Raw genomic sequence first — 72,089 nt, forward strand, 5'->3', positions numbered from 1 at the left:
GTACTCATGGAATGCCTTTGAGTCATATTCGCCACCACGATATGACCTCAATACCTTCATATGTCGATCACTTTGGTCTCTTCTAAGGCTTTGAAGTCTTTGAACTTGGCAAAAGTTTCAGACTTTTGCTTTAAGAAGTAAACCCAAGTCTTTTTACTATAATCGTTAATGAAAGTGAGGAAGCAACAACTTCCAGCGATCCACACAAGTTTGTATGCACTAGCTCAAGAGGTTGCTTTGCTCTGTATGCAACTCCCTTTGGAAAACTTTCATGGTGTTTCTTTCCCAAGATGTAACACTCACAAGTACTAACAGGTTCTTTAATGGGAGGTAATCTTGTGACCATGTGTTTCTACTGCAATAATCTTAAACCAGAAAAGTACAAGTGTCCAAATTGAAAGTATCATAACAAATAATCATTAGAACATGAAACTATAAAAGAACTGACCTGATCACTGTAATTCATGACTAGAGGAAAGAGTATGTTCCTCGTCATCTTCACCTTTGCTATCAGTTGCTTGCTTGGGGCCTTGTAATATAGAACACATTCTTGTTCTTGAAAGATAACTTTGTATCCCATTTGCATCAATTGACCAGCACTTATTAAATTATGTTTAAGATCAGGAACATAATATACCTCTGAGATTGTCATCGGTTCCCCCTAGTTGGTCATAATGTCGACCACTATTTTTCCATCTACATCCACAATTTTGTCAGTGCCCAACTTTTACCTTTGTCTACACAGATTGATCCAAATTTGCAACCAAATTCTTGTTTCCTGTCATGTGGTTACTGCAACCATTATCTAATAACCACACATTATCAAAAGTTCATGCATGGTATGGAAAGCTGGGAACATGGAGTTAGTACTCTTTGTAGTGACATTAGCTCTCTGGTTCCCTTGATCAACTATCCTCTTCCTGCAATCACGAGCATAGTGACCAAATTATTGCAATAATAACATCTCACATATGATTTTTCAACTCTTTGATTATTGTTGAAGCTTCCACTGGTGTTTCCACTTTCATGTTCATGCTCTTCTCGGTCATCTCTCTGACCACCATGTCTTTCGCCTCGTCCTCTTCCTTTCGATCTACTTCTTCCTTAACCTTTGTCTCTTGAAATAGAAATCTAACTTTTGAAAGCAGTTTCTAAAGTGGAATCCTTATTTCTGTCTATCCTTGCCTCATGAGATAGAAGTGATCCCATCAACTCGTCAATTGTTAATGATGCCAAATCCTTGGCTTCTTCTATGGTTGCTACCACAACATCAAATTTTGTAGACAAATATATGAGGACCTTCTCAACCACTATTTGATCTTCAATTTCCTCACCATAGATTTTTAACAGATTTACAACAGTCATGACCTGATTCATGAAAGAGTCGATGTCCTATGTCTCCTTCATCTACAATATTTCAAAATCTTTCCTAGTATTTTGTAACTTAACAATATTGAAAACCTCCCATGCTATCTTTGTTAAAGACGTGATCATAATCTTATGGAAATATGCTTGGTCCATTCCCTATTGAATAAGTTGTAATGCTTACGCATTCTTCTTTTTATCTTTCTTACATAGTTTCTATGTACATTAGTGAGGGCTAGTTCTTCTTCATTTTTAGGTTATGAAAAACCAACTAGACATAATCTCAAATATCATGAGCCTACAACGTGGTCGCCATCTTAATGGCCCACACATCATAATCATTTCCTATAAACGGTGGGAACTGGAGCTGGAAATTTGAGAAAACCATCTTTCTCTAAAAATTTCTCTTCAAAAAAACCTTTTTAAAAGACCCTAAAGTTTTTCCCAAAAAAAAATCTATTTTTTGCTAAATTTTTTTATAAACCATTTTTCAATAAAACACTTATTTATTTATTACCTTTCGTTGGCAGGATATAAGGTATTCAGTTTTTCATTAACTTTCTATTAGTTTTTCTTTGACTAAAAAAAATTAAAATTAATCCAAAGTTTAACATTATGAAAATAAATTTATTATTTTTAAATAAAATTTATTTCTATTTATCTCAAATATGATTGGTTGAAATGTCTCCCTTCTTATTGTGTAATGATGGCAATAATTGACTTTTGTGTCCTCTATTATTAATTACTATGTACTATATCACTAATTACTATGTACAATAAATATAAATAATTTGAAAAATAATATTATATATTAATTACTATGTACCATAAACACAAATGGTTTGTAATTAAATTCAAAAATTCCATTTTCTTATTGGTGTAAAGTATTGAATAGACCATTTTTATGGGTTTTATTTTTTAATTTACAAAAAAATAATTTGAAAAAATATGTAAAAATAACATGTACAATTTGTACAACTCTCATTATATCAATTTATACTCTAATTACATGACATGTGTACTATAACATGAACATTATATTAAAAATTTGTCATCATTCAAATATTAAATAAATAATTATTAACTTGTTATCATTCTCTTGAATGTCTCACACACACACATAGCCTTGTACCAAAAAAATATTTAATTATATTAAAAAATTAATTAAAAAAAACTTAAAAAATATTCATATAACTCATTTTACAATTTTATTATCATTTGGAGTACATACAACACATCACAACATTAAAATATTTTATTAAACTAAACGGCAAAAAATACTAACTATACAATCTTATTTATTTTTATAAAAAAATTATATTGTGCACCGGAGTTTTATGAAACTTTAATTAAAAACTTTTCATAGCCATTCATATAAACATTATATCAACCTCTCCATTCACTTTATATGAAACATGACATATGAATCTCTCCATTCACGTTATATGAAACATGACCGCGCACTTTAAAAAAAAAATATATGTTCTTCTTTGTATTAAAGCGCCTCTTCTTATGATGCATTGCGTGATAACGCTATCCACGACATAGAAGTCCTGCGTTATTCTTCGAACGCCATCAACACCAATGTTAATTTGCATGCATTGTAAACATGGCAAGGTTAATTCACGTGCTTTGTAAACACGGCAAGGCTCTGTAACGCGAATTAGTGCTAAGTCCTTGTGTGTTATAACGCCCTCTGTATCACTACAAGGTGCTTTACAATTCAAAGAAGAGAAAAGAATATTTTCCCTTTTTCTCTCATGCATTATCTCTAATCTGCTCTCTCTAGCTTTTTGTAATTTCATTTTGATACCACTTTGTTGGAAAGGCAAAGGATACTAAATACAAATTTCACACACAAAACTTGATTATTACAATTTACCCAGTGAAGGGTATTTAAATCTTTTTGACTAGCGACTCACCTAAAATAACTTGAAATGAAACTACACACTAAATTAAACTATGACTTAACTCGACTTGACTCAACACTCAAGTGAATTGACTCTCTAATTTTAGTCATCTCCTCGTTCGGGAGTCATTAGCTTATTTTAACAGGGCCAAAGACTTAAATTCCAAGATCTAGTCCATGAGTTAAGCCTATAGCTATTACTGACCCTCATGAAGAGGAAGGGTATAAGACTCAAATAAGCCTCTAGTTGTTACTCACTATCATGAAGAGGAAAGGCATAAGACTCAAATCCCAAGGTCTAGTCCATGAATAAAGCTTCTATCTATCACTGACTTTCATAAGTGGAAACCATATATTTTCAAGACAAGATACTCAGTTGAAGAAGGCTTCTTTTGGTTTTTCGTGAAGACCAAACTATAAATCTTAACATTTATCTTGATTAGTAGAAATCATATATTTTATTTTAGCATGGGTATTTCCATAGTCAATAAATTGAGGGTGATAATTTTTGGAGAACTATGTGTTGCAATCATGTGTTTTTCCAAGTGATCCCTTCACCTATCTTCAAAGGCTTGAAGCTTATTGATAATATAGAAAAGAAAAAGTCAATAATTAAAATTGACTTTGATACCAAGAGTGGTAGAGACCTAAAAATAAAAGATAGTGTTAAATATTTTAACATTAAAATTTTAACTATTAAAGAATATAAAATAAGCTAGAAAGTAGAGAATCAATAATTAAAATTGATTTTTAATAAAAAAGATAAATAAAACAAAAAGGAAAGAATCAATAACTAAAATTGATTTTTAATAAAGAAGATTTAGAAAGCAATGAAAGATAAATTATTAATGAATTAAGTAATTAGCTAATAAATTTCACTTCAATAAAAAAGCAAGTTTAATTTAATTGAAAAAGTGAAATATGGAGAATGTAAAAATAAGAAAAAGATGGAAATATAAACTTTTTATTTCAATTAATTATAAGATAATAAATTATTATAGAATTAATTAAATTTCACTTGAATGGTAAGAAAAGTAATATTTAAAAAATCTAAAAAAAATAATTAAAGGGGAAAAATCCTACAAGGTTAGAAATACAAAAATTCTTTAAATTATTTAAGAGACGGTAAAGAATAATGATAACGACTCAACCTAATGAGAGAAAACAAGTTATTAATTAAAATAATATTCAACCTAATGAGATAAAACAAGTTATTAATTAAAATAATATTCAATAATTAAAGAGATGAACCAAACAAATTATTAAAAAGAATATTCAATCATTAAAGAGATAAGCAAGGTCCTATGAAATTAAAGAGAAGTTAAAAATTTATTATTGGGAGTTATGGATCATGAAAATATTATAATATTTTATTTTTTTTTGCTAAAGCAAGATACGATTCTTCTATTAACTTAGGAGAAAGAAAAATTATAGATCTTACACAAGATATAACAAACTCCCACAAAGGGAGAGTGAAAACACAGAGGTTCAGACTCCCACAAAGGGAGAGTGAAAAAACTCCAAGATCCGACAAAACCTCCAAAACACAAACAGGAACAAAATCGAGACTGCCCTGGAATCGAAAGCGCAAAAGTGGAAATAAAGTTCGCTCCCCAAAACCCATCAAAGATCTGACTCCTCGCGATCCAGCGATCAAAAAGTAACCCGCGCAGAGGCCAATCCCGCGGAAAAATCCCAAGTAGCACGATCAACTATGACCGGTGATCTGATACTTCAGATCCAACGGTTGGTATCCATATCGCGCGGCTTAAAAGCGTGACAGAATAATTTGCGATGAAGGCAGTTTACTTTTCCAGTCCTCTACCACGTGTAGCATCCTGAGTGGAATCGCTAGCTTTTGGAAAAAACCGACTTTGGTTTAGAAAGCACCCGATGTGGGTGGTAAACCACTGGTGGTTTTGTCCTTTCAATCCCACTAACATGCACACCAAAAGGTGGTCGTAGATCAGCCTCCTCCGAATCCGACGGCCACAAAACAAATCGGATCTCACATCCACTCACGAAATACCTAGCAAAGAAGGCGGTAAACACTGTTCTCCCCCCTCCACGCGTCATAAGCTGAATGGCATAGCTTGTCATCCGAGAAAACCACAGAGGGCACCCAGAGCAGGTGGAATGTCTCCAGCAGTTTTTGACCCCGGTAATGTCTTCTTTTGACCTCCGCCGCCTTGTACAAGGAAAACCTGCCCGGAAGGATGGCCTCCTACATGGAATGCCATAAGAGTGGAGTTGTCACTCTGTGGCGCTCGTCTCACCTGGAATCCCTTCTTCTGTGAACAGATAACTACTGTCTCGATTTCGGCCTTTGCTTCTAGATGCACCCTTAGAGAACCGACAATGCATATCCTCTAATGAACTATCTGAAGTGAACTTATTCATCGGTGACATGAGATAAGATTCCATCTCTTGAATTTTCCTGAAACTGTTGCCTGTCACTGAGGGCCCGGGATGAGCATTCCTTCTTCATCCTATCATTTGTTACCTCCTCCTACTAGCAGCACAAGTCGAAATGTTTATATCGAACCCCCTCATTGGCAAGCCAGTCTACAACTTTGTTGGCTTCCCTGCGGACATGCACCAACCTAAGAGTTCATAACACTCTTAGGTGTGATTGGATTCTTTGGTAGACTTGTAGAAGACGCCAGTGACCTGAGATTTTTTCAGGTGCAGTGCCAGCATTAACCCTCTTCACCAAATTTATGACTAATTTTGAGTCAGCCTCAATGATGACATTGTGAATGTTGTGCTTCAGCAGTATTTCCAAGCATAGTTCCATCGCCATGAGCTCAACCATGTTGTTGGTAGCTTTTCCTAGATAACTATGGAAGATGACCAGAATGTTTCCTTCCTCATCCCTCTAGACCCCTCCATAACCTGCTTCACCCGAATTTCCTTTAGAGGCAACATTAATGTTAAATTTTTAAAAACCATGAGAAGGGGGATGCCAGGAAGCTTTTCCAGCAGAGGTATTCTTGTTGATTTGCATAGAACACTGAGGGAGACAGGCCTTAAGCTCTAACTTCTCTAGGATTCTGGCCTCTCTTTTTCCTATGAGTTTTCCACTATTAGCACCTCCCAGTGTATTCACAAACTCTTTGAGTTGTTTAAGGATTAGCTTTAGAATGCTGCTCACCGAGCTCGCCTTATCCTTGAAAATCATATTATTGTGCTCCTTCCAAACATTCCAGATTAAGAACCCTGGGGTGAGCGCCCAAGCAGAGGTTATTATCTCATTCTCCGAAAAAAATTTCAGCCAATTTATCAATGTAGCAATGATTTCATTTACATTTCTGTCTGTCTGCTCAAAGACATCACCAACCCAGTGCAAAAGTATTGTGGTGAATGAACATCTGTTCAGGAGATGATTAGTGGTTTCTTCTTGTTGTCCACATAGGTGACATCTTGAGGGGCCAACAAAGCCTCTTTTCCTAAGGTTATCCCATGTCAAAATCTTGCCCTGTAGAATCAGCCACTTGAAAAGTTTGACTTTCATCCAATGAGGATTTTCCCAGAGATCTTTCCACTTTTTATCAGCGTTTGGATAGTTAAGTCCAGTGTCTATCCTTTTGGCCTCCTTAAGGGTGAAGAGACCTGTTTTATTCTTTCCCCATCTTAATTGATCTTCCAAGGTTGAAGTTAATATTTGCCTCTTTTCCAAAAGACTGTTAAGGGCTATAGCTTGAGTATGCATCTTGCCCATTTCTCTGTAATCTGGAAGTTTCCATATTCTCCATTTCTCATTGTTCCTTAAGTGATCCCAATAGTCCATTACCTTCCTTAAAACTTTGTTGATGGTATCTATGTGAGTGTCTGCTAAATCTTCACTTCGGAGATTCTCCTCCTGCTGCCAATTATCCTCCTAGAACCAGGCTAGATTTCCATTTCTGATCTCCCAAAAGCTATGATTTTGGACTAGGGCCCTGTTCTCCCAAGCTCTATTCCAAATTGAAGAACCTTTTACTTGTCCCGTCATTCTTATGAGGTTCTTCTCCTGCCAATATCTTGAATACTTTTGCTTCCATAGTTTTGCCCAGAGGGCTTGAATTTCCTTTAGCCATCTCCACCAAATTTTGGCTCCTAGAACTCTGTTAAGAATTCCTGGGTCATGAATACCCAAGCCACCATGGGATTTTGGTTTGCATATCCTATCCCATGCCACTAGGGCCCATTTCTTCTTTTCTTCCCCTTTCCCCAAAGAAAGTCTCTTTGAATGTTTCTTATATTAGTAATTACACCAGTTGGCGCCGAAATGGTTGATAGCATACAGATAGGGATACTTTAGAGGATTGTCTTAGTTAGAATCAACCCCCCAGATAAATTTAGGGTTCTATTGGTCCATTTTCTAATCTTATCTTTTAGCTTATTTAGAACAGTCTCCAATATTTCCTTGTGTAATGGTTTGTCAGTGAGGGGAACTCCTAGGTACTTCGCGGGCAATGACTCTCTTTGAAAGCCCAAAATCCTTGAAAGATTTCTATGAATCGAAATATTTGTATTGTAAAAGAAAATATTTGATTTAGTGAGACTTACCTCTGTGGCTGTTGTCATGGCAAACTCACTCAGAATCTGCTTCAATGCTCTAGCTTCCTTGACTGTGGGTGTGCCTTGCAGCATAGTGTCATTTACAAATTGCTAATCTGTCACCGTGTCCCCACCTTGAGTGTGTCTCAGACCCTGAATTCTTCCTTCCACCATAGCAGCTCTGATTGCTCTTCCTAACCCTTCCATCATTAGAATGAAAAGGAAAGGATAGGGAGGATCCCCTTGCCTGAGTCTTCTCGTAGGCTTGAAGGTTTTGGAGGGAGAGCCATTGAGAAGAATTGAATAGCTAGTAGTGGTAACTAGCGCCATCACCCACTTAAGTCAATTGTGGTCAAAGACATAGGCTTTTAGTACTGCTCTTATGTATGACCAACTAAGTTTATCATAAGCCTTTGCTATGTCCAGCTGAATTATCATCCCTGCCTGTTTATTGGTATTGAGTGAATGAACCACTTCATGTGCTTGAATTATGTTATTAAGAATTTGTCTTCCTTCCACATAGCCTATTTGCTCCTTTGACACAAGGGTAGGGAGGAGTGGTTTGAGACGGTTGGCAATTACTTTGGATATTATTTTGTACACCACATTGCATAAAGCTATAGGTCTAAAACTATCTGGAGAGGTGGCCTTTTCCTGTTTGGGGATTAAGGCTATGAAAGATTCATTAAGCACCTTCAAGACCATCTTAAATCTCCAAGAGTCTTCCACAACCTCTAGAATATCTTGTTTTACTATCCTCCAACAAGCTTTGAAAAAGTCCACATTGAAGCCATCTAGGCCTGGTGCTTTCCCATTGTGCATATCTGAAATGAATTCCTCAATCTCTTCCTCTGTTACTGGTATGTTAAGATTGTAATTGTCATCTCTAGCAACCAATTTAGGAATGTATTGAGTAAATCTTTTCGTAAACAGATATCTATCCTCTGGGGTTTCCTCTGCAATTCTCTAAAAATTATGGACTAGAACCTCTTCCATCTCTTCATCAGTGTTTCTTTCTATTCCATGATGATCTGTAAGTTTCACAATTCTGTTGTTATTTCTGTGTGCTATGGTGGATCTGTGGAAGAATTTGGTGTTTCTCTCCCCTTCCTTAATCCATTGTACTCTGGATTTCTGTCTCCAGAATATTTCCTCTTGTAGATATCTGTTTTCCCAATCATGCTAGAGTGACTCTGCCATCTCTTTCCTTTCATCTGTATAGCCTTCTATGATAAGAATTTAGTTTGTTTCCTTTAGTTTCTTTTCCACATCTCCTTTAGCTTTGAAGATATTACCAAATTCCTTTTTATTTCACTATTTGAGCCTGCCTTTAATGTGCTTGAGCCTGTTGTGTAGAAGGAACATATTTGTACCTTGAAGGGGTAGCTCTTCCTTCCACCACTTTTCAATGTTTGTGAGGAAATTAGAGTGTGTGAGCCAAGCATTCTCAAACCTGAAGGGGGAGTTCCTCGGTTTACCAAATAGAGAAGCTTCCAATTGAATAGGCCAGTGGTCTGAACCTCCAAAAGGTAGGATGAGCACATTTAGGCCACTTCCCATGAGAAGAAGTTCCTCTGAGATAATGAATATGTCTAATTTTGATGCTACTTGGGTAGGGCCACCGCTTTTGTTATTCCAACTGAAGATTCCATTGTTGGTTTCCATGTCAACCAATTTCATATTGGTGATGAAGTTTTGGAAGGCAACTGAATCCCTGCCAAGAGTTCTAGTACCTCCTTTCTTCTCCTTGAGTGATTTTGTCATGTTAAAATCACCTCCTAGAATCCAGGGTAGAGTTGGGTATCTTTTCTTCATATCCTCCAGAGTGGTGAGGAATCGAAGTTCGTCCTCCATTGGCTGAGGACCGTAGACATTGGTGATCATGTAACATTGCCTATCACCCACTGGTTGGAAAATCAAAGAGAGGTGATGTCTGGATGCCTCCGCATCAATCACACCAAATTTCTGTGGATTCCATAGAGTGAGAATACCACCAGTAGATTTATTTGCTTTAACTTCAAGGTATTCATTTGTATTTAGCCATTTTCTATGTTTTTCTCTGATCTTCTCCACTGAGCATTTTGTTTCCTGCATGAATACTATGTCAGGTTTTTCCTCTTTGATTTTGTTACCTAGATTCCTCTATTTTCTTCTACTCCCTAGTCCTCTAATGTTTCAGGTTGTGATTTTCATTGAGGTGGGGATTTAAAGGAGTAACTGGAAAGGTATTTCATCCTTCCTAAGTCAATCATGAGTTTTCCACACTCCAGGAGTAGTTTTTTCTGTCTTTTTCTCCCTCTCTTTTTCCCTAGTTTTTTTGTTAATTTTCCTGTTATTAATCCTATTGTGGAAGTCCCTTTATTTTCCTGGTTATCATGTCCTCTTTTGACTCCTGCAGTTGTTTGATGTGACTTGTTAAGGAATAACTGCTTTACCTTGTCAACTTCCTCCTGAGGTATGGAATTTATTCCCATATTTCCTCCTTGTTCAAGAAACTTTTCTAGCTCTAGGTTCTCCCTTTCCAAGATCTCCTACAAGTCTTGGTCCTCTATGCCACTTTAACTTTGATTCGTAACATGGTCATTTTCTATTTCCATTTTACTCAAAGGGTCCGTTGTGTGTTCACTCTGTTCTTGAGTGAACTCCGTGCTGCTCTCTTCTCCTTTCCCCCTTTCTGTCTGATTCTTTGTCCTCTTTTGATCACCTCCATCTACATCATCTTCTCCTAAGATCTCAAAATTGTTGTGCCCTCTTGTTTTGTTATCCTTCTCAATAGGGTTTTATTTTGTGTCTTCCTTCCCCTTCCTTTTCCTTTTCCTCCGAATTTGGTGAACGCTGTCTGATCTTTCCTTTTACTAGTTTTTAGATCTTCCTCCCTTCTATTAAGAGGACAATCACTAGATAGGTGCCGATGTTCATGACATTTGTGACATCTAAATGGATATGTTCATAATCAACTGTTTGAACCCATTCCTCGTCATAGACTTCTAAAATGACCTCATCTGGAAGGGCTCCTAATAGGCCCATCTCCACATAGATACGAGCACAGGAGGTATATTTTCCTCGTAGAGTTGCCTTTGAAATCTTTAAGAAATGACCTAATTTATTTCCTATAGATTTTAAATATTTTGGCATCCAGTAATTTGAAGGTAAGGAGTAGAGTCTAATCCATACCGGTACCGAAGTGAAGGTTTCCCGTTCTGGCACAAAGTTCATCGTCCATGGCCGCATATAGAGGGCAACAACTGCAAAGAAGTATGGTCCTCCTTCAAAAATCCTGTCTCTGTCCTCCATGTTCGTGAATACCACTGTAAAAAACCCTTCGATCCAAGATGTATATTTAACTCCCCCTTTGGTTTCCAGTTTTATTTTATCCAAGTGTACAACACTTTCTCTGACGGCCAGATACCCATAAATTTGCATATAATGGCATAGTTTTCCATGTGATCCCCGTGCTCTTACAGAGCTGGATCATTTAAAATAACCCACAATTTAGTTATGGTCTTGGGTTTACAGGGCCCCATCTTGGTTCTGTTCCCTATATCCTGACCTCTGTCTTCCGCTTTCTCCTCCTGTCAGTTCTCTTCGTGGGTCCCTTGTTCTGCATGGGTTTTGCTGCCTTCCGCCTTCTCAGTTTCTATGTTTTTTGTCTTGACCTCCAAAGGTTGTGGAGGCTTGTTCTTATTCCCTGCTCTTCCCCTGCTTGCAACTACGTTATTGTAGGAGGGAGTGGACCTCCCTCCTCCCTGTGCTTCCATGGGGACCTGTTACCCTCTGTCACACTCTTTGTTGAACCCTAGAGCCTTGATCGCCACCTGCACGGTCTACCCGAAATCAATCAATCGAAAATATTATAATATTATTCAAAATAAGATAATGATAAAAAAATATAATATTGGATAAATAAGGTTATATAATATAAAGGAATTAAAATAATTGGTTTAAACAAAAAATTTGATTTATCATTTTAAATATAATAAGATGGATTAGGAAATGAGGTAATTAAATTAAGTCTTAATTGAATTAATTTTTAATTTAACTAATAAAGAAAAAAAAAATAGATTAAATTAAATTAAATTAATATTAAGAATTAGATTTAAATTGATTTAATTAAAATTAAAATTAAATTAGAATTAGAATTAATATTGATATGGAAATAAAAAGGCAAGTTATAGGAAGAAAGAAGGGAACAATAAAGAGGAAGAACATATCGAATGGTAGGAGAAAAAGATGAAGAGGAAGATAGGGAGGGTAGGGAGTTAAGAGCGGGAAGGACCTAAAGTAAGGGGTGGTGTTTAGAGGAAATGAAATGAATCCCATCATCCAACTTAAAATCTAGATATGCTTAAAAATCTTGTTTCCCAAGCTCTTTGGATCTTCTCTTCTCAATCCTTTTCCGATGAAAAATCCCATCTTACCAAAACCCTTAAATCAATGGTTACTCCACATCCTAGATAAATACAGCATTTCATTATGCTCTCCACCCTAGGGTAAAAGGCATTCCAATAGCCCTCCCTTAGCCAATGTAACCTTACTCTACATTGAAGGGGTTAGTGATCATATTTCCAAAATCCTTTCAAAAGAGAACATCAAGAAATTTTTCAAATCCTTGAAAACCCTCACTCAGTTCTTTAGATCAGCTAACGTAAAAATGACCCTATGTTAGGATCTAGAGTCTATGAAATTCCTTGCTCCTATGGAATGTCTTACATCGGACAAACTGATAGGTCGTTCACCTACTAACCCTGTATTGTTAAATATGCCATCATCGAACACTCCCATAATACCAGGCATCTAATTAGTTTTGATAAAAACAAAATCTTAACCTCTGCACGCTTCCAATCCAACTAAGTCATTAAGGAAGACCTCGAAATTGAAAATCATCCTAACAACTTTAAATGGGATGATGGATATCATTTAAGCAAATCCTAGAAGCTCACTATTCATTTCCATTCCTCTAAATGCCATCCCCTTACTTCAGATCCTTCCCCTCTTAACTGCCTACACCTCCCTATCTTCTTCTTCATCTTTTTCTCATACCCCTCTCTTTGTTCTTCCTCTTCGATTGTTCCATTCTTTTCTTCTATAACTTGTCTTTTCATTTCCGTATTAATATTAATTCTAATTTTAATTCAATTTAATTTAATTTAAATCTAATTCTTAATATTAATTTAATCTAGTTTCTTTTTCTTGGTTAATTAAATTAAAATTTAATTCAATTTAAATAAAATTTAATTAGTTCCTTTCCTAATTAATCTTATTAATTAAATTTAAAATAATAAATTAAAATTCATATTTAAATCAATTTTTTAATTCCTTTATCTTATATAAGCTTATCTATCCAATCTTATATTTTTTAATCATTGTCTTATTTTAAATAATATTATAATTTTTTAAAGATTCACAATTTTAAATAATATCTTTTCAACTTTTTTTTTTAATTTTATTTGACTCTATTTATCTTTAATTATCGAAAATTGTTTAATTAATAATTTGTTTTCCTCTCATTAAGTTTAGTAATTATAATTATTCTTGATCATTTTTTAATTTTTTTTTTTCAATGTTATATACTTTCTCTTTAAATTAACCATTTCAAATTTGTTAACTATTCACTTTGTTATTATTTAAGTCAAATTCAATTAATTTTAAAATAATTACGTTATAAGGCATTCTCTCTAAAAACAACTAACCTCCCATGCCACATATGCTATTGTGTGCCATTGATTTTGGTGTTAGACGATTAAAATAACCTCAATCCTAAACAATTATTATAATTAACTGCAAATCAAAACAAATATAAGCTTGCCCCTATCATTTTATCTCACTGAGCAGGCAGAGGACAAGGAAGTTTCCCCTACCATTTTACTCACTGAGCAGGCAGAGGACAAGGAAGTTTTTCTTGGCTGAAAGTCCGCAAGACCAAGACACCCACCGGTACTATGTACATTTTGTAAGATGTGTTGGTGTAACCCCGTGCTGCCATACCTCCAAGAGGCTGTGAAAGCGGCGCTCCAAATGTATCCAAACGATGGTGAAAAAGGCACTGCGAATGCATCCATCAATCTCTCGAGTGAAGATGTTGCTCTTATCATGGGCCCATCTCTCCTCTGAAGATGTCAACGTGGCCGACGACTGCGATGGCAAATATTTGGTCAATTACTCAGGACCCCAACATTTGGGAATCACCAGATGAGTTTAAACTAATCATTATGTTTAAAGTGTAAGTGCCTTCAAGCTTCCATGTATATTTAAAACATCACAATAGATAAGTTTATAATTATTTACACTGCACATTTTATCAAATGAAAGAGTACATGGTATTTTATGATAAATGAATGATGTAATGAATTTCTGGGTTTATATTATTAGAATGAGCTCTGGTTTCAAAGGAATACGTTATTGTTAGCAGATCTGGTTGAGTAGATCTTACTTTATTTTTTATTCAAACTATTGTTAGACTTTCTACAATTTTAACAATGATTCTGCATGCGGAATAAACTCAAAGAATCATTAAACCTTATTGCCCAGGGATACGAGTTACCTCCAGCCATTGGTGATGTATTGATGCAGGCCACAGTCCACAAGCTTCTCCTTCAGCACTCCAGCTTCTGTCCAAACAAAAGAACACAAAATTCTGAAGGCACTTCCGAGCTCTGCTATCTCAGCTAGATGGTGTAGAACTGAAGGGGGTTGAGATCGGAGCTTGGGGACCAAACAGATGAACATATAGCTAAGCTTCCATCAAGCTTCTAAATGCTATGTGTTAGAAAAACCACAAATCAAGGTAGAGATGAGATCAAAGTAATGGACCACTTTAGTAGCTCCCAATTATTAATTTAGTAATTGCAGTTGATTTTCTTAACTTAAGGAAACTACTGCAGTTGGTTTCCATAAGTTAAGAAAAGCTGCAACTCCATAAATCAAGGTAGCTTTTGTGTTAAATTAATGGAGCTTAACATTCTCCCACTTGGTCCATACTTCCAAACTTAATGTCTCAACTTAAAAACCATTGATAATCTGTATTAAGTAATAGATACATGAATCATGGCGATAAGTCCTCTAATGACGAGTATTACCTTCCATGTATTACTATGCATTTATTCTTATTATAATTTATGTGGCAACAATTTCTTAATGAATAAACCCTATGTTTATTCTTGGTCCTTCTTAAATGAATTTTCTCAAATCAACTTAAGGTGCACATAATATGAGAAAAAACATCACAATAATTAAGAATTTCATTAACATTGTCCATACAATGAAAAAACTGCATAATGGAACCAAGTCCCATATTCAATACATGATCCTTGAATTTAAACGGTGGCATGCCCTTAGTCAAAGGATCAACGATCATTAACTTATTGCCGACGTGCTCAATGACCACTTTATTTTCTTTAACACGTTCCCTTATAGCTAAATACTTAATGTCGATGTGTTTATTTCGACTCCCACTATTTTAGCCATAAAACCAGCAGCTGAATTATCACAATATATTCTCTATGGCTTAGAGATAGAATCCATAATTCTAAGCCCAGAAATGAAATTCTGAAGCCATACACCATGTAAAGCAGCCTCAAACAGGATATACATAAGCATGTAGTCTTTGGTCCCATGAAGGTACCTCATTACTTTCTTTGCAGCTCTCCAGTGGTCTAAACCTGGATCATTCTGACATCGTCCCAATATTCCCAATGGGAGCTACATTTGGTGAACAATCCTTCATCCTGAATCTCTCTAAAATTTTATTAATATAGGTTCCCTGTGACAGACCCAAGTTGCCTCGAAATCTGTCTCTATGGATCTTAATGCCAATGACATAAGATGCCTCACCCATATCATTCATATCAAAACTTTTAGAGAGGAATTGTCTCACCTCATGTAGCAAACCCTTATCATTGGTTGCTAGCAAAAGGTCATCCACATATAAAACAAGAAAACAAATTTTACTCCCACTAACCTTCAAGTATATACATTGATCCATAATGTTTTCTACAAAACCAAAAGAAGAAATTACACTATGGAATTTCAAATACCATTTGCGAGATGCTTTTTTTAAACCATACAATGACTTCTTGAGCTTGCAAACCAATTTCTCACCATGACTAGAGGGGAATCAATGAAGATGTGTTATTCATGAAGAAGTGTTATCAATCATTAATGAAGAAGTGTTATTAATCATCATCTTTTAGTACCAGTGTGAACATGCATTGAATCATATGTGACATTGTTTTGTAAATTAATGCAGTAAAGACCATTAGACAAAATACCATTCCCAACATAATCAGATTTATAGAATAGACTGAAAGATTTTTCTGAAAAGTTTAAGGAATATCCAAAAGGTACAAGCCTTGAAACTGAGATCAAGTTTCTAGAAAAACTTGGAACGTCAAAGGTCTTTTATAACTCCAAAACAAAGCCACTACTTAAAGTTAAATAACATGTTCTTATAGCTTCCACATGCGAGCCCATCTTGTTTCCTGATAAGATGCTTTGCTCACTTCCTACTGGCTTCCTTAGGTTTTGTAAACCTTTGCAAGGAATTCGAAATGTGAATTGTCGATCCAGAATCAATCCACCATGTGTTAATATTAACATTAACCATATTATATTCATAACAAACTAACGAGATTAAATTACCTTTGTCTGCAAGCCATTTCTGATATTTGGCGCATTCCTTCTTTATGTGTCCTTTCTTCTTACAGAAAAAACACTTGGAAACCTTCTTGATATCAGCGTGGGGAAGTGCTTTACCTTTCCCTTTCCAATTGGCTTGAGATTTGCCCTTTCCACGCGTTGCCAGCATTGCACTCTCTCCTAGTTCCATCACCAGTCTCTCTTCTTCTTGAACACACATGGTCATGAGTTCATTAATTGACCATTTATCCTTATGTGTGTTGTATGAGATTTTGAAAGGTCCATATTGGTGCGGAAGGGTGTTAAGGATGTAGTGCACTAGGAAGGACTCCGATATTTCAACCTCGAGTTTCTTCAATTGAGCCACAGTGTCCCTTATCTGCATGATGTGCTCGCGCACACCTTTCACACTGGTGAGCCTTAGGGATGAGAATTTCATGATTAGGGTGCTTACCAGTGCCTTGTCTGAAGAGACGAATTGTTCATCAATGGCCTTCAACAAGTCTCGGACCTTATCATGCTGATCAACGGAACCTCGAATACCAGCTGAAATTTTAGTCTTAATGAACATCATGCTTAGACGATTGGATCGCTCACATCGTTCATAAAGCGCGACGTCTGCTGCAGTGCTGGTATTTGTGAGTGCCGATGGTTCATCTTTCCTGATAGCATAATCTATGTCCATCCACCCTAAATGAAGGAGAATCCTCTCCTTCTAAATCTTGTAGTTATCTCCCTTAAGTTCGGGAATGTCACAACGAATTTCAGAGAAATTTGCAGGTTGTACTGCTGCATCAAAATAAAGGATCACATGCTTATGTTAAAATTGAGGCTTAATAACTTTCATGTTTTACCAATGTAAATCATGCTAAAAAGAATTGAATCAAATGACATGAAAATTGCCTGTGGGCTAAATTTTCAATTCAAACAGACTCAATAAAACTTTATAAACTTTCATGTTTTACCAATGTAAAACATGCTAAAAAGAATTGAATCAAATGACATAAAAATTGCCTGTGGGCTAAATTTTTAATTCAAACAGATTCAATAAAACTTTATGAACTTTCATGTTTTACCAATGTAAAACATGCTAAAAAAAAATTGAATCAAATGACATGAAAATTGCCTGTGGGCTAAATTTTCAATTCAAACAGACTCAATAAAACTTTTATGAACTTTTATGTTTTACCAATGTAAAACATGCTAAAAAGGAATTGAATCAAATGACATGAAAATTGCCTGTGGGCTAAATTTTCAATTCAAACAGACTCAATAAAACTTTTATGAACTTTTATGTTTTACCAATGTAAAACATGCTAAAAAAGAATTGAATCAAATGACATGAAAATTGCCTGTGGGCTAAATTTTCAATTCAAATAGATTCAATAAAACTTTATGATGATGCTAAAAAAGATTGAATCAAATGACATGAAAATTGCCTGTGGTCTAGATTTTCAATTCAAACAGATTCAATACAACTTTATGATAAAACTTATTAATTCATAACTCCTGTGGGTAGGTTATGAAATTTTATCCTAATTAATCACATAAATATAATAAAAATTCCTGTGGGATAAAATTTATTATATTCAGTGTAATTAATTACAATTTAATGTCTAAATAATCTTTATGTGATCTTGCCAATCAATATATAATTTTATTTAATTAAAGATGCTGTGGCTACTCTCTAATTAATTAAAATTACATGGATCACTAGACATTAATTTTGTTTCATAAACAAAACTGAACCAGAGAGAAAAATAATGTTTACTGAAAGGAGTAAGTCAAAATGACATTTTAATAAACTCCATATAACTGTAATAATTCTCCAACAATGCTTAATCTGAACTTCATGCGAACTAAATGCCCAAATGAGAAATAAACCATTTCTTATTTCTCTTTAATTACAAATGTTCAAAAATGTAAGTTCAATGTAATATAATCAATTTACTTTGCATTTTGCATTGTTTATTTTATATAGTTTATCCAAATTAACTATATAAATAAAAATAACATATACCCTAACAAACTTTAACATACATATATACCATAACAAACTTTAACATACATATAAACCGTTATGGTATATAATCAAAGGGTAATACCATGTGGTATAAACAAAATCCAACGTTAAACAAATACGTGGCATGGTATATGATATAACCATATTACAAATTATACCAATTATACTCAGTTTGAGTGCATTTTATTGGAGTCGAGATGCATCATGGAATTTCGAAATGAAATAATTTATTACATCAAATGAGACCATTGAACCGTTTTCAAGCCGTGGAGTTTAATAGTTATGGACAACATTAATCAGTTCATTTTTCATGCTTCAGATTCCAGAGTAGTCATTGATTCTAAGAAATTTCCTCACAGTCACATAAACTTCACAGTTATTTTTGTGATCTTTCACACAGGGCGCGAATTAACCCTTTTTTATTTTTATTTTATATAGTAAAATCTAAACAACGGGGAAACTGCTTATACTATATTTAATTAAAGTCCCATCACTGCGTTACAACTATACGAAAGCGACCACTAATGAAAACTTTGCATTATCCAATGATATTAATGTTAATTATTATAATGCGAAGACTTTAGTCTTTTGGATAAAATTTTGACATAAATATTAATGGAGGTCCTATGGACATGGCATCTCATTATTTTTTATTTTTTTTTCAAACGATAACGCAAATACAAGTAGTCAAAGGCAGCATTATTCCTGTGCGCGTGCCTTCACGTTAGTTTCGCACCAAATAATCCAAAAATAAAAAATTCCTCGTGAAAGGCTCTCACATTAATTTTTCATCTAGATTTTTGGTAAATTGATGCAGTAAAATCAACGGAATTTAAGAGCAAGGAATAAGGTCGGTGGACCGCGGGGCACTTAACTGCTGAAATGCAGTGCTTCACCTGTTTCATGCCACTCAAGAAAATATTTATAAATATTTATTTATCTTGGAGCCTGAAGATGTTTCTATTTTCACCCACACCAGAAGGAAAAGTCCTTTGATAAGGGCGATAGAGCTTCGCCTTTGTTCATATTTGAGTGTGCATGTTTAGAAAAAACTCCCTCTAGCCGGAAACACCCAATGACAATGAAACCCTTAGTCCCTCCGCTTTCAAATAACAGATTCAGATTGGCCCTGTCGAGTCAAAACACTCCATCGCCATTGCATAAATCAAGAGGGGAATCATACTCCCCTCGCCTTGAGACGATAAAGCTACCAGAGGAAAGGACAGGCAATCCGGATTTTGCTCCGTTGGTTTTGAATCTGGATAAGTATAAGGAAAGGATACTGCGATTTGAATGCAGGCAGATTGTTGCCCTTTGGTTTTCAAAAGGGCTTCAGAGCACACGTTTGTTCGAATCTCTGGAAGGAAGATCTGTGGGATGCTATTGAACCCGCACAGAGAGAGAGATAGAGGAAAAGCACCATGCCAAGATGCATGCACTGAGGGAGAGTGACAGAGACCCGGTTCGCAGTAGCAGCAGAGGGGAAAGCTCTAGAGAAGATAAAAACCTAGACCCCATTTCAAAGTATTCGAATCGCACCAAGGCAGAGATAAATAAATAGCTCTGATACCAACTGTTAGACTTTCTACAATTTTAACAATGATTCTGCATGCGGAATAAACTCAAAGAATCATTAAACCTTATTGCCCAGGGATACGAGTTACCTCCAGCCATTGGTGATGTATTGATGCAGGCCACAGTCCACAAGCTTCTCCTTCAGCACTCCAGCTTCTGTCCAAACAAAAGAACACAAAATTCTGAAGGCACTTCCGAGCTCTGCTATCTCAGCTAGATGGTGTAGAACTGAAGGGGGTTGAGATCGGAGCTTGGGGACCAAACAGATGAACATATAGCTAAGCTTCCATCAAGCTTCTAAATGCTATGTGTTAGAAAAACCACAAATCAAGGTAGAGATGAGATCAAAGTAATGGACCACTTTAGTAGCTCCCAATTATTAATTTAGTAATTGCAGTTGATTTTCTTAACTTAAGGAAACTACTGCAGTTGGTTTCCATAAGTTAAGAAAAGCTGCAACTCCATAAATCAAGGTAGCTTTTGTGTTAAATTAATGGAGCTTAACAACTATTCTCAGCAGTAGCAAAAGTGGAAGAATTTAAGGATAAAATTATGAAGAAAATGACGTTCCTGTACTTTTGCTTCGATCCCCATCACCAAAGGAATACTAAACAATACGCGAAGGAAATGGCCATAGCCCGTGATTATCAGAAGGAAGCCTAGTGATTGCTGAAGTCCCCAGCCCTGGCCCCAGTTAACCATACAATATACAATTTTATTATTAATCTGGGTATATGGCCTCTTCGTTGTTGTGGCTTTGCAACCAAACTAATCTTACTATTACCCCTTTTTTTGTTCTGCTATTTAATGTTTTTTTGCCCAGAACTTGTATTTTGGTGGTTTGAAATATGTTTTTGAATATATATACTCTCGAAAATGTTTATGTAATCAATCCTTTTTTTCTCATAAATTTACATAGTTAAAATTGAAACTAAAAATTGCCAACCAACTCTCACATAAAATTAATAGAAAAGGAGTGAAAACTTCAACCAAACAAAAATAAAAATAAAGTAAAATAAAAATCTCTAAAAGAAAATATTACTGCATTTGAGAATTTTTGTTAATAAATTCTTTTATGGTAATATACAGATCTCACACATAATGATTCAAATTTCAAATTAGACAGTAAATTTGGTTAGTTTTATGTGGAAAATTTATTTGAATTTTAATATTTTAAATAAATTACAATAAGGAAAAATACCATAGAAAAAACCATGGTTTTCACTTCATGTAAAAATGTTTACTTAATACAAAACAATGAATTGACTAATTTATCACCAAGTATGAATTTTTATGTGTGGAAAATTTATTTTTATGTGTGACAAATTTATTTGAATTATAATATTTTAAAAACTATAGTAGAGAAAAATACTATGAGAAAACCATAGTTTTTACTTTGTGTTAAAATATGTTCTTGAATGTATATACTTTGAAAAAGATTGAGGTAGTGAACTATTTTTTCTCACAAATTTACACAGTTAAAATTGAAAAAAAAAAATTTGCCTTCGACTTTCACTCAAAATTAACGGGAAAAAAGCGAAAACATATGGCAATTAAACTGTTGCACCAAAATATCGTGTGTCATTATGTTGGGCTGGACCGACTTACCATTGGCGGTTACACATAACAATATACCTAGTGTGTTGGGCTTGACCGACTTACCATTGGCAGTACACAACCGCGTAACGATATACCTGAAAATATTGTACTAGGAGCATCGTGTAGTTGGATGCACATGCATGGCCAACCCACAATGGGTTGACAGTGCGTGATAGGTTTTGTGGAAAAGTTAGGTAAAAGACAATGTCATTAACTTGGATTCTAATAATGTTTCATTGTTTATATATTTGTAATAGTATTTGGAAAAGGAAAGACACTGTAACTTATTAAAAAAGTAATATTTTATTTTTAATTAGTGAATCATTCGAGAAAAGGTTTGAGCTAATTAAAATGTAGGAAAAATTCATACTTTTAAAGATTTGATAATATGGAAAACCAATCATAACTTAGTTGTTAAGAGTCAGATTAGTTTGAAAAAAATGTAGATTAGTGAACAATAAATGTTAAGCATTAAGATAATGCTTCTTATTATAGATATAATATTGTAAACGAAGACAAGAAGCCAAGAATTCGAATATCAAACAACCAAACCAAAATAAAAATAAAGTAAAATTAAAAAATCCAAAAGAAAAGATTACTGCATTTGAGAATTTTTGTTAATAAATTATTCTATGTCGATATACAAATTTCACACATAATGATTCAAATTTAAAATTAGACACAATAAATTGGGTTAGTTTTATGTATGGAAATTTTATTTGAATTTTAATATTTTAAACAAGAGAGAAAAATACCATGGGAAAAACCATGGTTTACAAAACAATGAATGGAATAATTTATCACCAACTATTAATTGACTAATATATGGTTACATTAATTTTATTTATATATATATATATATATAAATATTATTTTCAATAGCATAGGTTCTCATAAATCCAGACATCAAAAACCACTAGTAGCTTATTTATTTATATAACGATTAATCTCAATGAAGTACTGGAGCCCCTCTCCAAATTACCATTTTCTTCATGGTCACAACTCACATGTAATCCATCTAATTAATATTGCAATTCATGAATAACCTAGTTATAATTTTTCTCACCCCAATCTTGGTAGTACAACTCCATATCATAATTTTGTTGGGAGCCTAATGTATGCCAGGGTTTATGCGAGACCTAATATTTCACAAGTTGTAAGCATTGTGAGTCCATTTTCTAGCTATCCTAAACCATAACATTTGGTAGCAATTAGAAGGATTTTCGGATATCTTTAAAACGCATATAAGAACCAAATTACATTAAGTGGGAATTAAAAAGAATCTCCAAAGCTTAGGGGACATTGATAATAATATATCAACTTTAGGCTATTGTTTTATCCTTAGTGGAGGCACAATTTCATGGGGAAGTAAGAAACCAATTGACATTTTATCTTTCTATTGGAAAAATGTAGTACATAGCAACATGTCAAACCAAAAAGGAATTCAAATGGTGGAGAAGATTATTGCAGGACATTGGGGTCATTCAAGCCCAACCAAGAGTATTGCAGAGTAGCAACAAGATCCTATTAATCCTAGGCACCACAAGGGGTTTATGTCGTTCGTTATTCTTGTGGAAAAGCCTACATTGTTGACACCGGTCAATCTATATTAACTAGGATCCAAGAGCATGCCACTGACATTAAGCATAATCATTCCAAAAACTCAACCTTGGCCAAGCACTCTAGTAAAACCAATCATAAAATTTGTATTGAAAACTCTGGTGTTTTGGCCGAGAACGATCATTATCACCATAGAAAATTTAGAGAAGCTATTGAAATAGGAAAACACCCTAACAACCTTAACCGCGATGAGGTTTGGAAAATAAGTGATAATTGGACTCATACTCTAATTAGGAAGTCCACCTTCTCCTAGATGTTCCCTGCCCCATCATCACTTGGTCTTCCTTTGGTATACCTACCCTATAATTTATTATAATAATATAATTATTTGAATAATAATAAAATAAGTATTTGAATAACAATAATAATAATAAAATGAATTAAGTTACGTAGGTACATCACTAACTAAATATCTTAACAATTATTAATTAAGAAATTATATATTTCCATTAATTTGAGAACATTAGATTAAAATTGCTCATTATCATTAAAACATTAAGTTCTAACTATTATTTTGAAAATAATAAAATTTCAATTAATTAGGCATATAGGAATAAGTTAGTTCATGATCATTATTAATCATTATGTTTTAATTAGTACTTAACATTTTAAATCATACAATATTTAAACATTATTATCATCACTAAGAATTTGTCATTAAAATTTTGTAATTAACATAAACCAATTAATTATGCAAAAAACTATCATTTAGTGGATAATTAGTAATATTATTAGGTCACAACATTTAATTATAATCATTTATTCAATAGATAAACAATATAATTATCAAATATTTAATATTCATTAATAGAAATTTAATATTCATTAACAAAAATTAATAAATAATAACTAGATCTATTTCATATCATTTTCTAAACTCTCAGCTCCATCCATTCCCATCCCAGCCCTCTCCTCTATTTATTACCCTATTCATCTCTGACTTATTCACTCATATGATCCTGATGATGAACCACAGAGGTTGGTTCGAAATGTCGATTACAAAAAAAGTTAATGCGATGACTTTGGAAGATATCACCACACAAAATATAGTTCGCATAAGCCTCAAATCTATAACATATGTATAATCATGACAAACCATTCGATGTATCATGGAAATGTTAAGTATATAGGGATACAATATCATTTGATTCGCAAATAAATTGATAAGAAAAAACTATAGATGATGTATTGTACAACAGAAAGGATGGTTGGTGCATTGAAAAAAGCATTACTGAGAATCAAGTTTGAGTTTTGCAAAACAATTTTAATGTAGTAATTCTTAGTTGAAAATATTTAGATTAAGTGGGTGTTAGACTTGCATAAAATATAGTTGAATATTTGGGGGAATTTAATCATAAAGGTGTCTACTTAATTCCTTGCTCGTGTGGCAAGCCCTATGTAGGTGAGACTGGGAGATCCTTTAACACAAGAATCTAGGAACACACAGCTGACATTAAACATAATCGATCCAAATCATCAGCTTTAGCAGAACATTCCAATAAAACTAAACACCAAATTTGTATAGAAGATACCTGCATCTTAGCTAGAAGTGATCACTACTTCATAAGGAAATTCAGAGAAGCCATAGAAATTAGCAAGCACCCTAATAACCTCAATAGAGACGACGGATGGACCATAAGTGAAAACTGGATTCCAATCCTTTCATCCAATCCTACCCCTCCCTAACCACTATCCTCCTCTAAATTATCCAAAAACAAATAAAAAAAAGTGTTTAAACCATTAATTATAATCTAACAAAAAGTAAAATTAACAATAATTTAAAAATCAACAATAAAAAACTTTAAACAAACCTCAAACTAACCATATAATAAGAAATTTGTATCATATAATCTTCAAAACTATGAAATAATCAAAATATACAATTAAAATGAAACATAATTAATATAACAAAATATATAGCAAAAAAATTAAAATAAAATATAATTAAAATAATAAATATAAAATAAACAAATAGGGCCCTAATAGTAATTCTATATTAAATTAATAAATTAACAATAATTATATTTATAATTATTATTAATTCAATAATAAATCAATTTAATAATAAATCAATAATAAATCAATAAATCAACAATAACTATTTATAATTACAATTATTATTATTAATTACAATTCAATAATAAATTAGTAAAATTAAAATAAACTATAACCATAATAAGATATAATTTAACAAGATTTTAGAATTCAATATTAACAACAATTTAACATTAAACATAAAAAACTTTAAACAAAATTCAAATTAACTATTTATGAATCATATAAATTTCAAAACCTTTTAATAATTAAAACATAATTAAAACAACAAAATATAAAATAAAACAATTAAAATAAAAATCCCTAATATCTGTCGGCAATGCATCTCTTACATCTATTTATTAAACTGAATAATAAGACCAGTTTTCCACTAATTCTTTCACATCCTGAAGATGAACCACCGTTGATGGTTCGAAACGTCGATCAACAAGTAACCTAATGCGATGAATCCAGAAGATGATCTACACAATTTGAGTTTTACAAAACAAGTTTAATGTACTAGTTCGTAGTTGAAAATATTTGATTAAGTAGGTGTTAGACTCGCATAAAATATAGTTTAATATTTGGGGGAATTTAATCAGAAATTTCAGTTTTTCTATAATAGTAGATAGCAAATCAAATGAATTTAGTGCACATGTATAATGTTGTTGTAGTTCGTCTGTAGGTTATTGAGTAAATGCAGGGTTGTCTACTGTAGGGTTTTAGGAGGGATATTTTTCACTCATATATTTTATCTCTGTTTAGTTGAAGATGGATGAAAAATAGTTACATTTAGTGTGTACTATGAACACCCTATTTCAATTTATTAACTAGCTATCATTTTTACTTTCAAATCCACCTACACTGAAGGTTCGTATCAAGAATCATGAATGAAACTTTGTTCAACTTGACCTTGTCTTAATTATCAAAACTTCTATCCGAAATGGCTATCAACATGGACATGGCTGGTTGAAATCCAATTTGTTAATGGATAACAATACCAATGCTTATGCATTGGTCTACCCATTTCTAAGTAGTATGAGAAAATTAGTTGCACTCTCAAGTTAAATTAAATAAACCGAGATACAGAGCAAAGATAAAGTAAATATATTTAAGATCACTCGTACTGCGAATAATTTTAACATTACGCTTGACATCATCAACAATATTTATATCTATTGTATGTATGATAACACTTTGTTATGAACGTTGTGAATGTTATGAGAGTTGGTCATTTCTTCATTGATTTCTAGTGGAGGAAAGGGGCATCAATATTCATGTCACTACAATACAGACATGGATGTTGTGAGTAACCTTATTCCAGAAGCAATTTTCTTGCACCCAAAATCCAATTCCCTGTTGCCAATGGGAGCTTTCCCATGTTGTTCTAGGATTGTCTCATTAACATTACTAAATTTTCCATATGCTTTATTTCGATCCATTGTAGGAAAAACATCGACAAATGTCTCGTGAGTTTAGCATGTTCTCATAATAATTATGTGGATGAATACTCCGCTTCCCTTGTTCCACCTCTACACAGCCATATACTAGATGGTGGCCTTCCATATGCACTTCCATTTCTTCCAATACAAAAAACCTAGTGCTTAAAAGCTTGTGAAGTATGGAGTTATCCTTTTCACCAAAACAATGAAATAGAGTGGTCTTAATTTTATTCTTTATATGTATAGATGAAATAAGATAAGCTTAAATGAAAAAATTTATGAAAATTCACATTCGTTCATACTAACCTTTTTTTTTAATAAAGTATTTTATGAACAAACTATAGTGTAATTAAATTAGTATAACTAAATACATAATTATCATGTCTTTCCTTCACATTAAAGGCAAGTGCAACCTTGTAAACATGAGGGAAAAGGAAAGATCCTACCATTACCATTTACCATTGAATGTTAAGGTGATCATCTTATCTTTTAACAACTCCTTTGCCTTAAAGGTAAATGCGACATTGTAGACATGAGGATGAAGGAAAGATCCTACCTTCATTGTGGAATGTGAAGGTAGTCATGTTATCTTTGAGCAATTCTTACCTTCACCTTGAAGGAAAATGCAACATTGTAGACATGAAGACAAAGGAAATATTCCAGCTTTGCCATGGAATGTGAAGTCATCATCTTATTTTAATTAACATATTTTTATGATTGCGTTTTTTTATATTCCATATTTTCCATCTTCCTGCCTCGAGTGATTATTAAGTTGGAAACGAATGAATGAAGTCAAAAGGATATCAAAGTAACTTACTTTACTGACTTCTCATTCAAGGTTCTTTGAGGTTTTTGTGATCACTGCTTGTTTTCACCATGTAGGTGATTTCTGTTTATCTTCTAGCTTTGAATGGCATTTTGTTTACTATTTTTTATCTTCAATGATTTCTTATATGGCACGATTCTTCTCTATTTTATGTCTTACGGCGTTTCCATTGCAACATCTAGTGCAATTGCTAGTTTATTATTTTATAATTAATTTAAATAGAAATTTTATATTTCTATCTTTACATTCCCCAAATTTGACCTTTTCAATTAACTTAAAATGCTCTTTTATTCAACATAAGTTTAATGGTTTATTATTTAATTCATTAATAATTTATTTTTAATCGATTTCTAAGTCTCTTTTGTTAAAAATCAATTTTAGTCATTAATTCTTTCATTTCTAGTTTATCTATTTATCCTCCAAAACTATCGATCAAACAATTTAACACTATCCTCTATTTATAAGGGTCTAGCATTCTTTATAGAACTCTTCATATCATTAATAAACTTCAAGTCCTTGAAAATGGGTGAAGGGTTCACCTGAAACGTTGTAAAAACACATAATTGTAAAACAAAACATAATTTTTCAAACTCAATTAAAGAAATCTTATTTCTATTTCCCTGGGAAAATGAAACTATAAATCTTGTATAAAATAGAGTAAAACTATAATCCTCTGTAAATATCCTAATTTCACTACCTAAACAATTATTTGTTGTAAAATTTAGCATATCAAATAACCGCATACCATTTATTATTATTATTGTTATTTAGGATTGAGTTTTCTCTGATTTAAAAATTAAAAAAAACAAAACAAAACGGATAAAAGTTACTATCTCTTTAAATATTGTTTATCTAATTTAAACTGGATAGATAAAATGGAATGAAAAAATTTATATAAAATATAACATCACAACCATGGAAAAAAAATAGTCATCCACTTTTCAATGGAAAGGTGAAAAAAATTTCAAATTTCAGGGCTCATTCGGGTTTTACTGTCTTACCACCCTCTAGCTGTCATTCCAAAGGTATTGTGGCACAGATTGATTGAAAATTCAATATGTTTAATGTAAGATTTAAAATGATACGTATCACGTAATAATGTATTAAATTCTATATAAATCGATATACACATATTTGATCCATAACCTCTTAGCAATGTATTAAATATCAGCTGTCCTTCCAAAGGTATTCTGGCACAGATTGATTGAAAATTCAACATGTTTAATGTGAACTTTAAAATTCACGTAATAATGTATTAAATTATATATAAATTAGTATACACCTAATTGATTCATAACCTTTTAGCAATGTATTAAATATTATATAAATTGAGATATAAGTTATTGGATGCATATTGTTTGCCTTGCAAAATGGATACTTCAATTCCATTTCCACTTTTTTTGATTGAGAATTTGACATCCCAAGTTTAGTTATAGCTTTTCATTTAGAAAATTGATTACCACATTAATTAATCAAATAATGTTACATATAAATACATGTAGTGTTGTTTCAAAATAGGTAAATTGTTTTGGACACACAATCATTTGATTGAGAGAATATCTCAACCACACACACCAATCTAGGAAACATCTAGATCTAAACAACTCCTTAAGAATAGGAACATACTCCTTTACATAGAAAGAATCACAGCTGAGACAAGTAGGAATTTATTTTCCAAGTCTCCCCTTAATGAATACTTGTGTTGATCTCAATCTACAAATTCTAGTTGTGGTCGTGGTGTTTACGTTGACGTCTATATAAAGGAAAAACCATCTACCGAAATGCATTGGTACCAACCACTGCAACCACTAGTGTACTAGGATTTCCTTCGTGTACATGGTTTACTCAACCATTATCTACATACCTGTACGTGCAAATCCCCCACCATCATCATCATCACGGGTTTTCTTGGATTACCCATAATGATGCTCAAGGTTTTATCCGCTTACCCTACACCATGTCGAGGGTTTTTTCGGCTGACCCTAAACTATGCCTACAAGAATCCTTGTCCATTTCACTCTCATATGTGGTTTCTAGCTTACCACAAACCTACATTGCAAAGTATTTTCTAGCTTACCACAAGCCTACACTTACATACACTGTCACAAGTGGTTTTTGGCTTACCAAAAACCTGCACTTACACAGTCGTTTTTGGCTTACCACAAACTTGCATTTACAAAGTGATTTTAATATTACCATGAAATTTATGGGGGTACACATGCCTTATCAGTCTTACATTGCACACTCCAGCCCATGGCATTACCAGGCACATACTTTACAAAGACCACTATAAAACACCATAAACTTGCTTACAATCAAGAGGTGCGACTCATAATACAACATGCGAGTGAGTCTATCCCACAAACTCACACAAGCTTTCACTGTGTTATCGATCATCTCCTAATTGTTGCATAAAACCAATATTCATTTCACTTCAAAATTATTATCCACCACAGAGTGTCTTTGGTATCCTCTTTCTTTTTTAGTTTAATTGTTGTCTTGGATTCACCTGCGTGGTTTGTTGGAGTAGCTAATTCTAAAAAACCAACTCCATTGAGTTAGCTAAGCTCAATGTAAATATTTCTAATTCCAAAACATTTATAAACACCACTATTTGTTTTTCTTTGGAGTTTCTAAACATGCAATTATAATTATTTCTAACAAATTTCATTTCTACATTGAGTTGATCAGGCTCAACGTATTTATTTTCCAAATTCCACGTAAATTTAGAAAAAGTACTTTTCATTTTACCATGGCATAAGATTACTGAATGGACTCTAAGCCAATTGTGATCCACGTACACCTCGAAGCTATCAGAGGAGAGTTTGTTATTGTAAGGTTATGATAAAAGGATATGAATAATTCAGACGGTCTCACTGGAGTTTTGCAGGCCCTTTCTGATTCGATATACATATGACATATGCATTATTCGCTACAATATCTGCCATGAAACTTGATCGGTCCCAGTCACCAAGCCCCTCTAGTAAATGATCTAGGATCTCACCTGCAACTTTCTCCATAGCACTCGAATAATATCCCAATACACAACTAAGGTTGCCACATCCCTTATGCTGTACATTTATGATAAAGACTTCAATCTGGTTTGCCTCTTTTTCCAACCAAAATGATTCATGCGTCGCCTAAGCGCTAGTATCACATCCACTATCCTCGAATCCAAAAGGAGATTCCAAAGACCTTAACACCACTTCCTTTTTCTCTAGAGCGAGCTTAAAATATCCACTACATTCCTTCTCGACCCTCTCCACCACATCGCAAGAAACATCGTGGTTTAACACTTGAAAGAACCTGAACTCCGTAGCAGAGTTGATGATCCTGTGCACCAAATAATCCCTCTTCGAAGACAAATCAACAATAGGAGGATCACACCCCCTCACACTCATCTCATGAGGGGATTCAGGAAAAAACAGACTCGAAATGTTGAGTGCTTTCTCAAGAAAATATGAGAAAGCGTCATTACTAATTGAGGTACTAGAGGAGGAGTTTTCACCTCCTTGGCTCGACGTCGGGGGGGGCACCAAGAGCCACACAGAGTATTATCCTTTTCGCAAATTTTTTGAATATTGAAGAGGCTGAGTAAGCGATGTTGTACTACCATGGGAAATTCCAATAGCGCCAGAGTCAGGCTTAATGTTAGAATAACTAGACACAACTTATTCGCCAAACCGATCATGCTGATATATGATCTTCAAATGTGTGATTATCATAATCGCTCGCATTGACAAAACAACATGAAAAACTATCTAATGGTTTACGTTCGTATTGGTCAAAACTGCTACCGATGTTTGCAGAGTTAGGGAGATAAGATACCTTGTCTTAAAAACCCCATTGTAGATTAGTTATAGAGTCCTTCTTACTCTGATGATCGCCAATGGAATAACCTCGGTTAAAGGAACTGCCCCAGTTTGTTACAATGTTTTGCTTCTTGCGGACACCTCTATTTGCAATCTTCAAAACTCTGGTGTTGGGGGCGAAAGGAAAAGGAAGATCTGATGGAATGGAAAACCCATAGACCTTCTAAACCCCCATGGATGCAGACAGAGCTCTATGATTAAACAAACCACCAACAAAATTAGCCCGAATGAATGGAAAAATAAACATTCGCTAAACTCTTTATTTCCCTCGACCCTGTAGGGGCTAAGGCCCAAGGATATATGGGCTATGATAACAATTTTGGAAAATTGATCACCATATTAATTAATTAAATAATGTTACATAAGAATAAATGTAGTGTCGTCTCATGATAGGTAAATTGTATATGACACACAATCACTTAGTTGAGATAATATCCCAACCACACACCAATGTATGAAACATCTAAGGAATGTGAAGAAACTCCTTTACATAGAAAGACTCACAACTGAGACAAATAGAAATTATGTTTTCCAAGTTTCCGAGTGTTTAAATTTGGGAAATGGAAAACCAAGAGAATCATACCCACCCCGCCAAATCTAAAGAACCACACTCACAATCAACAATTTTACAAGACTCCTTCCGGCAACTTAGACACAACTCCTCTAGCTAGCTTCATGTATGATGCTATACATAGCAATATTTTCACTCCTATCATATTCTATCCTTTATATATATCGAATTTTTTAGCAATAAGCCCATTTCTTCACTGCATCCAAACTATCATCTTCGTCTAGTATGCACACAACCTTTATTTTCCATGTTTGAATCTCCAAGTCGTCTTTCGATTATGTCCAAGACTCTTAAAAAATGCAGCCAAGAACCTAAATCTCTACCAGTCTCCACTAATGTCCCGGAGGTGAAACAGTTTCAGGCTGAAGAAATGGACCAGATTTGTCATCTTCTACAATTAGACAAAACCCTATTGTTGGAAAGGCAGAGGTGGTAAGGCACAAAATACCACAAACTTCCACACAAAAACAATATGAGTTGTGATTCTTCTATTGATCACACAAAACTTGATGATTACAGTGAACTCGATGAGGGGTACTTAAACTTTTTCATCTAGTGACTCGCTCAGAATAACTTCACATGCACACACACTCTAAATTTAACTTTTTCCAAAATATGAATTAACCCGAACTCACTCGACTTAACTCCGTTAACTGACTCTCAAAATTTAGCCAACTCTTGCATGTGGGAGTAATTACAATTTCCAAGACACCCCTTAATTACGAACATATGACTCAACATGACTCAACTATGCCTGCTAGAAATACAATATAAATTGACTCAATCATCAGTCAAACATGCTTGCAGGTCTAAGTCTCAGTTAGGCTTACAATGACTCAAAACTTTTACACATTTCTTTTTCGTTTCTTTCAGATTTTATACCCTCGAAATTATTTCATTCTCTGTTGTGCATTCTTGTCGTAGGATCCATATTTCTTTACTTGTTGCTGCTGCAATGTTTCTTTGGATTGTCTTGAATTTGATCTGAGTGGGTATTCTACAACTTCCTCTTCAAATATTCGTTCGACTATGGGCTACTGTTGGAACTCTTCATCTTCAAATTGTGCTCTTCGCGCTCCTTCTTCTGCTTCATATCCCTAGCTTTATTTCTACCATATTTCTTGATAGCAGAATCTTATTTCTTCTTGACTTCATTGTTGAAAAATAGTTTTAATGAATTATTCCTTGTTCTTAGAAACTTCCATATCCTTCTCTTCACTTTCATCATTAGACACTGTTGTTTTTTTCCTATAATATGCACACTCAAGATCATTATTCACTATTTCATTCAATTCTTTTATTCCAACTACTGCTTTAAGACTCATCAATTTGTTAAATTGGCTTATGAATTCATTCTTCAATGAGCTTCAAATGTGCATCAAACTTATTAGCAACTTGATTTTCAACTTCTGCTCCCACGCTATTTTAAACACCTGCACATTAAAGAACAATGTTAAAACAATCTTCGTTATGCTCTTTAGTGAAAGCTTGTTGCTCTACCTCTTTCTTCTCTGCTTATTTTGTTTGGTCATTGCAACATCATTTTCATTTTCTACCCTTTTACCAACCTCTTCTACTACAAACATGTTGTCTTCCACTTGGCTTCTAGACACAAGTGGGCTTCTCTCACCAAATAGAAACATGTCAATGCTTTCCTTTTGTTGCATCATGTGCAACTAGTCATCACGAGTTAAATTATCTTCATCAAATTTAACATCAACAATTCCAATTGTTGGATCCACCAAACCACTTGTTGCTCTATTGATAGCTTTATCTATGCCAAACTCAGCAGTTGCTTGTTCACACACTACTTCATGAGAAGTTCCAATTGCTTCATAACTTTCTACTACAATGACAACTTCAACCTCCAATTCTTCATCAAACATGGCGCTTACCATATTGCCACGATCAATCCATTTTTCAAAAAAGAAACCACACATACCATCAACATAGTGTTCTTCTACCCTATGGTGGGATATATGAGAATACATTTGTTCATTAAGAATTTCAACGTCACCAAATTCATTAGTTGCAGCCGGATTCACCAATGCACATCTCACTTGACAGTCATCATCTACATGTGTTTCGTTATAGTGAGATTCACCAGCTTCTGCACCATCCACACTATAGTGGAGTTCTTGAACATTTATATGTTCTTTCTCTACTTTACATATAGATACTTCAACTTCTTTCTCTGCAATGTTTGTTGCATCTTCTTCGTCTATATGCATGTATTCATAATGGGTTTCACTTTGTTAGTCTTCATGATCATCATCCACCTTTGAGCGGGATTCTCCAAGCTCTGTGATCTTCTTAGAGCCTTGCTCATCTACTCTCATATTTGCAATTGACTTCTCTACCTGTGACATAACCTGCTACTGTATGTCACTCCCCCTTGCACCAAATCTTTCTTCCAAGATCTTCCATGCTTCCTTAGAAGTTGTAGCTTTTGCTATATTTCACAAACACTTCTCATCCAATGTTTTTTTTATAAAATTCAATGCTAAAACATCACATACGTCATCATATAGGCTATTAGACTTGTACTCAATTAACTCTTTAGCTCGAAGAAAATTTAGCATTTTGAGAACCCAATGTTCAAAATAATTACCAGTAAACATAGGAGGTGGTAGTAGATCAGAGCTATACCAACCAGCCTCGATTTCTTTTTTGTCTTCTCATAGACTTCTCAGTTCCTTGGTTGCAGTGTGAACCTCTCTAAACATAGAAATGATCTCTGCCTCTTCTTTCCGACCCATGACTATTGTTTTTCCTCTGTCTTATAGCTACATTCATGATTGCATGATGTTATCTTCCATATCACCTAAAAAAAAATATGATTCTAATGTACCCCTATAAAGCACAATCTTCACCCAAAACACACTCTCATGCCTGACAAAACAACAAATTATTTAGAAATAAACAAACATTTACAAAGCCCTAATCTTTATTTTCAATAAAAACCTTTTTTTAGTTTTAAATAAAATACAAAACCCTAGTCTCTCTTTTTCAATATTTTTTTTTTTAAATAAAACACCTCGTTATGTAAAAACCAAAGTTGTCTTTTTAATAAGCTTTAACTTCATATAAAAGCATTTTTCTCCTCTTGTTTAAATTACCTTTAGATTTATGCCTTCATGGATAAAAGTGTCCTTTCATACACTTAAAGCATAAAATAAAACTTGCCCACCCATTAAAATCTTTAGACTCTTTAACTTTGTCCGCCAATAAACCTACACACGTTTTTTAAACTTTGCGTTGAATTTTATTGACTTCGTGGTTTTCTAGTGCTCCTTACAAACGGAAAGAGCTAACCAGCCATATATTGGGTATTTAATGTCCTTAGAGCAGCACGCGACTTAACGCTATAACATGGGAGCGGACAAATTCGGCATTAAATAATATTTGCTCGCTCCCATGTTATCGGGCTAAATGGCGTGCTGCTCTGAAAACATTAAATACCCAATATATGGCTGGTTAGCTCCAGCGCTTACAAACAGTTTATGAAGAAATATCTTCCTTTTGAAATGAGGCTTTGACTCTTACCTTTCGAAACCAGCCACTTGCGAGGGTTGTCAGGGCATCTTCGACTGCTCAATCTCACGGCGACTTGTTCAGAAAATACGGGTTTACAAACTCCCGACAAACTCTATTTACGATCTCTGTAGATCAAACTAACTCGGCTACGGCAGCTGAGAAACGTTAGCCCTTATCACTCGGCTCTGCAACCTGCAGGTGCGGATACTCTGATTCTTTGAAAGCTTTGGCTTAACCTCTTTTTGATACTAATTTGTTAGAGAAGCAGAGGAGGTAAGTCAAAAAATTTCACACTCAAAAATCATATGAGTGGTAGCTTTTTTTATTGATCATAAAAAATTTAATGATTACGATAAACCAGTTGATGGGTATTTAAAGTTTTTCATATAGTGAATCATCCATAATAACTTCACATAGGTACACACTTTAAATTTGACTTTTCCCAAAATATGACTTAACTCTAACTCAGTTGATGGGTATTTAAAGTTTTTCATCTAATAAATCATCCATAATAACTTCACATAGACACACATTTAAATTTGACTTTTACCAAAATATGACTTAACTCTAACTCACTAGGCTTGACTCTGATAATGGACTCTCCAAATTTAACTAACTCTTACATGCTATAGTAATCACAATTCCCAAAATATGACTTAAATCACAGTCACTCTACTGGACTGGGTTAACTGACTCTCCAAATTTGACTAACTGAAATCATTACAATTTCCAACATCTATCACCAGAAAAGAGGGGAATATCTTGGCACGAATTCTTTCTCTTTTTATTCCTCAAACTCTGGGTATAATTCGGTGCCTTCCTATACTTCTAGCGGCAAAGAAGAGGAAACCCTATATTTGGATAAGGGGCTGGAGATTTTTTTATCTGCTAGAGGCTTCATATTTTGGCACGACTTCTTTCTCTTTTTATTCCTCAAACTCTGGGTATAATTCGGTGCCTTCCTATACTTCTAGCGGCAAAGAAGAGGAAACCCTACATTTGGATAAGGGGCTTGAGATTTTTTTATCTGCTAGAGGCTTCGGATGATGAGCCTCGTTCTCGACCTTAAGGACGAAATCTGGCACTCTCCCACGAAAACATCCGAGGGTTTGTTGCAATATCCGGATCTTAGATCGCTTAGTGAAAACTGGCACTTGGAGGACGACTTTGAAATTTATGAACAGTTTTCGTTGTATGAAGATGCCTGTGAAGCGAGCGAGCTGCAGGATTATATGAACGGAGATTTTGTCAGCCAATGCTTGTTTTTTGAGGGTGACGTTTCTGTAGCATGGACTTTGGAAACTGTGGGTTGGCTGTAATCGACAGAAGGTCTCATTAAAGCTGTTAACGGCTTCAATTTTGTGCAGAAACGATATGGGCACAACATATATTTTTTTCACATTTCCAAGTGCAAAATAAATTCATTATTTGAATCGGTTAGAAAACTGTACAGGGGAATTTCCAGAATTGTTGCAGACTTGTATCATATGTTGATTACACAATAGATTTTAACAACGCCCTTTCCTTAATTCACACTGCCATAACCCCGTTGTGACGGGGAGAATATCAATTTTTAACGCTATGCCACGTATCAAGGCGGCTAAAAGAGTAGCGTAGTAAATTCTGCGAAACTTCTATCGTTTCAACGCTATAGAAATTCAACTTTTTCTCTGCGGCAATGGAACTCCTAAATCTTCCCAAATCTCGCTGCCATACGCCGGAAATGAAATCGACGTCCAAAACTTCAGTGCTAGAAATGCCACCATCATCTGACAGGACTTTGTTGACATCTACCGAAATACAGAAATACACAAAGCGCTTGTCTATTTACCATCTTGAATGGTTGATTTAATGAGCATGTTAATTTTTTTATCATATGCTTTATATTTATATGGAGTATCGATTTTGTATAAGTGTTTTAAACATTAATTAGCATTATCCTTATATAACTCTGTTTACGAATTTGAAAATTTTAAAAATAGTACAAATATTTTAAATTTTAGTTTTAATTTTTTAAGTTAATGTTTGGATCAAATATTTTTATTCTAAAAATTATATGTTTTATAAAATTATATGTTTTTCTCTTATAAATATTTATGAATACATGAGGTCTTAGAAAGTATCATAATGTTATCCCTTTAGCTTGAGATTTTTTTATTAATTGTTTTTTATATTTAATTGGGGATAGTTTTAAATAGATTCCTCTAGTTAGCAATAGTACATCAAATCTCCACTTTCAATAACATTTATTCCATTAACTTTTATATGCATTTTCTATTTGCTATATGGTATTGGTTTGGTAGTAGCCTTTTCAGTAGATTTGTGTGATCTATACACAAACCTTCACATGGTTCTTTACCATTGGCTTCTATCTTTTTCACCTTCAGTATATACAATGGCTTCTTGACATTTTTAGTTTACATTGCCATATGATTCCCTACCTAAAACTATAGGGAACAAAACAAAAGAAAAAAATATTATTTTAGATTATTTTTTATTGTTGTTCAATCAGATTGTCTTTGTCTTAATTTCTCACGTTATAAGCCACAGAGCACAAGAGATAAAACTCCTAAAAGATTCTTTCGTAGGTGTTATAGAGATTCTTAGATACTTAAAAGGCCTACTATGAGGCCTCTAATCTTAGAAGATTATATTTGCCTTATTCCCGATGTATGCTACTATAGAAACAAATAAATTTCATAATTTCAATGGAATTTATACTTCTGGACTGGTAAGAATACAAACATCAATCCAATGTCTTTCACATGGCTCTAAACACCACTCACTAATCATATTTGAGATAAAGTTAAAGTCTTGACGCTAAAATTCATTAGAGAAAAATAAAATAAACCAAAAGCGAATGATTTCCCAATAAAGAACACACTCCAAACACTTCATGTAATTGCATGAGATTAAGACTCCACTAATTTAAAGAGCTTCTTAGAAAACATTGCTAATTCATTAAATTACCCAATGAGATGAAGTTAAAGTTTTGAGAGGATGCCTTGGAAAAGAAAACTGAAAATTAATAATTTGCTAACAAAGGAAATACTAAAACAAAAATTAATAATTTCCAATAAAAAGAATACTTTAAAAGTTAATTACAAGAAATAAGTCATTTTAAAGATTTAAAAAATGTGGAAAAAAAAACATTGTTAACTAATTAAATAATCCAATGGTCACTCTCTCGAGAAAGAGAACCCCCACACAAGAGCATATGGGGCCTTAATCAATAATAAAACTTTACATAACATTTATTCCATTAACTTTTATATGCATTTTCTATTTGCTATATGGTATGGAATTGTTAGTAGCCTTTGGTAGATTTGTGTGATCTATACACAGACCTTCACATGGTTCTTTACCATTCGCTTCTATCTTCTTCACCTTCAGTATATACAATGGTTTCTTGACATTTTTATTTTACATTGCCATATGATTTCCCACCTAAAACTATAGGGAACAAAACAAAAGAAAAAAATATTATGTTAGATTATTTTCGATTGTTGTTCAATCAGATTGTCTTTGTCTCATTTTCTCACGTTGTAAGCCACAGAGCACAAGAGATAAAACTCCTAAAAGCTTCTTTCATAGGTGTTATAGATATTCTTAGATACTTAAAAGGCCTACTATGAGGAATCTAATCTTAGAAGATTATATTTGCCTTATTCCCGATGTATGCTACTATAGAAACAAATAAATTTCATAATTTCAATGGAATTTATACTTCTGGACTGGTAAGAATACAAACATCAATCCAATGTCTTTCACATGGCTCTAAACACCACTCACTAATCATATTTGAGATAAAGTTAAAGTCTTGACGCCAAAATTCATTAGAGAAAATAAAATAAACCAAAAGCGAATGATTTCCCAATAAAGAACACACTCCAAACACTTCATGTAATTTCATGAGATTAAGACTCCACTGATTTAAAGAGCTTATTAGAAAACATTGCTAATTCATTAAATTACCCAATGAGATGAAGTTAAAGTTTTGAGAGGATGCCTTGGAAAAGAAAACTGAAAATTAATAATGTGCTAACAAAGGAAATACTAAAACAAAAATTAATAATTTTCCAATAAAAGAATACTTTAAAAGTTAATTACAAGAAATAAGTCATTTTAAAGATTTAAAAAATGTGAAAAAAACATTGTTAACTAATTAAATAATCCAATGGTCACTCTCTTGAGAAAGAGAACCCCCACACAAGAGCATATGGGGCCTTAATCAATAATAAATGGATTTAAATAGTTGAGGAATGGTTTGCTGAAGTTTATAGATAGCAATGGAAAATCAGAAGGGTGGTTTTCTTCATTTTTAACAATAAAAATAGAATAAATCCACAACAAAAATAGATTTATAAACTCGTAATATTGTTAAAAAAAAAAAATTAGTAATGTGCATAAATTTTCAATCTCAAAATTAAACCAAGATAAAGAGGGGTGGGTTATGAATTACCCTTAAATCATTATAAATATGAAAGAAAAATTCAACAATTTACTTGTGAATGAAATCTTAATAAGTAAACACACCCACCATTAAAACTATAGGGTGGTTTCATGGAAACACAAAAAAACCATTATATAAAGAAATTTTTGAGAAAAAAACTCAAAATATTAGAGAGAAAACTAAGTAATTATTCTAAATCCAGGAGGAAAACCAATATTCAATTGGCTGCAAACAAAATATATAATTACTATACATACATATTCTTTGATTCATTTTGACCCTTGACATGGAAATCTACACAACATTTCCTTCATTTTCAACCAAAAAAACCCCTCTTCCTTAATGAGAAATTGATATATAAGAATATGACTTGCTTGGGGATACAGGGGAGGTCAAGTTGTCCCTAGCCATTTAACTTCCCCAAGCTCATTGTTCGTCTCTTGTCTTTTATGTTATTAGATGCGAGAAAATTAGTCTCATATGTATATAATAAAATATTTTTTTTACATTTCACGTATTAATTTTATAATTTAATATTAATAAAGATAAATATTTTTTTAAATCTTTATTATCAAACATTATCAATATTTATCATTAATATAAATATATATTTTTTATCTATAGTTTCAAACCTCATCAATATTTATCATTATAAAACCTATCATTATTTTATGTAGATGTCATGTCATATCTCTCTAACCTAACAAATTCTAAACTAGCAATATTATCACCAAAAAAAATCAACTTGATTTACACATGACTCTCTAGATCATAGTAATAATTTTCCATTGCACGGAGTTACTTTCACAGGAATATAATAATCGAATATACATATAATGTTTTAAAAACATTAGTTTACATTACACCACCAACCTTAGATATAAACTATGAACTTGGTTTATTTTTCATTTGGCATTAAGTTCTCTCGTCAAATTCAAAATTTAATTTACAAGAAGGATTTATTTAATTTGGAAACTTCTCGATGTGGTTCGATCCCATCCATTTTGCAATCATATCTCTGGTTTGACAGCCGGATCTATGGTTCACAAAAGTTGAATGTATCGAATGATGGGGAATGATTGGGATAGTTAGTGAGCAACTAATTTCCTACCCCTCCCTCTCCATCGGGCGCCATTTGCACTTTCTCTTCCTCCATACTCGAGCTTTCATCTGCGTCTAGGGTTACTATTCTACGCTTTAGTTTAATGTTGAATCATGGCTCACACAGTGAAACCTGGAGCTCGAACCGGTGCAATAGAGGCTGCGACTACCCACACTTGGTTTGTGTGCATTTTGAGGTAATGTCAAGATGATTTTGGTTCAAGTTTAAGAATGGTCCTTTTCTCTTCTCAGCCCTATATTTTTCTTTCAAGATAAATTTACACTTTTTCTAACTTTTCCATTTTAGTGTAGGAGCACGTGGTTCCGCTACGCAGCTACAGTCGTAATTTTGGTCAGGGGTTCCAGAGGTATGGCCCTATCTGCCTTCTACCTTTCTTGTTGGTTTCGATTGATGCCGGTTGGGTTTATTTCTTAAAAATTAACCTTGGTGGGTTGTTCCTCTTGCAGTTGAACGTAACTAGCTAAGGTTTCCTCAAACTGGTTTCCCTCTACAGGTAATGAAATTACCAAAATAATATTAAATTTCTTGTTTATTGTAGCATGTATGTTTGATTAACTTATTTAACCCCTTTGCTTACTATGACACAAGTATACCCTAATCAGGTTTCATGTTGAATAACACTGTCGATGTAAGGTCCTCGGGTGCACACATGGTTGGGCGGCAGGCGAGCCGGGCACGGGCGTGGGCGAGTTGGGCCGCATGACGGGCGCGCGGGCGAGTCGGGCCGCACGACGGGCGCGCGGGCGAGTCGGGCCGCACGACGGGCGCGCAGGCGAGTTGGGTTGCACGCGGGGGAGGGCGCAAGCATGCAGACGAGTTGGGCTGCACGCGGGCGAGGGCGCGGGCACGCGGGTGAGTTGGTGCACACAGTGCGGGCGCGCGGGTGGACGGACGAGTTGGAGCACACGCGGGTGCGACGATTTGTGACGACACTTGCGACGAAACAATATGACAAATGAATTGCGATGGGAAGTTTATACACGGTGGAACGTTTAGCGATGGTGTTTGAGGACCGACTCACATGGAGGGCGGGCCAACCTATTTGCAAGACGTTCAAGGGGTGTGTAAATGGAGTATTGGGTGGTCGGCGGGGCAGCCCCACCCACACTTACGAAGTGTATATATATTGATGCGTTTTGAGAGCATTCAACCATCATTTCAACACACACATCTTTGCACAAGAAGAAGGGCGCAGGTCTAAGTGCGCAGAAGACAAGGAAGGAAGGAACATATCTCATACGCTGGTTTTTGGTTTAGCCGCACAGTAGAGAAGTGTCATACTTGGAGTTGGGTGAAGGTGTTGGGCAAGATTTGCCCGGTGATCGGTTGAGGTGTGCACGACGGTCGTGCAAAGTGCCGGTTTGTGCCAAGACTTGGCGTGGGTGTCTTGGTGGCTCGGGTGAACATCCGCCCATCATGCAAGGTGTGCACGAAGGTGAACGGAGGTTCACCTAGATTGTAAAATTGACTAAGTGTAAATTTGAGGTTTCCCAAGATTTAGCTTGTACATTGTAAAAGTGAAGATTGTATAATATATTGGTTCAGGCAGACTCATTGTTCAGGGAGTTGCCCCTCCCTTTATACTGTGCAATTGTGTTGTTGTTATAATTGCTGTTGATAATGAATGAGTATGGGTGTTCATTGGTATAAAGGCTAAACATAATAATACTTCGTTGCGAAACACAAACTAAGTAGGATAAGTGGAATGTTAGGCGTAGTTCACAAACATAAGTATTGGTGAAAAGAAAGTGTTCGGTGGTGCCGCACCTCGCTATAAGCAGTTGAAAGACTACCGCAGGTGTAGGGGCGTGACAGTTGGTATCAGAGCTCGGTTGGAGCTGGTGTTATAGCAAGGTTGTTTGAGACGAAGTGCAGGTGTGGGTACACTTGGAAGCTTGACAGTTGATGACAGTGGAAGCAGATACTTGCAGTTGAAGGAAGCTAGTTTCACATACAAGTGGAACAAGGGCCGGTTCATGGTTGCAGGAAACTTGGTAAAGCTGGTGAATGGTGAAACAGGTTTAGCAGAAGTGAAGCTTAGTGTTTGGACCAAGCTAAACGACAACGCATGGCAGGTTTGAAAGAATGCGAAGGGAAGCTCTTTCTTACCTTATACAGGTTGAAGCAGATCAAAGAAGAGAATCCCCGGATTCGAGAGAAGCTTGAAGTCTTGGAAAAGAATGTTGAAGACGAACTTCTTCAACTTGGTTGGATGATGAGGCAAGATGAAGTTGCAGATTGTACTAACAAGGAAGAGGAAGCCGTGATAGTTGAATATGTTGCAGATATGACCATGATGGAGGATGAACTTGAAATCACTCAAGTTGGACCAGGATCGTGCAGTTTGAAGACATGTATGGATGAGGAGACTCACATGGAGGAGCCTCATGATGATGTAAATAGTATTGATACTTGTGTTTCACTTGAGCATTTGGTAGATGAACCATATGCAGGAAAGGGCAAAGACAGTTTGCCGATGGGAGGGAGCATCTTACCATGGATGTCTATGATGAGACCTTGTATGGAGTCGCAAGGATTGTTGATTGTTGCAGGACTTGTTGGGGTTGTTTGTGACCTTATGGTAGAAGGTGCAAAGGCCCGTGACAAGGGAGGAACATGATGATCATTGTGGAGGATTGGGTCATGCTTTAGCCATATGGAGAATTGGCTAAGTGCCCAGCATGACTCATGGACAGATTGAAGGGCACACACTTAAGGTATGATGATGCTTGGGTGGACTTCTCATGGCCGAGGCCGAGAGAAATTCTTGGTGGAACCTTTAGTGGGGGAGCTATGATGGAGAGACTCATATGATGATGATATGGTTGGGTGACCGAGTTCACTAGACCGAAGATAGCAGACTTGGATGAGGATGATCGATTGTTGTGATGGGTCTACTTGGTTGGACTATATGGGCAACTTAGTCATGGACATCAGGTTGGAGACATGGAGCATGGCAGTCTTATGCGGGAGCACTTGTAGAGGTGTCACTTATGGGCATCAATGAGGAGTGCCAAGGCAGGGATGTTGTGCAGGTGGATTTGCTGGTGTGACATGGAGATTTTTTACTTATGAGCCGATGGAGAGGTTGTGCACTTATGTACAACAAGGCCATGGACTTGGATGGAGTTGTGAGCAGACTATGGAGCATCCCTACTACATGGAGAGCTAAGGCATCTTGCAGATACCTTTGGGCCGAGACTTGTATGCTTGCTGAGATGTTGGTTGGAGATGACTCATGGAGCTCATGATGACATGAGATTGTTGTGACTTCTAGAGGGACTTCATATATGGTGGACTTGGAGGATCTAATGCATTGAGCAGCTAAGGTCAGGGACTTTGATGTAGGTGCATACTTTCAAGTACATGCATGGGTGTGGCTTGAAGGAGTGACTTGATGTGGAGGATCGATATGAGACACTTTGGAGTGATAGAGTTACAATGATGAGGATGCTTTGGTGACTACACTTGGGCATGGGTTGAGCCGAGACTCAACCACTTTTGACATGGGAGCTGATTGATCTATGATCATGGGCAGCACATGGATAGATGAGACAGGTGTATACTTGTTTCTATGGCAGACTTGAGGGATGGCACATTACAGATATGATGGGGGTTGCTTCATGGACCTGGATGTGGCATACCGAGAGTTGGAGATTGATGAGATGATCTCTTCATATGGAGGAGATACACATATGGATGATGTTGGGATAGATGTGGTTGATCACGTAGCACATTGACACCAAACATCATGGACAACATGTTGCAGATGAGATGAGGACTACTTCATGGCCCTGAGCATGGCTTACTTGTATGGAGATGGACTCTTGATCGGGTTGAGGATGTGATAGGATGTTATGAGAGACGACTGATGGGGGCATGAGGATGTGCATTCTCATGGTTTGAGCGTGACGGTTGGACTGATCACCCAACTAGTTCAAACATGGGGGTTAATAGTGTGCAAAGATGTGTTAGCATTGTGTTGGAGTATTATGGCAGCAATTCACATGATGACACATGAGGAGGTCGACACGATATGTTGCAGTGAGCATGTAGCTTGAGATGGAGGGGCCAGCCTTCCACGATGGAGAGCAGCATGTGGAGATTGTGACAGGGTGATCAATGGTCATGGATTGAGATGATTTCTGATGTATGACATACCGATGAGGTGTATACCTTGGTATGGTGATCTTGGTGACAGATGGTTATCGAGGCGAGACATGGTGGAGATGGAGTTCTACATATGTTGTAGGGATGTTTGCAGTATGTGGAGGAGTTGACATCATGGATATTGATGATCTTGGTGGATGGCTACCGAGATGGTATGTTGTCGAGGACGACAACGATTTCAGGTGGAGGAGGATGTAAGGTCCTTGGGCGCACACACGGTTGGGCACCGGGCGCGGGCGCGGGCGAGTTGGGCCGCACGATGGGCGCGCGGGCGAGTTGGGCCGCACGACGGGCGCGCGGGCGAGTTGGGCCGCACGACGGGCGCGCAGGCGAGGGCGCGAGCGAGTTGGGCTGCACGCGGGCGAGGGCGAGTTGGCGCACACAGTGCGGGCGCACGAGTGGACGGACGAGTTGGAGCACACGAGGGTGCAATGAAACTTGCGACGAAACGATATGACAAATGAATTCCGATGGGAAGTTTATACATGGTGGAACGTTTAGCGATGGTGTTTGGGGGCCGACCTATTTGCAGGACGTTCAAGGGGTGTGTAAATGGAGTATTGGGTGGTCGGCTGGGCAGCCCCACCCACACTTACAAAGTGTATATATATTGATGCGTTTTGAGAGCATTCAACCATCATTTCAACACACACATCTTCGCACAAGAAGAAGGGCGCAGGTCTAAGTGCGCAGAAGACAAGGAAGGAAGGCGCATATCTCATGCGTTGGTTCTTGGTTTAGCCGCACGGTAGAGAAGTGTCGTACTTGGAGTTGGGTGAAGGTGTTGGGCAAGGTGTGCCCGGTGATCGGTTGAGGTGTGCACGACGGTCGTGCAAAGTGCCGGTTTGTGCCAAGACTTGGCGTGGGTGTCTTGGTGGCTCGGGTGAGCACCCGCCCATCGTGCAAGGTGTGCACGAAGGTGAACGGAGGTTCACCTTGATTGTAAAATTGACTAAGTGTAAATTTGGGGTTTCCCAAGATTTAGCTTGTACATTGTAAAAGTGAAGATTATATAATATATTGATTCGGGCAGACTCATTGTTCAGGGAGTTGCCCCTCCCTTTATACTGTGCAATTGTGTTCTTGTTATAATTGCTGTTGATAATGAATGAGTATGGGTGTTCATTGGTATAAAGGCTAAACATAATAATACTTGGTTGCGAAACACAAACTAAGTAGGATAAGTGGAATGTTAGGCGTAGTCCACGAACATAAGTATTGGTGAAAAGAAAGTGTTCGGTGGTGCCGCACCTCGCTATAAGCGGTTCAAAAACTACCGTAGGTGTAGGGGCGTGACAGTCGAGGTCTAACATTCGACCCTTTTTAATTTCCAAGTGTGATATATTATGTTGAAATGACTCTTAGATTATAAGGGTTTCTCTTTATGGTCTCTCCAAGCGTTGGGGTTTTACTGTTAGAGAACCTCATGAGTTAAATTCCTAGTCTATAACATTTTTCTACTAATATGAAAGCGGCCCACTCAGTCGGTTCCGCTAGAATTTATTACTGTCACCATTACAACTTACTTTCGAGACCCATGTCTTAGAACTATTGTGTCTATATATATATGTCTGTGTGTGTGAAGTCTATATGGACTCCAACCACGTGTTGTGCTTCCAATTACATATAGGAAAAACTGTGACATTAGCTATGACTATTTTTCTTGTTTCAAATCGGTTATTATCTATGTGACTTCAGTCTCAGGATTTATTTAACTACTCGTTAGTGTTTCGTGGTGTTTAACTATGAATATGAATATTATCTATGTACCAATTATTGTTTCAATATATCTTGCAAGCTTTCTGTAGTCAATACATACTGATGTTTATATAATTAGAATGGGTGATTCTTTGATTTGTCTTATGTACATTATTTATGATATTTATTTAGTTTTGGTAATTCTCCTTAGTGTGAACCACCTCAACATCCCTGCCTTGTTTAAGTAGTTAAGGGATTGTCTCGATGTTTTCCAGTCCACTGGCCCTAATCAGAGCTAACCCTTACGTTTCAACTACGTCCAAGAGCCTATTCTATTTGTTTTCATACATTCTGGAATGATCTTGAATTCTAATCTTCACCTTGATGGGTTCATTGGTACTAGCCTAAATTTTCCAATTGTGCTCTAATCTAGTTCTTTTCTATCTCAGTTGAAAGTTCGTAACTATGTTGTTTACTAAACTAGTACCCTCAATCTGTAATTTCCTCAATTTCATACCAACTTTAGTGTTTGTCCAATTCTTGTGACAGATTTGCATACCACACACGAAATATTGACTCAATTTTGATATTTCTTTCTTTTTAAAAACAATTCAGTGAAAGAAATATATAATACTTCAAGATATAATCTTCCATATTAATCACATTATTCTACGCTATTTTAAATTCAGCAGCATACAAAATTCATAGAGGTTTAGTGATCAGGTGATTAGTATTTAGCTCAAAAATCAAAGTGCTTAGAATCGCTCAAAACTTGAACGACCGTGTCCGTCTCGAGGATACGATCTCAATGCAACTCATTTCACTCAAAATGAAACTCGTATGAAGAAGATATTGCGTTCTTTCTGCTTTGCCAAATAGAGGAATTTTTAAAAAAAAGGTACATTCATTGCATAGTCAGCAGTCTGTACTACTAACATGGCAAGTGATTAGGCAGGTCAAAGTTGGTTAATGGCTAATAGGATCTCGCTAAGTGGCGCATTGTGGTTGGTTAATGGTTTGATGATTTGGCTTGATCCAATTGGGTGGATGAGGACCAATGAGAAGGGGACATGTGGAAAGCTTGGAGGCCGCCATGTGTCCCTCCCCAAAGTTCAAAAATTATCAGCGCATAGTGGCAAAATTATTGGCAAGTCAGTGGAGTCGAACCCGCGACCTCGCCTGTACAAACTCAATGATTTACCATTACACCCCTGCCTTTGGTTCTTAATAGTATATGGTTGCTGATTATATTTATTTTGATAATCGTTGCAATTTGGGTGGAGGAAAGGGCCAGCCCGCAGACCAACCCCCTCTCATGTGACCACTATCACATAATCACCAAGTCAATTGTTAACATAACCATGTGCAATTAGCACTAAACCTTAGTTTAATATTAACAAACATGCTTATCCTATTGTTGAATTGAGGCTTCTATGATCCATATCAAATTTATGAGATATTTTTTGGCGTAAATCACATGATATTTTATTTGTCGACGCGTTTCGAACCAACCAGTGTGGTTCATCGTCAGGACAAGTTGAAGAATCAGATCCAACATTGCATGTTAAATAGTCCCAGCAGAACCTCCAACGGCTATAATCCTAGACCAGGCAACGGCTATAATGACTAACGGCTATATATGACTGGGGGACAGTTAGACGGACCAGGGGTATAAAAACAAGTTAATATCATAGCTAGTTAGTTATATTATTATTAAACTAAAAGTCAAAGGGACAAATAATTATCCTAGGGGTTTAAATATATAGCCGTTGGAGGTTCTGCTGGGACTATTTAACATGCAATGCTAGATCTGATTCTTCAACTTGTCCTGACGATGAACCACACTGGTTGGTTCGAAATGCATCGACAAATGAAATAACATATGATTTATGCCAAAAAATCTCTCATAAATATGCTTATCCTAATTAACTGCGATTAATTAAGTTGGCGAAGTAATTCACGGAGCCCATAAATTCAACGCTAACTCCAAATTTAGTGGAGTTAACTAGAGTTCCTCCAGTTTTAGTGGAGTTGTGTTAGGGGAAACTGTTTTCGCCATAAATTTTGCAATTTTCGACCAAATTTGGATCACGAAAAGGCATTCCTAAATTATTTTTATGTTTTGATCACATTGAAGCAGGTTTCAGGAGCAGTAGAGCATTGTAAATGAAACTTTTTTCCATTTTGAGCTAATACAAAGGCCCAAGCCATGGAAGTTGGACCAAGGAGATGTAGCCCATGAGGGGTGAATTCCTTCATTAAAACATTGTGTTAAGTGTTCATTTTGATGGTTTGTTGCTCATTTGTTTGATGTTGTTCAATATTTCATTTACATGCTATTTTGGTCATGAATTTGACATAAAACTTGACAAAATTTACCTGTTCCTTCACAAACACCATAAAGGAAACCTATGCACATGGAGAAAATGATAAGCAATTGTTTTTAATTTTAAAGTTGAAATTATCACATCAAAACTAACATTCAACAACAAATCAAGTTGGTATCAGAGCAAAGGTTATTTCCTTGATTTCTTGAGTTTCGTGCAAGGAGGGTTTTAATGGTTGCAAATTTATGATGCTTACAAGGTTAAAGTTGCTAAGAGAAGAAGGGAAACTATTAGTTGAAAATCCTGAGGTGATGCCCAGAGGAAGGAGAGCCACAAGGCCACAATCTCCACCTAAATTTTCAATCCCAGCTACACTTGAAGCACTTCAAGTCTTACCTTTAGTTGAGATTTAGGAGGTACAAGCAGTACCAGAAGCTGAGCTCGAATGCAAAGCCATCATATCTGGAGAAGGAGAGGCTGAAGGTCTTTCTGAAGAGGAAGCATTCAAGAATATTTATATGACTTAACTAACATGGTTAGAGCCCTCTATGAAGAGAGGAATACTAGAATGGATGGAGAGAGTTCTAAGTCCCCACATGGAGAGGGAAGTTCAGAAGATAAAAAAGATGAAAAGAAGGATTTAAAGGGTAATGGAGGAAATCCTCCTCCATCTCCACCATATTCATCATATTCCTCATCATCCTCATCATCTCAAACAAAAGAAAAAACTCCCTTATTCATATTGGACATTAAGTTTGGACTTCCCATGTACAATGGTGAGGTAAATGCAGAAACATTAGGAAAATGGATTCGACACTTGGAGGTTTATTGGAGAATTAAGAACCTTCAATAAGATGACATAAAAATCCAGTTGCCTTCATTGAGGCTAGAAGGAGCATCACTAGTTTGGTGGGAAGAAAAGACTCAAGAAGAAATGTGAATTCATGGTAAGATATCCATTTCTTGGCTTGAATTTGTTTCTTCAATTAAAAGACAGTTTTATCCTTTAGCCTATATGCAAAAAGCCTTTATGAGTGGGAAAAATTTTAGGCAACTCAAGGGCCAAACAGTTTAAGACTGTTATGAAACAAGCTCCCAAAAAGATAGAAAAGATAGATAAACGCCTTCAAAATAAGCCTCTTTGAGGGGAAAACCTCCTTTACATTACACAAATGAACAATTCTTGGATGATACAAATTACAAGACCTCCTTTCTATATATAGGAGTCTAAGGTGTCATAATATAATCAGAGCTGACATAACAATAATAATGTAAGGGCACAATAATAAAAATAGTGGTCTTCTATGGGGCACAATAATAACAATATGGGGACTACATGGGCACAACAATATAATAAGGGGGTTATACTAATAAAACTAAAGGGTTACACTAGTAATATAGGGACCTAACATGCCCATCTCCTTCAAAAGTGTTGTCCTCAACGGTTGAGTAGTTCTTGATGCTTCTATATAAAATTCTTGTCCTCCCATGTGGAATCTTCAGCGGGTAAGTTCTTCCACTTGATGAGATACTCTGAAATTGATCAATTTCGTAGTTGTCACGTTCTTGTTTCTGTGACTTCTCCAGGTTCCAATATGATTTTTCCTTCCTCGTTAAGATATGGAAATATTGCTTGAACTGGGATCTTCTGCAACTTTTGAATGAGTGGCCACACTTCTTCATCCTTCTTCCATTCATCCCTTGCTTCATTTATCCAATCTGGTTGGATAATAGAAATAACATAAAACAATTCTTCCACATCCTCATCCTTTCTTGAGAGTGCATCTGCAACAACATTTTGCTTCCCTTTTTTGTAGATGATTTCAAAGTCATAACCCAACATATTTGTGACCCATTTTTTATGTTCTTCTAAAGATCATATTTGTTCTAAAAAGTATTTAACACTACATGGTCCATTTTTACCTTGAAGTGTCTTCCCATTAGGTAAGGTCGCCATTTTTTGAGTGCATGTAGTATTGCCAACATTTCCTTCTCATAAATAGCCTGTTTGAGATGTAGTTGTAAAAATACCCAATCACCTACATCAAAACTTCTTCCACTACAATGTTGATCTACCTATTGTTTCATTAGATTTTGCATCAAAGTGGCATTATCCTTTAAAGTTGGAGAACTTGTTATTGATGCTCGATGTGATCTTTCACTGGTTGAATCTTTTTCTTCTTGATATGTCCTTCTATCTTGAGAGTTTGAGGAGTGGTAATTTCTTCCAATGCATTACATGATATGGTCAGATTCATTTCTTGATGCCGATGTGTTCTTTCACTTCTTGAACATTTTTCTTCTTGATATGTCCTTCTATATTGATATTTTGAGGGGTGGTAATTCCGGCCAATGCATTACAAGATATGGTCAGATTCATTTCTTCTTTCTCGATGTGATCTTTGACTTCTTGAACCTTTTTCTTCTTGATATGTCCTTCTATATTGAGAGTTTGAGGAATGGTGATTTTTGTCAATTCTTTACAAGATATGATTGGATTCATTTCTTCTTTCTCTAAGGTTGGTTCCTGGCGTATATCCTCTTCTTTTGATGTTTCTTGATCCTCTTCATAATCTATGTAAAATAATTTCTTCTCGGCACACTTATGACCTTTAGTGTATTTGTTATCACAATTGTAACAAAGACCTTTTTCTCTTTTTTCTTCCAATTGTTGTGGTGTAAACATTGTAGGTTGTGGAAGGCTAGGAGAAAAAACACTTCCATAATTATAGTTGTGAGTGGTGGGATTCATTGTTTCCATAATTTCGCTTTCAATTTTTCTTTCCAACCTAAATGCCTTCTCCAATGAATCAGGTTCCCAAAGACGAACCTCATGTTGAATGTTATCCTTTAAAGTCCCTAGGAAGACATAAATCCTTTGCTTCTTTGAAATAACATTTACCCTTATATTCAATTTTTGAAAGTCCTCAATGTGCTCTGCCATTGAACCCTTTTGTTTGAGATTTATCAATTGGCTAAAGAAGGTGTTACTCTTTGTATCCTCATAATGTGCTATCATTTCTTCCGTGAAAATTGACCAAGTGACAAGTGCTTTACGAGAACAAAGCCCTTTATACCATAAAAATTGATTCGTTTCTAAATATAAATATGCAATATGTACCTTTTGTAACAGTTTCACCTCATGTAGATCAAAATATATCTCTATCTGTAGTATCCAATCTACCGGATCCTTGCCATCAAACTTCCTCATATCATTTTTTCTTGATTTTAGGAGCTCGATCTTGAAAAAAACCATAACTCTATAATTTAGAATCTCCAAGGTCTGAAATTGCGACCTGCAGTAGCCCTTTGCATCATCTTTCCAATGGCACCAGTCTGATCGAAATTGGATTCTCCAATAAAGAGTTATGCCCAATCTCCCAAGATGACCTGCTTATATACTTTTTCAGTAGAGCATAATTGTACAAAGTGCCACGAGTTACTGTTTTGACCCTCGGACCTGAAAACAATACAACGAAAATCATAGTCCATCCTCTTTCTGTAGCCTCTTACGAAATTTCAATTTGATGCTCAGAGAGAAAGTTATGACGATTTTCCCCAGGTCACTTGTTTGGGATGTAATTCGGGGGCCTGCAAAAACCCTAAATGTATTGGAATGTATCTCTGAAAATATAACAAAATAAGATCTGAAATTCGGGCCCGGGCTTCACCAATTTTTTGGCTCAAATGGGTTTTAATTTCAGAGTCTTAAACTTTGTAGAAAAACAATTATAGTGAAAATTCCATGATGATCTGTTTGAGATGGAATTATGGAGCTTGCAAAAAACCCCAACATCGTCAGATCATATCTCCGAAAATATAGCGAGAGAAGATCTGAAATTCGGACCCGAGTTTCAATGAGATTTCATCTCAAATTTGTTTTTTTGTTTAGCTTTTGAAACATCCCAGAAAAAACGTTATAGCGAAAATTCCACAATGGCCTGTTTGGAGCAGCAAAACCCTAGAATCCAAAGCTCTGATACCAAAAGTTATGAAACCAGCTCACAAAAAGATAGATAAACGCCTTCAAAATAAGTCTCTTCAAAGGGAAACCTCCTTTACATTACAAAAATGAACAATTCTTGGCTGATAAAAATTACGAGACCTCCTTTATATATATAGGAGTCTAAGGTGTCATAATATAATCAGAGCCGACATAACAATAATAATGTAAGGGCACAACAATAACAATAGTGGGCTTCTATGGGACACAATAATAACAATATGGGGATTACATGGGCACAAAAATATAATAAGGGGGTTGTACCAATAACATTAAGGGTTACCCTAGTAGTATAGGGACCTAACAAAGACTATACCCAGGAGTTAGGGAAAAGGGCGTTGTTGTTAGGAGTAAACTTGAATTCCCAAGATACACTCTTGAAATACATTGGGGGTTTACACTCCTACTTAAAACACATTATCCTTATGTTTAATCCAAGAAATTTAGATGAGGTATGTGTGCAAGCCACACACCTTGAAGCAAGAAGAAAGAACATTCAGGAAGAGGGTAGTAAGAAGAAGCCATTCAAGGGTAAGGAGAAAGAGAAGGGTGGAAAATGGAAAGGAAAGTAGAATTCAAGTGTGAAGAAATAAGGGGAGAAAACTATATTCCAAAATTTTTCCAAAGCGGGGCATGATGAAACCCATTGTTGGAAATTACATCCTGAACTAAGGCCTAAGAAACCAAACAATAATGGGAAACAAAAGACAACAACTACCACACAACATGATCTTGGATCTGATTCTAGTGATGAGACCAAGATTTTAGCCATGGTCACAAAAGGAAAGGAAGTTATTGCAAGAACTATTTCATCACATAGTCATAACAACACTCCAAATGAAGAATCAAGGATAGAGTTGTTCCATGTAAGGGTAATTTTAAATCATACAAAGATTGATGCATTATTTGATAGTGGGTCAATATTGAACTTAATTTCAAAAGACTTGGTCAAAAAGCTTAACCTTGAAACTGTACCTCATCACAAGCCATATCCCTTGTTGGATAGTCAATAATGAAAATTTACAGGTTACAAGGAAATGCTTTTTTAGGTTTACCATTACTGAAAAATTCAATGATGAAGTTGAGTTAGATGTAGTTCCACTTGACATCTTAGGAATCATCTTGGGAAGCCCATATTTGTATGATAGGAAAGTGGTATTTTATCGCTAGGAGAACAAATACAAATTTCTCAAATATGGATTGGAGTATATTGTGAGAGCCCATCACAAAAAGTTAAACATTTCATTGGTTAATGCCGAGCAGATGAAGAGACTAGTAAATGCAAGTAAAAATTTTTTGCTTCTCATGATCAAGAAAAAGAATGATATATATTATGAATATTTTGAAGGTTGTGATGATAAGTTAAAATCTGATTTGTTTGATGTGGTAGGAAAGCATGGAGAGCTGTTTCAGGAACCAAAGGGGTTACCTCCCAAGTGGGGAATTTAGCATGAGATACAGCTGCAACATGATGTTCCACTTCCAAACATTGGAGTGTATCGCATGCCGATCATGGAGAGTATGGAAATCAAGAAGAAAATTCAAGAATTGCTGAAGAAAGGTATCATACACCCATCTACTTCACCATGTGGTTCACCCATTGTTTTGGTGCCAAAGAAGGATGGGACTTGGCACATGTGTGTGGATTTCTGTGCATTGAATAAGATAACACTAAACAATCATTATCCACTCCCAAGAATTGATGATTTTCTTGATCAATTGAGGTATGAAAAGTATTTCACTAAGGTAAACTTATGAAATGGTTATCATCAAGTTAGAATAGATGAATAGGAAATTTGGAAAACCGCATTTAAAACTAAACAAGGATTGTTTGAGTGGCTTGTTATCCCTTTCGGTCTTACAAATGCTCCAGCTACTTTCATGAGAGTTGTGAATGATGTATTGAGACCATTTCTAGATGACTTTGTCATTGTTTACTTAGATGATATTCTCATATTCAGCAAATCCAGAGATGAACATGTCATGAATGTGAACAAAGTACTTGATGTCTTGAGAAATGAACAATTTTTTTTTAAAGATGTCAAAGAGTGAATTTGGCAAGACTTCTTTAGTGTATTTAGGACACATTGTTGGAGGAGGTGAGATGAAGATAAACCCCTCTAAGGTTGAGGTAATTGTGAATTGGCCCAAGCCCAATACAGTTACAGAGGTAAGAAGCTTTCTTAGGGCAACACAATATCAGAAGAAATTTATTACTAATTTTTCTTCCATTGCAACTCCACTACATGCATTGACTAGTGTCAAGAAAGTCTTCCATTGGGGAGATGTACAACAAAAATAATTTGATGCTTTAAAACAAAAGATAATTTCAGTACTGGTATTGGCTCTTCCAGATCCTAGACAACCATTTGAGATTCAAACGGATGCTAGTGATTACAGCATGGGAGCAGTTCTTATGCAGCATGGTAAGCCCATTTCATGTCATTCTGAAATTTTTAATGGTGTTGTGACTAACTATCACACTTATGCCAAACAACTTTATGCATTAGTACAAATTATTAAAAAATGGAAACACTACATGATGGGGAAGGAGACCATTATCCATACCCATCATCAACCATTGTAGTACTTACAGTCACAGTCAAAGTTGCAGCAATCATGACACTTCAGATGGATGGGTTTTCTACAACAGTTTCATTTGGCTATCAAGTACAAAATGGAATCTACAATAAGGTTGCTGATATGCTTTCTAGGACATTTGTAAATTCATCTATTATACTCAAGCACAATTTTGTTTTACATGAAAGTTACATTGAGCAATATGCATATGAGAATGACTTTCAAGATGTCTATGCAAGCTTGAGGAAAGGAAACCAAATTGAAGAGTTAGATTACCATGTACATAACAGTTTGTTGTATCACTTTGGAAAGTTATGTATTCCAAAGGGAGAAAGAAACAATATCATAAGGGAGGCACACACTTCATTGATTGTTGTACGCTTTGGTGCGGGCAAGATAGTAGAGAATCTCCAAAGGTATTTTTATTGGCCACACATGTTTGATAATGTATCTTGTTTCATTATAGGATGTTCTTTGTGTGCAACAAGTAAGCCTAGCAATACGAAACTAGGATTACACACTCCACTTCCAATATCTTCACACTCATGGGAGAGTATCTCAATGGATTTTGTAGGAGGTCTTCTATTGTCAAGGAAAGGTCATAATTACTTGTATGTAGTTGTAGACAGGTTCAAAAATATGTGTATTCTAACACCATGTAAAAAGAAAATTACGGTTGAACAAACAACTCATCCTTTTGTTCAAAACATTTGGGTTCATTTTGGTGTTCCTACTTCCATTGTAAGTGATCGAGATTCTCGATTTCTTGGGAATTTTTGGTCAAATTTGTGGGACATGATTGAAATTAAGTTGAAGAAGAGTACAACCTTTTATCCACAAAAATATGGACAAAACGAGGTGGTAAAAGGACAATCATTCATCTTCTTAGAGGATATTGCAGCAAACATCCCAAGTTGTGGAATGAATAGTTGCATTACATACAACAAGCATACAACAGGGCAAAGAATTCTTCCACAAACACACGCCATTTGAGGCATGTTTTGGGTACTTTCCAAGAGCGCCATTGTACTTCATGTTTGAGAAATATTTGGCCATCGATGTTCATAGTGACATCAATAAGGAAAGGAAGTTCATTGAGCAGATCTAGTTGATACATCACACAGTGAAAGAACAACTTGAAAAAAGTCAAAGAAGCGACAAGGCAAGGCATGACAAACACCGTGTCGATCATAAATTTCAAGTTGGAGACGAAGTTTGGTTATATATTAGCAAAGAGAGACTTCAAGAGGAAGGTAAACATATGAAGTGAATCTGTTATGGTCCTTTTAAAATTTTGGAAAAGATTGGTAACAATGCATTTAAGCTACATTTGCCTCCTTATATGCAAATATATTTTGTTGTTAATGTTGAGAATCTAAGATTGTTTGAGGCTCCTTTGATTGATGATCAAGGAGATCATGTTCAGTTTCCATAATAGATTATTTCTCGCTAGAATATCTTGATGAACTTCAGCAAGATCTCATACTTGACAGAAGAACCCGAACTTCAAAGAGAGGGAATGTGGAATACCTTTGAGTGGGACTGAAGGGACAAAATCCTTCTAAAGACAAATGGAAGCAGATTGAGAAGGTGAGGTAGTTGTACCCTCACCTGCTGAACAATTGATAGTATCTTTTGGGGTCCAAAAGGCTTTTAGTGGGGAGCAATGATTAGGTGATCAGTATTTAGCTCAAAACTCAAAGTGCTCAGAATCGCTCAAAACTTGAACGACCGCGTCCATCTCGGCAATATGATCCCAACGTAGCTTATTTCACTCAAAGCAGAGCTCATATGAGGAGGATATTGCGTTCTGTCCACTTTACCAAATAGAGGAATTTTTAAAAGAAGGTACAGTCACTGCACAGCCAGTAGTACGTACTTCTGACGTGGCAGGTGACTGGGTAGGTCAAAGTTGGTAATAGCTAATAGGATCTCGCCAAGTGGCGTGTTGTGGTTGGTTAATGGTTTGATAATTTGGCATGATCTAATTGGGTGGATGAGGACCAATGAGAAGGGGACATGTGGCAAGCCCGAAGGCCACCACATGTCCCTTCCCAAAGGTCGAATATTAGTAGCGCGCAGTGGAAAAATTATTGGCAGGTCAAAAGAGTCAAACCCGCGACCTTGCTTATACAAACTCAACACCTTACAATTACACTCGCACCTTTGGTTCTTAATAGTATATTGTTGCCGATTATATTTATTATGATAGTCGTTGCAGTTTGGGGGGGGAGGGCTAGCCCATGGGCCGACCCCCTCCCATGTGAAAATTATCACATAAGCTCCACGTCAACAGTTAACATAACCACACGCAATTAGCACTAAAGCACAATTTATTATTAATAAACATGCTTATCCTAATTAACTGCTGATTAATTAAGTTGGCAGAGCCCCTAAATTTGGTGCTAACTCCAGATTTAGTAGAGTTAACTGGAGTTCCTCCAGTTTTAGTGGATTATTCTTAGAGGAAACTGTTTTGGCAATAACTTTTGCAATTGTCGACCAAATTGGGATAAAAAAAAGGGCATTCCTAGATGATTTTGATGTTCTAAGCACATTGAAGCAGGTTTTAGGAGCAGTAGCGCATTGTAAATAACACTTTTTTTCCATTTTGAGCTAAAGAAATGCCCAAGCCATGGAAGCTGGACCAAGGAGATGTAGCCGAGCGGTGAATTCCTTCATCAAAACACTCTGTTAAGTGTTCATTTTTTATGGTTTGCTCTACATTTGTTTGCTTTTGTTCAGAATTTCATTTTCATGCTATTTTGCTCATGAATTTGACATAAAACTTGACAAAAGTTACCTATTCATTCACAAACACCATAAAGGAAACTTATGCACATGAAGAAAATGATAAGAAATTGGTTTTAATTCTGAAGTTGAAATTAGCACAACAAAATCACATTCAACAGCAAATCATTCATGTACTCATCTACTGAGTTACGCCCTAATAAAATGTAACACTCATAGAGAAACTTTCCATTCAATGTCTCAACTAGTACTACGCAGCATAGTATTTAAAGAAATAATTTCTTCTACTATAATTACAAGAAGGATTTTCCATTAGTTCATTATTTAACTAGGCAAAATTATGATTACGAAATAAACTCATTCCAAAATAATTATAGTAGAATAAACTTTATGGAGAAATATAAAGAGAAAAATAGTTGTTTTGGTTTAGGCTTCCAGGAGAATCCATAAGGAGTAAGAACACTCCTCCTGACCAATCAGAATGGCACCTTTACCACTTCTCCCCCTGTGCCTGTTTCCACTTCCAGAATAGTTTTCAGATCAAGAACCTTCACAGGTTCACCCAAGAACACCTGCTTCCAACTAGCTATAGTCTAGGGAATATAGTCTAACCACTTAGGATTCAGATAGAATTTTATTGGCCAACCAGACGAAGAACTATGTGTCCTAGCAGTGTCTTGCTGCCCCGTGCAACATCCTAGCAGAGAGTTTAGTATCTTTCCATCTCCCTTCTTGGTTGCCACAGGTGTTTCCTCTCATAACCTCCTTGGCTTCTTTCCCCAAACTAAGATTTTTTATCTCTAGGTATGGGAGTAACTGTCTCTAACTTTATTTTAAGTGAAACTTTCACTTAGTGTCTTTTCTCGTAAATTCCCATGCTAGACATAACCAATTTTAAAATAAAATCAAAATAAACTTAAAATATTAACTTTCTCGAAGTTCAGGGAATCACTACAGTAAAAGTAGATCAATGATTTACTTGTCACTGGGGGGTTTTACATGTTTCCCCACTTGAGTGAATCAGCGTCCTCGGTGTTTACTAGCCTTCAACACAGGCTAGAATATGTTTACACATAAAATAGTTATTCCCGTCTTCATAGGTAGTCTTTCCGAAGTGAATTACCTCCGTCGTACTTAACACGATAAAAACTTGTTTTTGTAGCATCATTTCCTCAAAATGATAATGCACAGAGGTTTAACTATGGTTGTCCTTTCCATTCTGACCTATATTCACCATCCTTGTGGTCATTAGTTTCTCATCAATACTTATTTAAGATCATATATACATATATTGTTTCAATCTTCATTACTACACTATCAATTGTTATTTATATACCCATCAAAGATCGTTAGCACACATCACAACCCAACAAGGGTCAATAACCTGCACTCATTATGAGTTAGTAGCATCATTATAACCACATCATTGTAAATTATTTTATTTACTCAATGATTTCACCAATCGACAAGACCACTCCAAGTAGTTCTACTACAAATTTCAATCCACAAAGGTATCAACTTTGTTTGTGCTACTTGCTAATCAATAATAATGATATGATCATAATTCAATCATTCTTGTCTCTGATGAGAAATTGTACTAATTAGCACTACTATGCCTTTATCTTCATTCAAATGTTTATGCATACTAGTTTTACACGAGTAATGTTTAGTATGGTTTCCTTCCATTTCCATTAGTATAATCATGTCTATTTGTCCAAGTAGCTTAATTATGTTCATCTTGGATTTCCACCCTTTTTATCTAGTAATTTAATTATTTGGAATCCAATGCAACACCAAGTCCACTTTTAAGCTTACTTTTAGTTTTTTCATTTTGACTTGTCGCATTGTAGGTGATGGATAAAGGTTGTACACAATTTTATTCCATGTATATTCGTCGATTTTTTAATTTTTTATTTACATGTGTATGCCCATTAATTATCCCACATTTCCTCTGATAATAAAATATAGATTTGTTCTTGTATATAAGTTCTTTAGCATGTTAAACACTTCATTTGGTCAATGGGTTACTTAATTCAAGTAGCCTTTAGGTTCATGTGGTTTGGTAAAAGGATTAACATTCTTAACTCCATGTGGAGTTAATTATCCACTTCACAGTATTCATTTATTTGACATCTTTGATTTATTATTATTATTATTCTACTCAAGTGTACATGATTTCGTCCACGTTATTTATCCACTCACCACTCACTATTTCACGTAGAAGTATTATTAAAAAATTTATAACTCAATTAGATTTTTTTTAAAGGTTCCCTCCTTTATTTTTGTTTTTCTTTAGGCTTAGAAGAACATAATAATACTAATAGAGCCACTATGGTGACTTAAGATCACTATGTGAAATGATATATTATACTTAAAATTACCAAGTCTCGCAACAATACTTCTCAATACATTACCTTGGTGTGGTTATCTCGACATGGTATTTGTAAGCAAAAGTTCTAGTCAATCATTTAACCCAACTCCATTTGTATCCATAGGAGTCATAATTGATGTATTTATCAGGAAATTTTCTCTTTCCATGTCAACATGCATAAATACTACTTATGCTAATGTGCCATCAACATTATCCTTTCTCAATTTTAAATTTGGTTAAAACTACATGCCCTATCCCCTACCTTATCTCACTCGGCTATTTTTTTTTATTTCTAATCATCATTTTACTCGAACCCACCATCCATTCATTGAGGAATATTAATACAATGAAATGTGATATATCCATTCGTTGTAGTGTGTTCCTCACACCCTTATACATGTACATATATGTATATTTCCCTTTTCAGTTTATGATAATAGCCATAATTTTTAATAAAAGGCATCGAGCCAACAATGACTTAGTTAAGAGTTTTCATCATAGTTACAATTGTATCATTAGATCTTGTTATATAATGTGTTGCAGTTTTACTAAATCTCCCCTGAAATTTAACATGCTTTTACTTTTGTTTACTTTATTATATCAACTTATCTCAAAGTGTTATTCATTCACAACTTTAATCCACATTAAGACAACATACTCCTAACAATATTTAATATACACATTCATTGTCATGTGTAGCGCATTTCCTCTACTTTTGTTTCTAGCTTTATTTTTTATTTTTTACTTATTATTTCGTGTACATTTCCCGCAGTTCTAATAGATTTCCCATGAAATCTAACCTGCATATTTTCTGTTAATCCTATTGTACCGATTCAAATCAAATCTTTCGTTATTGGAGTTACAACTAGCACCCATTTCAACCAACCAAAATTCTCTTGTCATTTGATTTTAACCCAACCTAACCCTTTTCCACTCACAAGGTGATTATAAAATAAACCAATTAGAAAATCATTGCATGATCGAGTGTTATGAGTCTGAAATTAACACCAATCTTGAACCCTTTGTGTCCATCAGGTACAGATGGTTCAATGTTGATTGGATTTTTTCCTATATTTTAGGGCTATTGCATTTCTTTCATAGTAAATTTCCATATTATGGGAGTTCCCTTTAATCTTGCTCGATTTTTACTTACTAAAATTAGTGTGAAGTTGGTGCCTTCTCTAGCATCAACAGTGCAATTCCGATGTGATTCCATGTTTTAGTTGATGTCTTGGAGTAGCCAAGATACTAATATCGGGTCATTTCCAACTTAAGAAGTCTCTTTTATGTTACATCTTCTCTTCATGCTTGTCCACGAACTAGTAATTCTTTTATCATAGATTACTTGCATTTCCATAAGGGAATAGTTAATTTCCTTTATTCCTTTCATGAGGTTGGCCCCGAGTAGGGTTACTCTATACTTCTAACACTTACTAATTTTCTTCTCCAATATTATATGGATATGATGATGGACATATATAAAAACCAACAACGATAATCCTTCAACAATACCTTGTGTATTTCATGCCAAATGGTACCTTTATCTTCAGTTAAATGAGCCTTTCAAAAGAAAATTTACAACTTTTTCCTTTTCAAGTTGTTATTCTTTTGGAATGGCCTACTATGGCTCTAGTCACCCTGGTCTCATGCTAGAGGCACCTACTTTTGGATAGGTTCCACCTATGGATGCAATAACCAATACTCAAATTCTTATTTAAAGAATTCCCTTAGTTAGGTTACTTAGGTTTTATTATCTGTCACTCTTGTTAGAAAACCACTTCACCGTTGGTTACTTCCTTGAGAATTTATACTAGGTGTTTAATATAAAACATTGTTATGAATATCAACTTTATAAATTTCAATCCTTATGAATTACGTATCATAATAATCTTTTGTGAAAATTAACAAAAGAGTCTCACAATTGTTATCAAGCACTCATGATACAAATGATTCTTTATTATTTAGGGTAATTCCATACACAACACTTTTCTTTGTCTTACACATATTTATCCGATGTTTCATTATAGGAATTGATACTTTCCTTTATTTACCCATGTGTACATCTCCTAATTTATTGATACATATACTTCTTCATCGTTACCGCTCATAAACTTCTCTCTCCATTCTCTATCCAATAGTGTTACTACTTGAGTTGTCCAACAACTATTGGCTCTCCTAGGTGCTAAACATATTAGATTCGTAGGTAAAAGTATTCCAACAATAGTCCAATTGGTATTTTGATAACTTTTAACTTGCGTGCTGGAGTTCATTTCAATGTACCCCTGCTAGGATTCTTTATTTTCTTGGTTGTATAACATATAATTTATTTGATTTTCTCATTTATTGTTCATCGCCAACTCTTGATTAATAATTCCTATACTTAAATATGGTGCTTAATCATCATTTACTATAAATTTTTTTCAAACAATTGTTCGTTCTCCTAGATGCTCAATAAGTTAGTCTTTGTAGATAAGGGTGGACTTAGTCATAAGTCTATTAATACTTGATAACTTATCTTATGTAATGAAATTACTCTTAACATGAATTTTTTATTTATTTTTTATGTATTACCCTTAATCAGGCCACAGTGTTGAACCCTTCAGCTCTGATACCACTTGGCATATCTCTCTAACGTAACAAATTCTAAATTAGAAATATTATCACATAAAAAACAAAAAATCAATTTCATTTACACATGACTCTCTAGATCATAGTAATAATTTTCCATTGCACGAAGTTGATTTCACATATATATAATAATTGAATATGCATAATGGTTTAGAAACATATAGTTTACATTACACTTTCCACCAACCTTACGTATAAACTATGAACTTGGTTTATTTTTCAATGAGAATTAAGTTCCCTGGTCATGTTCGGAATTTAATTACAACAAGGATTTATTTAATTTGGAAACTTATCGATGTGGATCGAGCCCGTCCATTTTGCAATCAACACTCGGGATTGACTTTCAAATCTATGATTCATAAAATTTTAATGTATCTAATGGTGGGGAATCGGGATTGATTGGTATGGTTAGTGAGAAACTAACTCCCCACCTCTCCCTCCCCATCGGATTCCATTTTCACTTTCTCTTCCTCCATTCTCGAGATTTCATCTAAGTCTAGGGTTACTGTTCTAGGGTTTAGTTTAATGTTGAATCATGGCACACACAGTGAAACCTGGAGCTCAAAGTGGTGCAGCAGAGGTTGTGACTACCCACACTTGGCTTGTACGCATTTTGAGGTAATGTAAAGATGACTTTGGTTCAAGTTTAAGACTTGTCCTTTTATTTTCCCGACCCGGTATTTTTTTTTAAGATAGACTTACACTCTTTCTAATCTTTCCATTTTGGTGCAATAACACGTGGTTCCGCTACGTAGCTGCAGTCATAATTTTGGCCAAGGGTTCGATACGTCTGGCCCTGTCCACCTTCTACCTTTCTTGTAGATTTCGGTTGATGCCGGTTGGCTTTATTTCTTAAAACTGAATCTTGGCGGGTTTTTCCTCTTGCAGGTGCACCTAACCAGCTAGGGTTTCCTAAAACCAGTTTCCTTCTACAGGTAATGAAATTACTAGAATAATATTAAATTTCTTATTCATTGTAGCATGTCTATTTGATTAAAAAATTTACCCCTTTTTCTTATTGTGGCACAGGTATATCCTACTCAGGTTTCATGTTGAATTTATGGTTCAACCACCATTGAGGTCTAATGGTTGGCCTTTTTTAATTTCCAGGTGTGACGTATTATCTTGAAACAAATCTTCGATGAGAAGGGTTTTTCTTTATGGTCTCTCCAAGCATTGGGGTTTTTCTGCTAGAGAACCTCATGAGTTAAATTGCACGTCTATAACATTGTTATTCTAATATAGAAGTGGCCTACTCAGCGAGTTCTGCCACAAGTTATTACAATCACCATTGCTACTTACCTTGGAGACCCATGTCTCGGTACTGTTCACTATCTATCTATCTATATATATACATATAGGTTGTATGGACTCCAACCATGTGTTGTGCTTCTAATTACTCATAGGAAAAAATGTGACATTAGCTAAGACTCTTTTTGTTGTTTCAATTGTTATTATCTATGTGACTTCAGTCTCATAGTGTTGTTATATTTACAGTAGTTATTTAACTACCTGTTAGGGTTTCACTATGTTTAACTATGAATATGAATATTATCTATGTATCAGAAATTGTTTCCCGATATTTTGAAATCTTGTTGTAATAAATACATACTTATGTTTACATGGTTACAATTGGTGTTTCTCTTATTTGTCTTCTATACATTATTTATGATATTTATTTAGTTTTGGTAATTCTCCTTACTGCGAACCACCTCAACTTCCTTGCCTTGTTCGAGTGGTTAAGGGATCGTCTCCAGGTTTTCCAATCCACTTACCCTAGCCAGAGCTAAACCTTACCTTTCAACTGCATCCGATACCCTATTCTATTTGTTTTCAGGCATTCTGGGCTAACCTTGAATTTTAATCCTTCATTGTGATGGGTTCGTTAGTACTAGACCTAAATTACCCCAATTGTGATATAATCTGGTATTTTTCTATCTCAGTTGAAAGTTCATAGCTATGTTGTTTACAGGAGTGGTACCCTCAATCTACAATTTCCTCACTTGCATACCAGCTTTGGTCTGTCCAATTCCTATGACATATTTGCATACCACATAGGAAACAGTGACTCAATTTCGATATTGGTTTCTTTTTAAAAATAATTCAGGGATAGAAATAGATAATAATTCATGATCCAATCCTCCAGCTTCATTAAATTATTTTGTGCTATTATAAATTAAGCAACATACAAAATTCACAAAGGTTCAGGTACTCATCTATCATATTAAGCCCTCATAACATATAACACTCACAAAGAAACTTTCCATTCAATGTCTCAACCAGTACTACATACAATAGTATTTACAGAAATAGTTTCTGCTACTATAATTACATGAAGGATTTTCTATTCCGTTCATTATTCAACTAGGCAACATTACGATTACAAAATACACTCGTTCCACAATAATTACAGTAGTAATAAAATTTCTGGAAGAATATAAAGAGAAACTTAGTTGTTTTGGTTTAGGCTACCAGGAGAATCCACAAGGAGCAAGAACACTCCTCCAGACCAATGAGAATGATACCTTTACCACTTCTCACCCTGTGCTAGTTTCCACTTCCAGAATAGTTTTCAGATCAAGAACCTTCACATGTTCACCTAAGACAACCTGGTCCCAACCATCTATAGTCTAGGGAATTTAGTTTAAGCACTTAGGCTTCATATAGAGTTCTACTGGCCAACCAGATCAAGAACTATATGTCCTGTCATCATCCTACCTCCCTCTGCAGTGTCCTACCAGAGGGTTTAGTATCTTCCCATCTCCCTCCTTAGTTTCCTCAAGTTTTTCCTCTCATACTCTCCTTGGCTTCTTTCCCCAAACTAAGATTATTTATCTTTAGGGAAGGGATTAATTGTCTCTAATTGTTTGGTAAGTGAAATTTTTTATGTATTGTATTTTCCGATAAATTCCTTGGCTGGCCATAACCAATTTTAAAATCAAATCAAAATAAACTTTAAATATTAAGTTCCCCACAATTCACTGAATTACTACAGTAGAAGTAAATTAACTATTTAATTGTCACTAGGGGGTTTTACATCTTCCCCCACTTGAGTGAATCGCCATCCTCGGTGTTTACTAGCCTTCAACACAAGCTTGAATATGCTTTTGTATAAAATATTTATTCTCATCTTTAGAGGTAGTCTTTCCTGGTTGAAGTACCTCCGTCGTACTTAACGCAATAACTACTTGTTCTTGGAGCATCATTTCCTCAAAATGAGAACACGTAGAGGTTCAATTACGGTCTTCCTTTCGAGTTTGACCTAAATTCACCATCCTTTTGGTACTTAGTTTCTCATCAATACTTATTTAAGATCATATATACCTATATTGTTTCAATGTTCATTACTACACTATCAGTTGTTATTTATATACCCATCAAAGATCGTTAGCACACATCATAACCCAACGAGGGTCAATAACATACACTCAATATTAGTTAGTAACATCATTATAACTACATCTTTGTAAATTCTTTTATTTACTCAATGATTTCACCAATCGAGAGGACCACTCCAAGTAGTTCTACTACAAATTTTAGTCCACAAAGGTATCAACTCTGTTTGCGCTACTTGCTAATCAATAATAATAATATGTTCAGAATTCAATCATTCTTGTCTCTCATGAGAGATTGTACTAATTATCACTACTATGTCTTTATCTTCATTCAAATGTTTATGTATACTAGTTTTACACAAGTAACATTTAGGATGGCTTCTTTCCTTTGCCATTAGTATAATGATGTCTATTTGTCCAAAGAGCTTAATTATGTAAATCATGGATTGTCCCCCTTTTTTTATCTAGTAATTAAATTATTTGGAATCCAATGCAACACCAAGTCCACTTTGTAGCTTACTTTCAATTTTGGCTTTTTTTCCTGTCGCATTGCAAGTGATGGATAAACGTTGTACACAGTTTGCTTCCATGTGTATTGATGGATTTTTATTTTCATTTTACATGTGTATGCTCATTAATTATCCCAAATTTCTTCTGATAATATAGTATAGACTTGTTATTACAAATCAGTTCTTTAGCATGTTACTCACTTATGGTCAACAGGTTACTTAATTCATGTAGCCTTTAGGTTCATGTGGTTTGGTAAAAGGATTAACATTCTTAACTCCATGTGGGGTTAATTATCCATTTCATAGTAGTCATTTTGCTAACACTTTTTTTTTATTCTACTTAAATGGACATGATTTCGACCACATTATTTATCTGCTCACCACTCACCATTTCACGTAGAAGTCTTAATCAAAATTTTATAATTCAATTAGTTTTTTTCTTTTAAGTTCCCTCCTTTAATTTTGTTCTTCTTTAGGCTTAAAAGCACATAATAATACTAATAGAGTCACTATGGTGACTTAAGAGCACTACGTGAAATAATATATTATTCTTAAAATCACCAAGTCTTGCAACAATATTTCTCAATACATTACCTTGGTGTGGTTATCTCGACATGGTATTTGTAAGCAATAGTTCTAGTCAATCATTTAACCCAACTCCATTTGTATCCATAGGAGTCGTAATTGAGGTATTTATCCGGAAATAACATTGACTAGTGGCACATTCCTCTTTCCATGTCAACAAGCATAAGTACTACTTCTGCTAATGTGCCATCAACATTCTCCTTTCTCAACTTTAACTTTTGTTAAAACTAGGTTCCATATCCCTTAACTTATCTTACTCAGCTATTTGTTTATTTCTAATCATCATTTTACTTGAACCCACCATCCATTCCTTCAGGAATATTAAGACAACGACATGAGATATACATGTTCATTGTCATGTGTTCCTGACACCCTTATACATGTACATAAATGTATATTTCCCTTTTCAGCTTACGATAATAGTCATAATTTTAAGAAAAGGCATCAAACCAACAAGGACTTAGTTAAGATTTCTCATCATAGTTACAATTGTATCATTTGATCTTGTTATATAATGTCCCACGGTTTTACTAAATCTCCCTTTAAATTTAAAGTTATTTTATTCTTTTTTACTTTATTAGATCAACTTATCTCAAAGTGTTAGTCATTCACAACTTTAAACCACATTAAGACAAGAAACTCCTCACAGTATTTAATATACACATTCATTGACATGTGTAGCGTATTTCCTGTGATTTTTTTTCCAGCTTTAGTTTCTTTTTTTTTTTATTATTATTTCGTGTACATTTTCTCGCAGTTCTACTAGATTTCCCATGAAATCTAGCCTGCATCTTTTCAGTTAATCTTATTGTACCGATTCAAATCCAATATTTTGTTATTGTAGTTACAAATAACACCCATTTCATCCAACCAAAATTCTCTTATCATTTAATTTTAACCCAACCTAACCCTTTTCCACTCACAAGGAGATTATAAAATTGACCAATTAGAAAATCATTCCATGATCGAGTGTTATGAGTCTGAAATTAACTCGATGATTCAATTTTGACTCGATTATTTCCTATATTTTATGGTTGTTTCATTTCTTTCATAGTAAATTTCCATATTATGGGAGTTACCTTTAATCTTGCTCACTTTTTACTTACTAAAATTAGTGTGAATTTGGTGCCTTTTTTAGCATCATTAGTGTCATTCCGATGTGCTTCCATGTTTTATTTGATGTCTTGGATTAGCCAAGATACTAATATTTGGTCATTTCCAACTTAAGAAGTCTCTTTTATGTTACATCTTCTCTTCATGCTTGTCCACGAACTAGCAGTTCTTTTATCATAGATTACTTCAATTTCCATAAGGGCATTGTTAATTGCCTTTATTCCTTTCATGAGGTTGGCCCTCAGTAGGGTTACTCTATGCTTCTACCACTTACTAATTTTCTTCTCCAAGATTATATCGATATGATGATGGCATATATAAAACCAACAATGATAATCCTTCAGCAAAACCTTTTGTATTTCATGCCAATTGGTGCCTTGATCTTTAGTTAAATGAGCCTTTCAAAAGAAAATTTACAACTTTTTCCTTTTCAAGTTGTTATTCTTTTGGAATGGCCTACTATGGCTCTAGTCACCCTGGTCTCATGCCAGAGACACCTACTTTTGGATAGGTTCCACCTATGGATGGAATACCCAATACTCAAATTCTTATTTAAAGAATTCGCTTAGTTAGGTTACTTAGGTTTTATAATCTGTCACTCTCGTTACGAAACCACTTCACTGTCGATTACTTGCTTGAGGATTTATAATAAATGCTTAATATAAAACATTGTTATGAATATCCACTTTATAAATTTCAATCCTTATGAATTACATATCATAATAATCTGTTGTGAAAATTAACAAAAGAGTCTCACAATTGTTATCAAGAACTCATCATACAGATGATTCTTTACTTTTTAGGATAATTCCATACCCAACACCTTTCTTTGTCTTACACATATCTATATGATGTTTCATTACAGGAATTGATACTTTCCTTCATTTACCCACTTGTACATATCCTAATTTATCGATTCATATACTTCTTCATCATTACTGCTCATAAACTTGTCTCTCCATTCTCTATCCAATAGTGTTACTACTTGAGTTTTCCAACAACTATTAGCTCTCCTAGGTGCTAAACATATTAGATTCATACACAAAATCATTCCAACAATATTTCAATTGGTATTTTGATAACTTTTAACTTGCGTGGTGAAGTTCACTTCAATGTACCCCTGGCTAGATTCTTTATTTTATTGGTTGTATAACATAGAATTTATTTGATTTTCTCATTTATTGTTCATCGCCTACTCTTTATTAATAATTCTTGTACTCAAATATGGTGCCTAATCATCATTTACTGCCATTTTTTTTTAAATAATTGTTCGTTCTCCTAGACACTCAATAAGTTACTCTATGTAGATAAGGGTGGACTTAGTCATAAGTCGATTCATAGTTGATAACTTATCTTTTGTAATGAAATTACTTTTGAGAGGATTTTATTTTCCTTATTGCCCTTAATCAGGCCACAGTGTTGAACCATTCAACTATTATACCATTTGTCATATCTCTCGAACCTTAAAAATTCTAAATTAGAAATATTATCACATAAAAAAATCAACTTCATTTACACATGACTCTCTAGATCATAGTAATAATTTTCCATTGCACAAAGTTAATTTCACTAGTATATAATAAGCGAATATACAAATGATGGTTTAGAAACATATAGTTTACATTACACTTGCCACCAACCTTACATATAAACTATGAACTTGGTTTATTTTTCATTTGGCATCAAGTTCTCTGGTCGCATTCAAAATTTAATTTATAGCAAGGATTTATTTAATTTGGAAACTTCTCGACGTGAATCGAGACCGTCCATTTCGAAATCAACTCTCGGGATTCACATTTAGGTCTATGGTTCACAAAAGTTGAATGTATTGAATGGTGGGGATTTATTGGAATGGTTAGTGAGTAACTAACTCCCCACCCTTCGCTCTCAATCATGCGCCATTTTCACTTTCTCTTCCTCCATGCTCGAGATTTCCTTTGAGTCTAGCGTTACTGTTATAGGGTTTAGTTTATAGTTGAATCATGGAACGAATAGTGAAACCTGGAGCTCCAACCGGTGCAACAGAGGTTGTGCCTACCCACCCCTGGCTTGTACGCTTTTTTAGGTAATGTGAAGATGATTTTGTTTCAAGTTTAAGATCGGTCCTTTTCTCTGCCCGACCCTATATTTTTCTTTTAATATAGACTTACACTATTTCTAATCTTGTCATTCTGGTGCAGGAGCACATGGTTCCACTACGCAGCTGCAGTCGTAATTTCGGCCGAGGGTTCCAGAGGTCTAGCCCTCTCTGCCTTATATCTTTCTTGTTGGTTTCGGTTGATGTTAGTTGGGTTTATTTCTTAAAAATGAACGTTGGCAGGTTATTCCTCTTGTAGGTGAACCTAATCAACTAGGGTTTCCTCAAACCGGTTTCCTTCTACAGGTAATGAAATTACCAGAATAATATTAAATTTATTGTTCATTGTAGCATGTTTTTTTGATTAACTTATTGACCCCCTTTTCTGACTATGGAATAGGTATACCCTACTCAGGTTTCATTCTGAATTTATGGTTCAACCACCTTCAAGGTATAACATCCTTCTCTTTTTAATTTCCTCGTGTGACATATTATCTTGAAACGACTCCTCGATGAGAAGGGTTTTTCTTTATGGTCTCTCAAAGAGTTGGTTTATTACTATTAGATAACCTCATGAGTTAAATTCCTGGTCTATAACATTTTTCTGCTAATATGAATGCAGCTTTCTCAGTCGGTTCCGCCACAAGTTATTACAGTCTCCATTACTACTTACCTTGGAGACACATGTCTCGGTACTTTTGAATATTTAATGTGTGTGTGTGTGTGTGTGAAGTTTGCATGGAATACAACCACGTGTTGTGCTTCCAATTAATCATATGAAAAATTGTGACATTAGCTAAGACTATTTTTGTTGTTT

General features: G+C 35.1%; 1 pseudogene; it reads right to left on the reverse strand.

Moving 5' to 3' along the window:
* Window positions 1–6,215: 6,215 nt before the first annotated feature.
* Window positions 6,216–31,260, reverse strand: LOC149171662 (uncharacterized; annotated as a pseudogene).
* Between the last annotated feature and the right edge of the window lie 40,829 nt (window positions 31,261–72,089).

This window comes from Pinus tabuliformis, chromosome 4_2, assembly GCF_031772625.1.
Source record: "Pinus tabuliformis cultivar Carrire ecotype Pingquan chromosome 4_2, CPIR1, whole genome shotgun sequence".
Classification (NCBI taxonomy): Eukaryota; Viridiplantae; Streptophyta; class Pinopsida; order Pinales; family Pinaceae; genus Pinus; species Pinus tabuliformis.